This window comes from Dipodomys merriami, unplaced genomic scaffold (genome assembly GCF_024711535.1).
Source record: "Dipodomys merriami isolate MVZ:Mamm:240054 unplaced genomic scaffold, mDipMer1.0.p SCAF_509, whole genome shotgun sequence".
Lineage (NCBI taxonomy): Eukaryota > Metazoa > Chordata > Mammalia > Rodentia > Heteromyidae > Dipodomys > Dipodomys merriami.
This window is the reverse complement of record NW_027206079.1, coordinates 366,843-430,354: the sequence shown is the minus strand read 5'-3', so window position 1 is coordinate 430,354 and position 63,512 is coordinate 366,843. Positions and strand designations below refer to the sequence as shown.

The 63,512-nt window shown below is 58.5% G+C and overlaps 2 protein-coding genes across 32 annotated transcripts; one reads left to right on the top strand and one right to left on the bottom strand.

Annotated features, from left to right (window-relative positions):
• Window positions 1–9,674: 9,674 nt before the first annotated feature.
• On the top strand, window positions 9,675–18,566 carry LOC138810774 (trehalase-like). The gene is made up of 15 exons (XM_069998019.1): window positions 9,675–9,771; window positions 13,117–13,217; window positions 13,345–13,489; window positions 13,572–13,659; window positions 14,443–14,543; window positions 14,654–14,746; window positions 14,859–14,975; window positions 15,053–15,175; window positions 15,547–15,596; window positions 15,726–15,920; window positions 16,843–17,060; window positions 17,313–17,424; window positions 17,701–17,813; window positions 18,052–18,105; window positions 18,341–18,566. The coding sequence occupies exons 1-15, from the start codon at window positions 9,683–9,685 to the stop codon at window positions 18,485–18,487; spliced, it is 1,746 nt and encodes a 581-aa protein (XP_069854120.1). The 5' UTR covers window positions 9,675–9,682; the 3' UTR covers window positions 18,488–18,566.
• A 129-nt stretch (window positions 18,567–18,695) lies between these two features.
• LOC138810773 (pleckstrin homology-like domain family B member 1) lies at window positions 18,696–62,769 on the bottom strand. Of its 31 annotated transcripts, XM_069997992.1 has the most exons (29): window positions 59,946–60,179; window positions 59,215–59,309; window positions 56,782–56,862; window positions 55,281–55,404; window positions 54,061–54,231; window positions 46,612–46,737; window positions 43,535–44,892; window positions 40,690–40,971; window positions 40,154–40,294; window positions 39,922–40,059; window positions 37,175–37,303; window positions 36,763–36,918; window positions 33,941–34,051; window positions 33,735–33,824; window positions 32,829–32,972; window positions 31,752–31,856; window positions 31,232–31,393; window positions 30,657–30,797; window positions 29,316–29,456; window positions 29,109–29,211; window positions 28,639–28,683; window positions 27,819–28,110; window positions 27,644–27,734; window positions 26,414–26,560; window positions 25,697–25,813; window positions 25,368–25,470; window positions 20,783–20,868; window positions 20,589–20,621; window positions 18,696–19,939 (listed from the first exon to the last, which is right to left on the bottom strand). In XM_069997992.1, exons 3-29 carry the CDS (start codon window positions 56,839–56,841, stop codon window positions 19,799–19,801), a joined length of 4,737 nt encoding a protein of 1,578 aa, XP_069854093.1. In that variant the 5' UTR covers window positions 56,842–56,862; window positions 59,215–59,309; window positions 59,946–60,179; the 3' UTR covers window positions 18,696–19,798. The 31 variants fall into 31 exon arrangements, with proteins under 31 accessions (XP_069854093.1, XP_069854095.1, XP_069854092.1 ...); XM_069997994.1 differs by lacking the exons at window positions 59,215–59,309; window positions 59,946–60,179 and adding an exon at window positions 62,686–62,769; XM_069997991.1 differs by lacking the exons at window positions 59,215–59,309; window positions 59,946–60,179 and adding an exon at window positions 61,761–61,837.
• Between the last annotated feature and the right edge of the window lie 743 nt (window positions 62,770–63,512).

Below are 63,512 nucleotides of genomic sequence, written 5' to 3'. Positions count from 1 at the left end.
GGGCCAGGAAGGTGGCTCAGTGGTAGAGCGCTTTGCCAAGCATGCATGAAATCCTGGGTTCTATTCCTCAGTACCACATAAACAGAAAAGGCCAGAAGTGGTGCTGTGGCTCAGGTGGTAGAATGCTAAGAAGCTAGGGACAGCACCCAGACCCTGAGTTCAAGCCCTAGGACTGGCAAAAAAAAAAAAAAAAAAAAAAAGGAAAAAGAGGGAAGGGAGAAGGAGGAGAGAAGAGGAAGAGGGAGGGAAAACCAGGGAAAGGATTGTGAGTTCAAGGTCAGCCTGGGTCACAGAGTCTAAGGCCATCCTGGACCACATAGCAAGAAAAAGCCAGGCGCTTGGGGGCTCACACCTGTAATCCTAGCTACTCAGGGGGCTGAGATCTGAGGATTTGGGTTCCAAACCAGCCTGGGCAGGAAAGTCTGTGAAACTCATCTCTGATTAACCACCCAAAAGCCAGAAGTGGAGTGGTGGCTCAAGTAGTAGTGCACCAACCTTGAGAAAAAAAGCTAAACAATAGTGCCCAGGCCCCGAGTTCAAACCCCAGGGCTGGCACAAAAACAAATAGGGACATGGCCAGGGCGTCTCTCTAGTCTGGAATAAAACATCCACTGCCCTTCACTGAGGCATAATGGCCTAAAATACGCCATTAGCGGCTCCTGGCAGCCTTGGAAGGGCTGTGTCTTTCCCCACTTGGCAAGCAGTCCTGAGCCAGGGGGTTGACAGCGCTATGCGTTCCTGTTGTCTCTCCACGCAGGTGTGCCGTTAATTCTAAGATGATGAATGCGTGCGGCTCCCTTCCCCAAGGCGCCTGCCAGCCCCGCCGGGCAGGGGCAGCCGCCTGAGTCCTCCCTTTGTCAAAGGGCCCAGCCACCCAGCCGGAAGGACTGGTGCCTTCTCAAGCGTTCAAATGACTTTACAACCAGCTACATAGAACATTGAGCCGTGAGGGCTCTCAACCGCACTCGATCACTGCATGCGGACACTTGTTATGGGTCGTGGAACTGAACAGAGCCAGCACCCCAGGACTAGGCATGCACAGCCGTATGCACAGGGAGCTACTGCCATGAAACCCAGCACCTTCTCAGTCCCTGGTGATGGATGTTTGGATCTGAGCACAGGGAGTCAAGCTCTTTGTTGCCTATGCGCTCTTCCTTCCCTCTGAGCTGGGTTGAAGCTAAACGGAGCCAGTGGAATGCTAAACAGTACTAGGACACTGGAAGCTGGCTAGAAATGACATGGGAATGAAGGAAATGTTCTAACTGAAGGGAACAGTAGCCACTCATCGGACGATCTGGATTTCCTTCAGTGGTGGCTGACGCGCATCTGAAAAGCAGTGCCTTCAACAACAGCAGGCTTTCTCAGTCCAAGGCTTCAGACTCAAGCCACAGAAGGCCCAGTCCCTTCCTCCCTCCCCGCCCTGCCATGGGACGCATCTGGGTCTCAGGCTCCCCATTCATGGCCACCTGGTTGCAAAGTAGCTTCTGCAGCTCCAAAGATTTCATCTGTGTTCCAAGCAGGAAGAGTGGGGACGGGGGAAAAGGTGAAGGACACAGAGCAAAAGGGGCTGAGCCTCCTCTTCTAAGGAACTTTCCCGGCACTCATTCCCAGGGACTCCGCGTCCGGAGTCCCAGGCCCCAGTGTAACCAGTCAGCTCAGGGCTGGTCAAGGCTGCAGCCGGGAGAGTCCAGGAGCGTGGCCTGCTGGTGGCAGTGCCCTGTGCCCTGTTCCCAGAGGGGAGACAGGAAGCCACAGTGGTGGGGGTGAGAATGAGAGGCGGGCAGGCGGGGCAGCGGCTGCCACAGCGGCTCAAAGCCAGGCCCCGCTGCAGCCTGCGCGCCCGGGCTGCAAAAACCGCTGCTCTGTGCAGAAATGCAGACAAGGCACAGACTGTGAGTGTGTGTGTGTGTGTGTATGTGTGTGTGTGTGTGCGTGTGTGCGTGCGTGCGTGTGTGTGGGGCCACCTCGCTTGCATCTGTCAGTTGGGGTTACTTTCTTTCCCCTTGATCCGCAGGTGGCTGTGCGATTTGTGGAGCTGCGTGGGAGTGGGGGCTGGCTGCAGCGGTGCCTTCCTGGCTTTGCTCCTCCAGATGTTGGCTGAGTGGAGGCCGCTGCCCTGGGCGTGGGGGAGGGGAGGGGCAGGGCTGGGGACCAGCCCCAGGGGGCTGCCCTCTTCCGTGGCTCACCCCTGCACTCCTACAGCTCTTCTACCCATCCCTCCTCCCAGCCCTGCCCTTTGCCCTCTGGGGGTCTCTCCTGCCCAAGGACCAGCACAGAGCAAGAGCCAGACGCCCAGGAGGCTCCAGCCAGCGGCCCAGCTGCTTCTGCCAGCAAGTGGGCGGCATCCCTGTGAGACGCTTGTAAATGAAGGCTCCACCTCCGTGGGCCTGTGGCCACGTTTCCTTGAAAAGTTGGCATCAATGCCCAGAACTATAGTCCTGGGAGACCCCTCTCCCCAGGCTGGAGGACGTGCAGGGTGAGGGGCAGGCGGGACAGTGCGGGGAGGGACTCACACCGCGTCATTGGGGTCTGCAGGGCCCGAGGCCCGGAGCGCAGAGGCCGCGCTGTCATTGTCGGGGAGTGGACGGGCCGCTCGCTTGGGAGCGGGGTGGCTACCTGGAGCAGGGGAGGCCTTAGAAGCAGAAGCTCTCCTGACCTGGGAATTCTTTCTAGAAGGTACTTCAGGACCCAGGGGCAGAGCCCCGCCCACTGAGACCGGAGGTAATGTCCCCCAGGGAACGACTCCCAGGCCACCAAGTACAGGAACCTGCGGGCCCAGCGCATGGCCGCCATGCAGGCCGTCCTCTGGCAGGAGCAGAAAGGAGCCTGGTTCGACTATGACTTAGAAAATGGCAGGAACAACTTGGAGTTTTACCCATCCAACCTCACCCCGCTCTGGGCCGGCTGCTTCTCTGACTCCAGCATCCCAGACAAGGCTCTGAAATACCTGGAGGTGAGGGGACCAGGGAGGGGGAGGAGGGGCAGCTCGGGGCCCTGCGGCAGCGCCGGCTCTGCTGACAGCACAGACCTGCAGGGCAGCCTTTCCCTCCTCTCTGAGCCTAGCTCAGCCTGTAGTTCCCACCGGGACCAGATGGGGGCAGCTGCGAGCCAAGAAGACAAGGGCCAGAAAGGGCTCAGCGAGGCCTTCCTCCTGAGGAAGCATCCTGGCTTACACTCAGTCCAGGAAATATCTGGAACCTTCTAGGACAGCCAAATCCTGACCTACCAGCATGGGATCCCGACCTCCCTCCTCAACACAGGCCAGCAGTGGGACTTCCCCAATGGCTGGGCCCCCCTCCAGGACCTGGTCATCAGAGGTAGGCAGGCAGGCAGGGGCATCTGCCAGGACCTGGCCCCACGGAGGACGGGCCAAGCTGGGCTTCTGCGTGCTGTGGACTAGAGATGCAGGCCTCCATCCTTCCCCTGCCTCCTGGGCTGCTCTGGCCCCACTCAGCACACATGTCCAGCCCCCGTCCCTTCTCTCTACCCTGAGGGTCCAGAAAGGAGGCCTGGGGGCAAGCAAGCCCCCTGGCCTCTGCTCTGCTGGGATGGCGGCTCTGGAGACTCAGGTCCTGCCTTGCCTGGGGCCCTAGGCTTGACCAAGTCAGTGTCCCCTCGGACCCAAGACGTGGCTTTCCAGCTGGCCCAGCACTGGATCAGAACCAACTTTGACGTCTACTCCCAAAAGTCAGCCATGTATGAGAAGGTGAGCTGGCGCTGGGCGCCCCTCTGTCCCCGGGACCTCCTCCATTAGAGGAGGCCAGGGTGTCAGGCTTCTCCTGGACCAGGGCGGCCCAGCCAGGATGGTGGTGACACCCAGTGGCCATTCCTGGGAACTGCAGGGACCATTGCCGCAGGCCAGAGGAGCTGGGCTGACTGACCTGCTGGGGTGGTGGGTGGCTTGGGGACCAGCGCCTGACCTACCACCGTCCCCTTGTCCCCAGTATGGAGGACAGGTGGCGTCAGAGGCCCTGAGGAGGAGCTACAATAACCCCCAAAAGGGCCCAGGCGCCCTGCCTCCTCTCCCAACTGTCCTGCCTGTCTCTAGGAGGGGTTTGGCTGAACCAATGGTGTGGCCCTCATGCTCCTGGACTGCTAAGTGCTGGTAGATTGATCACACCTAAAATCCTTGCTATCCAGGAGTCAGAGAGCTGGAGGATCCAAGATTTATCTGCCTATATTGGTTCACTGGTAAATTCTTCCAAATATTTAAGGAAACCATTATACCAATTCTATATCATCTCCTCCAGGAGAGGCTCTCCTTGTTAGGAAGTCCATATGACTCTAATGCCAAAACCAGACAAAATTTCCAAGAGAACAACAGACCAACATCTCTCATAAATCAACAGTTAAACATTTTTGAGCTAACACAGTTATAGCAAGAGTACAGGACACAAAGTTAATACACAAAAGTCAACTGTTTTCCAGTCAACTACAGGCCTACCTAAAGCACTTCTCTTCAGAGATTCATGGACAGGACTCTGATAAGGCCATTTTCTCTCTGGTCATTTAAGCTCCTACCCTGGACAGGCTACTTCATCATATGACTAACCCAACAGCACACAAAACAAGAGTTAACTAAATACAAGGTTTTCATGCTAAAGTAGCCAATACTAGAATTAAGATATGAAATTGGAGGGCTGGGAATGTGGCTTGGTAGAGTGCTGGCCTAGCATGCATGAAGCTCTGGGTTTGATTCCTCAGTAGCACATAAACAGAAAAGCCAGAAATGGCGCTGTGGCTCAAGTGGTAGAGTGCTAGCCTTGAGCAAAACAAGCTTAGGGAAGTGCCCAGGCCCTGAGTCCAAGCCCCAGGAGTAGGTGGGGAAAAGTTATGTCATTGGAGTTCAATTCCCTGTGATACCTACTTAATAAATGGTGCTGTCCCCTGACTGGAGCTGGGCGCAGGATGGGATAGGGTAGGACAGAAATACTTCCTTAAACAAGGCCTGCAAAAAGTTGTCCCACCCTGCTGAGTCCTAATGCTTCCCTCATACAAGCTGTGCACTCAGTGATTCAGCATTGGGGAGAGAACCAGATCCAGACTAAGAAAAGCAATACATGGAGAGCCAGTTCTAAAGGCATGGAGATGACTTCTCACCAGTGTTTACTTTGTCAAACCTGCAATTCTGCTAAGGACAAAGCCTCGGTGACACAGGTAGACGTTGATTTAATCACACCTTCAGTGTTGTGTTTTCTAGTGACCTGGTGTTACTGTGGAAGTATGGCTGGTGCTGAAATGTAATGAAAATGTTACTCAGCTGTGCATCTCCCCGTGGGGCATGAATGGTCCGTGTCTTACTGATACAGATGTTTATTGAATGGGATGTGTTGTACAACAGTGCACAGTGCACAGCCAAAGCCGCCTGGATTGTCTCAATCAAAGGTATTTCTCATCCGAGAGCTGGTGGCTCTCATCCTAACTACTCAGGAGGCTGAGATCTGAGGGTCAGAGTTCAAAGCCAGCCAGGGCCAGAATGTCCCTGAGATTCTTCAATGAACCACCAGAAAACCGGAAGTGGCGCTGTGGCTCAAGTGGTAGAGCGCTAGCCTTGAGCTGAAGAGCTGAGGGACAGCGCCCAGGCCCAGAGTTCAGGCCCCACGACCGGACCCAAAAAAAAAAAAAAAGAAGAAGAAGAAGAAGAAGAGAATCAGGAACCATGAAGGAAGTGACAGAAAGGCAGAAATGTACAGAGAAATCAAACCAACAGAAAAGAATATCATCATCATCATCATCATTACAGTAAGCAGAAATCCGAGCCAGTGCCTGGCTCTCCAGACTCATTTTCAACCAGGGAAAGCCCACACACCCTCACGTCTTCAATCCCAGCTGGGAGGTGTGGGAGGCCGCCGCACTCGCGCGTGGCTCAGCGCGTGGAGCGAGGCGCAGCGCCGCTTCCCTCACCGCGGACGCGGAGCAGATGCCACCTTGAGGGGCGCCGGTTGCTGGAGACCGAATGGCTGTGGGGGCCTCAGCCACCGCCCGAGTACTTAGACGCCTTGCCACAGGTTTGGAAGATGCGCAGCAGGGCTGTGGAACCACACTGGCAGCCCAGATGCCAGGGGTGGAGGCCCCAGGTGCCAAGTGAAAGCCGGGCGGTGGGGGCCGGGGCTCCCACGTGCGGCCGCTCCGGCGTCCACAGAGCAGAGCAGCGGCGCCCACGATGCCCAGCAGAGGCTCCACGGGAGACAGCTGCGCCCTGCGGGGAGGAGGCCCAGCCCCGCCCGTCCCGACCTGGATGAGTCCTGTTGCCTGAGCCAGGGCCTGGGAAAGCGTGGGCAGGCCTGCTGCCCCGCCGGTGGCCAGTGGGAGAGCGGCTCCCTCCAAGTCACATGACACCTCCTGCACCCTCACAGGCCGTGTCTGTATATACAGATGTGTGTGTGTGGCATATTGTGAGTGATGTCACCTGTATAGACAGATTTATACGTGATGTACTATGCATTATGTAAATATATATTTGTAAATATTATATATTTATCTATTTCTATAAATAATGTTATATGCATATACATGTATATGTATATTTGTATTTCTGTATCGCATGCATATACATACTTTATATAATGTATATTTATACATTAATGTGAATATAGTCATAAACATATTTATATAAATATGTATGTGTATATGTATAGTGTATATTTGTATGTATATCTACCACCTGTATAGACATTTATATGTAAAATATATTGATATATTGTGTAAAGTATTTGTTATATATTTATAAATATATATGTATATAAACATACAACAGAGATTACATATATAGTACACTTAGATGTAATACATACACAGAGCTATACAAGTATTATTAGCGTGACGCGTCATCATTACGGATGTCGCAAGGTCAAGGTTGTGGTTTATCAACCGCAAGAAGCTTCCTCACCTGAGTATAGCAGAGCTGTGCGCGCAGTGTCTTCAGCACTGGAGGTCTGGCTAAGGAGAACCCCTCCCGTCTAGTAACAAGAAAACAGGGCCCAGCCCCAGTCACTGGCCGGCTCCGTGTGACCTCAGAGAATCCCCAACGGAAAGGACCCCAGGGAAAAACCCGGATCCGGATCTGGATCTGTAACTCACAGCAAGAAAAGAACAACACAACACTCACCAAGAAGCCAGCAACACGCCTCCACCTTCAAAAGCCACCAATCCCAGGTGAAGAACTTGAGTGAGAGGGAAGAGGAGGAAACTCAAGGCAACAAATTCAAAACTAGACAAATGGCCCATGAAACGGGGAGCTGGCTCAGCAGCGGAGTGAATTCAAAGATGATACAAACAACTAACTGAGCTCAAAGAGAATTCCAGCACCTGAATGGAATGAAGGCCAAGGCCGTGCGTGGTGGGAAAGGGGAATTCCATAAAGGAGCAGGCATCTTGAAACACAATCCAACTGAAGTCTTGCAAATGAAGAGCTCAAGAGCCCAAATAATTGCTGGTAGGTGTCACTGGAAATGTTTAGTGTATTAAATCCAAGGAGGTTCCTCCCCACTTAATGTGCTCCTGCACTCTCCCCGTAAGAAGCCACAATGATGCCCCGTGCAGTGACTCACACCTTTAACCCTGGCTACTCAGGGAGCCTGACATCTGAAGATCATTGGAAGCCAGCCTGAGCAGGCAAGTCCATGAGCCCTTTCTCTCCAGTTAACCACCCAAAAGCCACAAGTAGAGCTGTGACTCAGGTGGTAGAGTGCCAGCCTTGAATGTAAAAGCTAAGGGAGAGTGCCCAGGCCCTGAATTCAAGCCCCAGTGCTGCTTACTTTTTAAAAAAGGAAGAAAAGAAAAAGGTTACCTCTTCAAATCAAGCCATCCTGAACTGAGCCATGGTCCTTAATCACAGCCTCTCCATAAAACAAGCCTATGACCAGCTTGTACCTGAATACTGTTCAACTATCTTATCTGAACTTTGAATTATCTTACTGTGATTAGTTAGGTTCACGGAGACTACTATTAATACATGTACTTCAGCCAGGCACTGGTGGCTCAAACTTGTAATCCTAGCTATTCAGGAGGCTAAGATCTGAACCAGATCAAAGTTCAAAACCATCCAGGGCAGAAAAGTCTGTGAGACTCCATCTCCAATTAACTGGTAAAGAAATTTAAAAAACAGACAAAAAATCCATAAGCTGGAACAGAAGTGTGATTAAAGTAGTAGAGTAGTAGAGCACCAGCCAGGAGCAAGAAAGCAGAACAAAAGCATGAGGTCCTGAGTTCAAGAAAACCCATGTACTTCAGTTTCTTGACACTGCCTCCCGTACCCCGCACCACAGACCCCGCAGCGGCTAGTCCTCAGGTCCCTGGGTTCCCACGCAGCACCGCCTGTGTGTTGTGCTGAAATGAGAATCCTCTGTTCCACCTCTCAAAATGTGGCTTCTCTGTATCTCATGATTGAATTCCCATATAACGGTGTGAACTGTGAGTTCCACACCAAGACTGAACAAATAAGTCCATTACAGCAGCAGATGTCCGTCTCTTGAAGCTGAGGCCGGGAGCTTCGTCTGCACCATCGCCCGCGGTCACCCAACTTGATGAGTAAATGGAGGCAACTGAACTTGAGGATTCATTTTCCTGACAAGTGGTCAAGCATCAGCCAATCACGAGCTCAGACATGTCCAAAATAAGGAACATGCCCAGGGAGAACCAATCAGGACATTTCTGACATCACTTCCTTTTGCTGTCTATAAATGCCTTTTGGCTCGAGATGCTGCTGCCTGATTCTTGCTTGATTTGTTTCATTGCTCAAATAGATATTGCTAATTTAGTTTTCCTTCAACAGTGACGAACGCTGTTGGGATGCTACAGCTGACACCCTTAAGTGCCAACCTGAGTCTGAAGGGAGGGTGGCCATGCCGGTCACTAAGGTCAGAGGTGATGGCTGGCAGTAAGCTCCTCCTGACCCCCTCCCGCCCTGGGGTTATTTCAGGCCAAGTCCCGGATGGCCTGCATTGCTGGTCCTGGCTCCAGCCTTCCCAGGGCCCACCCTGGGACCTCCAACTCCTCTTCCACCATGCAGAGGGAGAAGCTTCCAGAAGCAAACCTGAGCCTGCAACTTCAGCCCACACCTCCCCTGCCGGCTCCTCTTTGGGGAAGCAGCTGCCTTCTTGGCCGGGCACAGGCCCTGTCGAGACTGGTGTCCCCACGCCCCCGCCTTGTCTCCCAGGCTCCCAGCACGGACGCCAAGTCAGGGAGCCGGCTGAGCTCCTCACCACCCCGGCCCCTCCTCATGCACTGGAATGGTTTCCTTCTGCTCGTTCCCTTGGCAAACTCCTAAGCAACCTTCAAGACCCATTGGAAAAGTTACCACTGTGGTGGGTCTCCCTGATCCCTTTCTTCATGGAATGGCAGGGCTGTTCCACAGAACTGCCATCCAGATCATGGATGTGTGGTCACATATGAGCTAGATGCCCTCACGACATCCCAGGCTCTCCGGTGCCCACTTCTCCAATACCACCGGCACAGCTCTGAGGGAGGGGCCTGCCTCATGAGACTAAGAAACAGAAGAGGCAAAAAAAAAAAAAAAAAAAGAAAAAAGTCAAATGGAGGGTGACCACTGCGTCCCGGAGCAGTGGTCGCCACGCCCCAAGTCTGGACTTTGTCTGATTGGCAGAGCAAGCCAGCTGGGCCTGGCCCAACCAGGGAGGGGTGCCGGGACTCGCTCATTCCACCAGCCACAGTCACCGCCACCATGCCCGGGAGGCCCTGGGAACTGCACCTGCTGCTTCTGCTGGGGCTGGGGCTGAGGGCCCAGGAGGCCCTGCCCCCTCCCTGTGAGAGGTAGGCATGTGGGAAGGCTTGTGGGGGGGGGGGTAGGCCAGAGCTGGAGCTGTCATCAGAGCTTCGGTCCTGCGCAGGACAGAAGCATCAGAGGGGAGGCAAGGAGGGCAAGCTCTAGTCCTGGGATGAAGCCTGCCAGCCAGCGGCAAACTGACACATGACCAAAAGAAGGTAGCCAGGGCTGGGAAGGTGGCTCAGAGGTAGGGTGCTTGCGTTGCATGCATGAGGCCCTGGGTTCGATTCCTCAGCACTACATAAGCAGAAAAAGCCAGAAGTGGCGCTGTGGCTCAAGTGGTAGAGCACTAGCCTTGAGCTGAAGAGCTGAGGAACCAGAGTTCAGGCCCCACAACCAGCAAAAAAAAAAAAAAAAAAAAAAAGAATGAAGCTGGGCTTGTAATCCTAGCTACTCAGGAGGCTGAGATCTGAAGATCATTGTTTCAAAGCCATCCCGGGCAGGAAAGTCTGTGAGACTCTCATCTCCAATAAACTACTCAGAAAAAGCTGCAAGTGGTGCTGTGCTCAAGTGGTAAAGTGCTGATTTGGAGCACAAAGAGGCTCATGGACAGCTCCCAGGTCCTGAGTTCAAGTCCCAGGACTGCGGGGAAGGGGCGCGGGGGGGGGGGGGGGGAGAAAAACGAATCTCATCATTAGCATAAAACAGGAAATTTGTTCTCTAGATTGTTCCCTTAATCTCTCTGCTCAATGCTCCAAGCCTGGGTGTGAGGGACCCTCATTGCCTGTGGAGAGCGCGGGGCTCCGCCCAGGCCTGACACGCGCTCTGGCCCAGTGTGCCAGCTCCAGAAGCCTCCCTCCCCTCTCCCTCAGCCAGCACACCAGCCATTCTGCCTGGTTTTGTCTATTATAACCTGCGGCTGTGTGTGTGTGTGGGGGGTACTGGCGATGGAACTGGGGCCTCGTGTACACTAAGCCCGGCCTCTACCACTGAGCTACACCCCCCAGACCCACCACCACCCACGTCCTCTGTTGTAAGCATTTGGTTATCTGGGTTTACAGTTACTCAGTAATTAATCTGCCACTCAGCAAAACACCCAGTCCAAAGGCCCAGCGGAGAGTAGTGCCTGGAAACCTTCCCAAATGCGCCACCGCGCTCCTCCCGAGTCCTCGATCCGGCTCCGCCTTGGCAAAGCCCCGCACTGCACAGTATCACGTGGCTGGAGCGCCTTCCGGAGCAGCCTGTTCAAGACCACAACTGCCATCCGACTTGTCAGATTCCAAAAGCAGAGGTGCTGCTGGCCCTGCCCGGCTGCCTTGCTTCTGACATCTGGCAAATTCGCGTTAAGAGACCACGCCGTTCTCCTGGTCTGAGACTCTCCAGCACTAATGAGATGTCGGGTTTCCCTTACTGTGTAATCAAGTTGTTCATTCCTTTACTCTGGGCTACCTGGCCTGTCCATGTGCTATCAATGTGTTGTGTGTCCCAGTACTAGGACTTGAACTTTGGGTCTGGGCTCTGTTGCTTAGATTTTTATTCCCAAAGCTGGTATTCTACCAATTGAACTCCACTTCTGGCTTTTTGGATATCAGAGTCTCATGGACTTTTGTGCCCAGGCTGGCTTTGAACCATGATCCTCAGATCTCGGCCTCCTGAGTGGCTAGGATGACAGGCGTGAGCCATGGATCTGAAAGGTGGAAACATTAGGTTTGGTCTCTGTGCTGCTCCCGACTGCTGGCGGCGATGGTACTGTAGCAGGTGCCCCCCTTCCTAGGGGCAGGGGCTGCAGACACCCCACCAGCACCCTCGGGGTTCAGCACAGAGGTTTTGGAGAGTAACTCGAGTGCTTGGCGTGGAATCTCCCTGCTATAACAGCACAGATGCGTCCGGGGCCTGGGGCAGTCGCCCGCATTAGAACAGGAGCTGAGATGCCCTGGGGAAACTGTGTAGTCATACCTCCCTCCTTCTCCCTTCTCCCCCCCCCCAAAAATGCATTGCATCCACCCAGGGACCCTCATGTGAAGTATGAACACACAGCTGCCAGGGCGTGTCACCCTGCACTTCATGCTTTTCATTTTCAGACACCAGTGTTTGAATTGCCTGCTCCTGTTTTTTTTTATATGTGCCGTTGTTGGGGCTTGAACTCAGGGCCTTGGACTCTCACTTGGCACTCTACCCCTTGAGTCACAGCCCCACTTCTGGCTTTTTGGTGGTTCATTGGAGATAAGGGTCTCAGGGACATTCAGGATCCTCAGATCTGTTTTCTGAGTAGCTGGGATCACAGGAGTGAGCCACTGGTACCAAGCACTAAATGTGTCATTCCTAAAGCACTAAGTACCTGTCCTCTACCAGGCCTTGTACACTGTGTCAGTCAGTGGCCAGTGCTTTGCCAGGCCTTTGCTGCACAAAGCCCTTGGATGTGTATGTTACTACCCACAAGCTGCACATACGGGCACACACATACACCCACTCACACAGCTCACCATGCACACATGTATGCACACAGCTCACCACGCACACATGCACACATGCACGCACACAGCTCACCACGCACACATGCACACATGTATGCACACACCTCACCACGCACACGTGCACACACGTATGCACACAGCTCAACATGCACATGTGCACACATGTATGCACACAGCTCACCACGCACACATGCACACATGTATGCACACAGCTCACCACACATACATGCACACATGTATGCACACAGCTCACCACGCACACATGCACACATGCACACACACAGCTCACCACGCACACATGCACACATGTATGCATGCAGCTCACCATGCACACAGCTCACTATGCACACATGTATGCACACAGCTCACTATGCACACGTGTGCACATGTATGCACACAGCTCACCATGCACACAGGCATGCACACAGCTCACCATGCACACATGCACACAGGCATGCACACAGCTCACCATGCACACGTGCACACAGGCATGCACACAGCTCACCATGCACACGCGCACACATGTATGCACACAGCTCACCGTGCACACTTGTACGCACACAACTCAGCATGCACACATGTACACACACAGCTCACCATGCACACATGCACACATGTATGCACACAGCTCACCATGCACACAGGCATGCACACAGCTCACCATGCATACAGGCATGCACACAGCTCACCACGCACACATGTACGCACACAGCTCAGCATGCACATGTGCACACAGCTCACCATGCGCACATGCACACAGGCATGCACACAGCTCATCATGCACACGTGCACACATGTATGCACACAGCTTACCACGCACACAGGCATGCACACAGGCAGTCCCTGTCCAACCCGGAGCCGTTGGCCGCAGGCTGCAGCCCTTCTCCTGACCGCGCCCACCTCTGCCTGTGTCTGCAGCCAGGTGTACTGTCACGGGGAGCTCCTACACGCCGTCCAGATGGCCAAGCTCTACCCGGACGACAAGCAGTTTGTGGACATGTCCCTGTCCACGGCTCCAGGTGAGGCCCTCACACCTTCTCCTGAAGCTTCCACCCAAAGAAACAGCCATGAGAGCTCACAGAGGCCCTTCGGGGGGCGGGGGAGGCCTCTCGGGACCCGCTGAGCCCTCCCTCTGCCGTGCTCCAGACCAAGTGCTCCGCAGCTTCAGGGAGCTGGCCGAGGCCCACAACCACAGCGTCCCCGCGCCGCGGCTGCGCGAGTTCGTCCAGCAGCACTTCCGGCCTGTGGGGCAGGAGCTGGAGGCATGGTCCCCCGAGGACTGGCACGGCAGGTATGGCTCTGAGCTAGGGCTGGGCGCGGCCCCTGGGCCAGGCTATCCCCCCCTGAACCTGCTGGGCCCCACGCTCTTCCAGCCCCCGGTTCCTGCAGAGGATCGCCGACGCCAGGCTGCGCGCCTGGGCAGAGCAGCTGCACCACATCTGGAGGAAGCTGGGGAAGAAGGTAACAGCTTCCTGGGGAGAGAAGGCCGGGGTGGGAGGCGGGGGGAGGAGCCCTGAGAGCACAACCCCACCCCATGCCCATCACGAGCCCCCCCGGAAAGAACGGAGGCCAGGAGGCAAGCCCTGCTGCTCATCCTCACCCAGCAAGCCTCCTGTGCCCGGGCCTCCTGGCCTCTCCGTCTCTCCCTGAGGCTCAGTCGCTGCCAGACGGCCCTGCCTGCGGAGTCTGGAGAGAAGCCTCTCCTGTCTCCAAGGCCTGCAGAGAGGCTGGTGGTCCCTTGAGTCGCTCAGGACCCCCCAGCTCTCTCTTCCACAGACTCCTCAACTTAGGGACCCTCCAAAGCTTGTCTGCCCCTCAGCCGCGGCCCCCACCGCCCGGGGAAGGGTCGGGCTCCACCTTGCTGGGCAGAAGCTGGAGGAGGGGTTGCCCCTCGGGCCTGGCTTGGTGGTGGCAGCTGGAATTGGGGGAGGGGGGCACCGGAGGAGGGGACCAGGACCCCTCCCTCAGCCCCACCTGAGTGGAGCCATGATGGGGCCACACTCGCCTCTCCCGGCCTGCTCGGGGCTCTGCACATGTGTGAGCCCAGTCCCCACCCCCTGAAGCTGGTGCGTGGGGGACACGCACGCCGTGGCTCCCCGCCACTGGCCCCCGGCCACGCAGCAGAACCGCAGAGACAGACGTGGGCTCCCAGCCGTGGCGGCCGGACCTCCACCCCCCGGCCTCCTCCAGCCCCACCCTGGGGCGGATGCCAGGCGCCCGCCACCCCCTCTCGCCTCCCTCCAGATAAAGCCAGAGGTTCTCAGCCAGCCCGAGCGCTTCTCGCTCCTCTACTCCCCACACCCCTTCATTGTGCCTGGCGGCCGCTTTGTAGAATTCTACTACTGGTGAGCCCCACCCCCCCAGGGCAGAGGGGGGTGCAGGGAGGGGGGAGGTTAAACCAGGGCCAGTGCCCTGGATGGTGGCAGGCTGACACCTGGTGGCCCCTTCCCCCCAGGGACTCGTACTGGGTCATGGAGGGTCTGCTCCTGTCTGAGATGGTGCAGACGGTGGCCGGCATGCTGCAGAACTTCCTGGGCCTGGTGAAGACGTAAGCGCGGGCACGCGTGCGTCCACACAGGGGCACGTGTGGCCGCAGGCTTGGCGCGGGGCCGCCCGAGCCCTGCCACCGGCAGAGACTGTGAGCCGGTCTGTGTTGGCAGCTATGGGCACATCCCCAACGGCGGGCGCGTGTACTACCTGCAGAGGAGCCAGCCCCCGCTCCTGGCGCTCATGATGGACCGATACATGGACGCCACCCACAACGTCACCTTCCTGCGGTGAGCGAGCGGCGGCCTGTGCCGGCCGGGCCGGGAGCCGCGCAGCCCCGCGCTGAGTGCTGCTCGCTTCACCCCAGGGAGAACATCGAGACGCTGGCCTTGGAGCTGGACTTCTGGGCTGTCAACAGGAGCGTCTCTGTGCGCGTGGGAGGGCAGAGCTACAACCTGAACCGCTATTCCGTTGCTTACGGGGGACCCAGGTAAGACCTGGCCCCGCCGTCATGCTCTGGTGTGTCAGAAGGAAAGCTTGAGCCGGGCGCTGGCGGCTCACGCCTGGAATCCCAGCTACTCAGGAGGCTGAGATTTGAGGATGGCAGTTTGAAGCCAGCCCAGGCGGGAAAGTCTGTGAGACTGTTACCTCCAATGAACTACTAAAAGGCCAGAAGTGGCGCTGTGGCTCAGGTGGTAGAATGCTAGCCTTGAGTGACAAAAAGGTAAGGGACAGCACCCAGGCCCTACGTTCAAGCCCCAGGACTGGCGCACACACACACGCGCACACACACACACATGGGAAACTTGAGGAGAAGGGCTTAGATGCCTCTAGTCAGGTTACTCCTTCTCCCTTTCTCAGGCCAGAGTCCTACAGCAAAGACGCGGAACTGGCAGACACAGTGCCAGAAGGTGAGCAGCAACACGGGGGGTGGGGGGGGGCGGCCAGGGCGCCCGGCCTCTGCATCTGGCATGGGACCCTGTCGGCTGCTGCAGTTTCCCCACAGTCAGGCTGGCCGGGGCCCTGCTCTATCCTTCCAGGGAGCCGAGAGGCTCTGTGGGCCGAGCTGAAGGCTGGGGCCGAGTCTGGGTGGGATTTCTCTTCACGCTGGCTCGTTGGAGGCCCAAACCCTCACCTGCTCAGCAGCATCCGAACCAGCAAACTGGTGCCGGTGGACCTAAACGCCTTCCTGTGCCAGGCAGAGGAGCTCATGGGCAAATTCTACTCTTTGCTAGGTAAGTCCGGGGAGGGGCAGCCAGCACGGGTCTCCACATCCACACGGCAATGAAAGGGAGGGATAAAGAAGCCCGGGATGGTTTGGCTTTGTGCTCTAAGTGGGGCTTGAACTCAGCCCTCCTGCTCTGCCCTCAAATTTGCTGCTTTACCACTTGGACCACATTTCAACCTCTTTTTGTTCTTTTTTTTTTTTTGTCAGCTGTAGGGCTTGAACTCTGGGCCAGAATGCTGTCCCAGAGCTCTTCAGCTCAAGGCTGGTGCTCTACCACTTGAGCCACAGCGCCACTTCCAGCTTTTTCTGTGTAGGTGGTACTGAGAAATCAAACCCTAGTGTGCATGCTAGGCAAGCATTCTACCACTGAGCCACCTCCCCAGCCTGCTTTTTTTTTGGTCACGGGACTTGAATTCAGGGCCTGGGCACTGCCCCTGAGCTGTTTTGCTCTACCACTTTGAGGCACAGACGTACTTCCAGTATAAACAGTGATCCTCAGATTTCAGTCTCCCAAGCAGATAGGATTATAGGTGTGGGTCACCAGTGACCTGTGTAAGTCTCCCCTTATCCTCCCTCCCTCCGCCTGCCTTTGGAGCTGTGAGGGCCTCAGGGCTTGGAGGGAATACCCTCATCCATTCCCCCAAACACTCAACAACCCAAAGCTGCCTGCCCACACAACTACCCCTTAGAGCCAGAGAAACTCACCTAGCCAGCATGGGCCAGGGGACAGACCAAGGAGGCCCTGGGGCAATGCAGAGCCATTGGCCAGAGAACTCCGGACCAAGTGGACTGGGCTCCTGGAGGAGCATTCCCTCAGCAACAGGATTTCTTACTCTTGGGGAGGAGCATAAATGAAGGAGAGCAAAGGAGAGTGCCTAGTGCCCAGGGGCAGAGCCCCGCCCACTGAGACCGGAGGTAATGTCCCCCAGGGAACGACTCCCAGGCCACCAAGTACAGGAACCTGCGGGCCCAGCGCATGGCCGCCATGCAGGCCGTCCTCTGGCAGGAGCAGAAAGGAGCCTGGTTCGACTATGACTTAGAAAATGGCAGGAACAACTTGGAGTTTTACCCATCCAACCTCACCCCGCTCTGGGCCGGCTGCTTCTCTGACTCCAGCATCCCAGACAAGGCTCTGAAATACCTGGAGGTGAGGGGACCAGGGAGGGGGAGGAGGGGCAGCCCGCGGCCCTGCGGCAGCGCCGGCTCTGCTGACAGCACAGACCTGCAGGGCAGCCTTTCCCTCCTCTCTGAGCCTAGCTCAGCCTGTAGCTCCCACCGGGACCAGATGGGGGCAGCTGCGAGCCAAGAAGACAAGGGCCAGAAAGGGCTCAGCGAGGCCTTCCTCCTGAGGAAGCATCCTGGCTTACACTCAGTCCAGGAAATATCTGGAACCTTCTAGGACAGCCAAATCCTGACCTACCAGCATGGGATCCCGACCTCCCTCCTCAACACAGGCCAGCAGTGGGACTTCCCCAATGGCTGGGCCCCCCTCCAGGACCTGGTCATCAGAGGTAGGCAGGCAGGCAGGGGCATCTGCCAGGACCTGGCCCCACGGAGGACGGGCCAAGCTGGGCTTCTGGGTGCTGTGGACTAGAGATGCAGGCCTCCATCCTTCCCCTGCCTCCTGGGCTGTTCTGGCCCCGCTCAGCACACATGTCCAGCCCCCGTCCCTTCTCTCTACCCCGAGGGTCCAGAAAGGAGGCCTGGGGGCAAGCAAGCCCCCCGGCCTCTGCTCTGCTGGGATGGCGGCTCTGGAGACTCAGGTCCTGCCTTGCCTGGGGCCCTAGGCTTGACCATGTCAGTCTCCCCTCGGACCCAAGAAGTGGCTTTCCAGCTGGCCCAGAACTGGATCAGAACCAACTTTGACGTCTACTCCCAAAAGTCAGCCATGTATGAGAAGGTGAGCTGGCGCTGGGCGCCCCTCTGTCCCCGGGACCTCCTCCATTAGAGGAGGCCAGGGTGTCAGGCTTCTCCTGGACCAGGGCGGCCCAGCCAGGATGGTGGTGACACCCAGTGGCCATTCCTGGGAACTGCAGGGACCATTGCCGCAGGCCAGAGGAGCTGGGCTGGCTGACCTGCTGGGGTGGTGGGTGGCCTGGGGACCAGCGCCTGACCTACCACCGTCCCCTTGTCCCCAGTATGACGTCAGCAGCGGTGGACAGCCAGGTGGTGGAGGGGAGTATGAAGTCCAGGTGAGCGAGGCGGGAGTGGGCTGTTGAACACCACTGTCCCCTGCATTGCGGTGAGCCCCGCTAGGCCATGCCGTGGCCAGGGCACGTAAGCCCAGCTGCCTGGGGCGGAGCTTCCTGCTGCCCCTTGCTGCCTCTGGAGGACAGATGGCGCCAGAGACCCTGGGGAGGAGCTCCAATACCCCAAACAGGGCGCGGGTGCCCTGCCTCCTCTCCCCACTGTCCTGCCCGTCTCTAGGAGGGGTTTGGCTGGACCAATGGCGTGGCCCTGATGCTCCTGGACCGCTATGGGGACCGGCTGACCTCGGGGGCCCCGCTGGCTCTCCAGGTGCCCTGCTGTCTGGTGGCTACGCTTCTGCTCAGCTTCCTGCCTCAGTGGCCCTGAAAATGAGGACAAGGACAGCCTTCCTGTGCACGCTCCCCTGGCCTCAGTTCCTTCCTCATTAAACGGGTCCTTCCTCCCATCTGGGGGCTCTCCTGTCCCTGCCCCGCTGTCTTCTATTCTGAGGCACAGGGACGGGGCAGTGACATGGAGGTCAGCGTCCGGGGTGTGGGTCTCACTGCCCGCCCCCCGCTGGCCTGTCACGCACCTCCATAGTCCAAATGCTTTATTGTTCTGCTGAAATGCTTACAAATACTGCAAACCTCCCAGCTTAGGTCCAGGCAACCGAGGGCCGGTGCTGGGGGGAGGGCGGGGAGTTGGGCTTAGTGTTAAGGCCTGAAGGGTTGAGGCCAGGCCACTGGAGCCTGGTCCTCCTCTCTCCTTCCCATCACCCTCAGGAGGCTGGCCACAGCCCTGGGCCCTCCCCCTCCGCATCCCCTCTGCTCAGTGGGCTGAGCACCCCCTTCCGGGTCAGGCATCCACCCTGGGAGGAGAGGGCGGCGCTTAGCTTCCTCTCCCGTCCGCATTGGTGCCATCCCTCCTGGCGCTAAGCAAAGGCACGAGTGGAAGGGAGAGGGTTGGGCTGGGGGGCGGGAGCCGCAGGGAGGCGTCGGGTCCCCTCCCCCAGGAGATGCCCAGAGGGCTGGGCTGGAGAGATGATGGCTCGTACCCTCACTACCCACCGCGGGCGAGGCAGCGGGTTGCGCCTCGGAGCTGGCGAGGCGGTTAGTATGTATCCATGGCAACGAGGCGGTCTCCACGGAGACCATGGGGCTGGGTCTGCGACAGGGGGCGGGGCTGGGACCTCAAGGGTGAGGTGACACGGGAGGTGTCTGGCCCTTGAACAAAGTAGTGGAAAGTGTAAATGGAGGAGAGGCGCGGCGGAGCAGGGCTGAGCAGCGTCTGCCTGGGCGGCTGCCCCCCACCAAACGTGGCTCTGCGTGGCTCCCAGAGCCCCAAAAAGGAGCTGAAGAGGGAAGGGATCTTTGGCAGATTCTGGTACCATAATTTGTCAAAGAAAACGAGTTGGGGAGAGCAGGCGCTGCGGCGGCGGCGGCTGTCAGTGACCCTGACCTGCAGGCCCAGGAGCAACCTCCAACTTCTGGGCTCCTGAGAGGCCGTAAAGCCCCTTCCCAGCCTTTCCTCTCTGGCTGGCTCTTCAGTGACGGGAGCCCAGAACCTTACAGCACTGAACTGCGGACGCTGGCTGCACCCCCTCGGTGGGGCTCGGTGTCTCTAGGGGAGCAGAGCAGCGGGCGGCTGGGCCTGGGTCCTGGAGCCGCCATGGGGGGGGGCCAGAAGGCCCACGGCGGGTCAGTTCATGAACTGGGTGTAGCCCTCCGCCCCTGTGACGATGACGTCCATCCAGATGCGCATGGCCTCGGCAGAGGGGGCCACCATGTAGTAGAGCCGGTCGTGGGTCTTCACGCAGAAGGTGAGGGCTGGGTTTGGGCTCTGCCGAGGGAAGAGGCCAGTCTAAGGCACGGCTCACCCACTGGCCGCGCAACCCCTTCCTCCCCGGCCTCCTGTCTGCCTTTCTCCTCCCAGCCCCCAGGAGGCCCTGGAGCCGGGTCTCCCCTTCTTCCCCCTCATCTCTCCTGCCCGCCCTCGTGATCCAGGTGGGCAGAGCTCCCTCGCCCACCAATCCCATCTCAGTACTCCTGGCAGGGGGGCGGGCCCCGCTGGGGACACTGGTTCTTGGCATGACCAGGTTCAAAAGTGACAACAATAAAATCAGTCCCCAAAGGCCGGAGAGGATGGGTCTCCTCTTGGCAGAGAAGAGGCAGGAAAGCGGAAGGCAAGATGCTGGGCCACGTCCCCAGGGGAGCAGCGGTCAGGGCTAGGGGGCCTCAGGGTGCTGGCAGGAGGCAGGCTGGCTTGTACCGAGCCGCATCTCCCCTCAGTTCCCGGGTGGGACTTGGAAGTGCCCTGCACCCCGCCAGCTCTCCCTGCTCCCGCGGGCCACACCTGCACGAGACGAGACGCAGGCCTCCACCCGCCCGGGGCCAGTTAGAAGGGTAGAGGAGGGGCCCAGGGTCAGCGCAGGTGGACAAAGGAGGTGTTAATGGCGCAGTTGTGGTTAGAGCCACGTGGGGAGGGGTACCTCGGTCACCATAGTGAAGCGACAAAACCTCTTCTGGGAGGGGAGAGGGAGAAAGGAAGAGAATGTCGGCAAGAGAAGGACGCGGTGGGACCTCTGCAGAGGGCAGGCTAGGGCCCCTGCTCCCACACCGCAGAGGCCAGGCCTGCAAAGCCAGGCCGTGCCCGCCGCCCCCTTCTGCCGCTCCCGCTTCTGACCTTGGCTGCACTGCGCAGGTGGTCATAGTACACTTCCTCGATGGCCTGGAAGTAGATGACCCCCTTCAGCTTCGTCTCATGCTTGTCTGCAAATGATGAGGGCCGGGATCAGGAGGGCGGAGCCAAGGTGCACACGTGCTAAGCCTCCGGCTCTGGGAGGTGGGTGGTGGGCGTGGCTGCCCTGCACTCCCAGCACAGGCCAGCAGGGACCTTGTTCAGCCCCGGCCCGCAGTCATTGCAGAATGCAAATGACACCTTACTGCAGCGAGAATACACGGCACCGTTTTGGCACGGCCGTGGGGAAACACGCAGTCCAACCGAGGGCAGGTAGGAGTAACAAAACTCTCGGGAGCCATTTGACCACAACCGTTAAAATTAGAAAGGTAAAGCCGGGGCACCGGTGGCATGTGCCAACAATCGTAGCCACTCAGGATGCTCTAGTCTGAGAATCGTGGTTCAAAGCCAGCCAGAGCAGGAAAGTCCATGACACTCAGGAAAGTCCATGAGACTCATCTCTAATTAACCACGAAAAAGGGGAAATGGAGTTGTGGTTCAAGTGGTAGAGCACCAGTCTTGAGCACAAAGCTCAGCAACAGCACCCAGGCCCTGAGTTCAAGCCCCGGGACCACCACAACAAACTAGAAAGGTGCCAGGCACAGTGCACAAATGTCATCCCTAGAAGGCTGAGGCAGGAGAACAGAGTTCAAGACTAGTCTGGGCTAATTAGTGAGACCCTGTCTCACATAAATAGATAAATAAAACTCAAGTATCCATCAAGTAGAGATGGTCTAATAAATCATGGTGGTGATTAGGATGGAATATTGATGTCAATGGGTCTTGGCAGTTTTTTTGCTTTGGGAAGTACTGGGGCTTGCACTCTACCACCTGAGCCACACCCTGAGACCTATGATGAACTATCAGTCAACTGATAAACACAGTAATACAGAAATATCAGAAATACATGGAGAAATCTATCACTAGGTATAGATTGAAAAATACATCTATAAAATACACCAAGTTGCCAGGCACGGGTGGCTCATGCCTATATTCCTAGCTACTCAGAAGTAGCTGAGATCTGAGGACTATGATTTGAAGCCAAACCGGGCAGGAAAGTCCATGAGACTCTTTATTTCTAATAAACTACTCAGAAAAAGCCGAAAGTGGTATTGTGGCTCAAGTGGTACAGTGCTACCACTGAGCACAAAAAGGCCCAGGGACAGAGCCCAGGCCCTTAGTTCAAGTCCCAGGGCCAGAAAAAAAAAAAAAAAAAGCACCTAGTTGTAAATACCTAAAGCTCTATTTGATAGAGAAAGATCACTAAGCCACCTGAGGAGGCAGAAAGGGAATCACAGTATTACCTGCTACCTTTGATATTTTAAAAGAGAGAGAGATAAGAATGTGTGTGTCACCACGCAGCAGTGGCTCACGCCTGTCATCCTAGCTACTCAGGAGGCTGAGATCTGAGGTTTGCAGTTCAAAGCCAGCCCGGGCAGGAAAGTCCGTGAGACTCTTATCTCCAATTAACCACCAGAAAACCAGAAGTGGCGCTGTGGCTCAAGTGGTAGAGTGCTAGCCTTGAGCTGAAGAGCTGAGGGACAGCGCCCAGGCCCAGAGTTCAAGCCTCACGGCCGACCAAAAAAGAATCTTTGGTGAGGATATTTCTCAAACTTTTTCGTACATTGATATTGAACCATATGGACATGCTGACATCATATTGAGAAGAAAAAGGTACCACGGAGCCTGCGGTGCACACATAAGGCTCCACCCTGTGTGAACAGCATTAGCGCCCGCACACACAGCATAACTGAGATCGGTTGGCAGGAGGAAGGAGGGAAGCCTGCAGAGCCAGGGGACCGCGTGGTATGGAAAGCTGAGCCTGCGCCCTTCGTCTGTGGTCCACACGGCCGACAGCCGTGACCAGGAGCCTGAGCCCCATGTGAGAGGCCATGCCGGTCACTAAGGTCAGAGGTGATGGCTGGCAGTAAGCTCCTCCTGACCCCCTCCCGCCCTGGGGTTATTTCAGGCCAAGTCCCGGATGGCCTGCATTGCTGGTCCTGGCTCCAGCCTTCCCAGGGCCCACCCTGGGACCTCCAACTCCTCTTCCACCATGCAGAGGGAGAAGCTTCCAGAAGCAAACCTGAGCCTGCAACTTCGGCCCCCACCTTCCCTGCTGGCTCCTCTTCGGGGAAGCAGCTGCCTTCTTGGCCGGGCACAGGCCCTGTCGAGACTGGTGCCCCCATGCCCCTGCCTTGTCTCCCAGGCTCCCAGCACGGACGCCAAGTCAGGGAGCCGGCTGAGCTCCTCACCACCCTCAGCCGGCCCGCTCTTCATGCACTGGAATGGTTTCCTTCTGCTCGTTCCCTTGGCAAACTCCTAAGCAATCTTCAAGACCCATGGCAAAAATCATCACTTCAACACACCGTGGTGACTCCCCTGTCTAGAATTCACCATGCTGAATCCGAGCCCTCCTCGATCTATTCATAACTTCACCTGTGCCAACACCAGCCGCACATCACGGCACTAGAACAATGTGGGGATGGGGAAGTCCTTGGCACCGAGACCCAGAGGTGCAGCTCCGCAGCAGATCACCTGCCTAGCACGAGCAAGGCCCCAGTCCCACCCAGGTGTCACCAAACCAAACCCTCTCCGAGAGTGGGGAGAGGGGGTGAACGCAGCTTCCCATGAGCCAGGGGGTGCTTAGGAAATCCAGGCCTGCAGCTTGCTAACAAGCGCACAATGCAAGAACACATTCCAAGCATCTAGCACCTGTCACTTCACCACAATGAGCCCGGATGACGTCCCAGGACAGACAGACCCCGGAGAACTGCTCGGAGGAGGGTGGGAGCTGGCCTGGGCAAGGTAGACTCTCCAAAGCCTTCACAGAGCCCACCTGCACCTGGCTGCCGGCCCCATGGGCAAGGCACATCGGGGTCCTGGTCCTTGTCCCATCTCCAATGCTTCTCCCTCAGGGCAAGGACGCTGGCTCTAGGCCTGGCCACCCCGCTGGCTCCTGCTGGCTCCCACTTCTTCCTTCACTGGGAAGAGTGACCCGCCCCTCCCCACCCACCCCGCCTTGGGCAGCTAGGGTCTGGCCCCGCCCGCTTCCTCTCCATCGCTCTAATTCTGGATTTAACAGCCTTTGGACCACACCACCCCTGGGCTTGCTGTGACACCCATTATCTCTGGTTATACCTCTGGCTGTCAAATGTCTGCTTCCTTCTGTGTCCACCACCTGCCAGAACGTGGTCTCCTTTTGTTTCATAGATGTGAAGGATGGCTGCAATTGGCAAGCACCAGCCCAGCACCTGGCACAGGGTCAGTGCTGGCTTCCTGCCTGTGCCAGCCTCTCCTGCTCCTTCCTTACACAGGAAGTTGCGCCCGGAACTGGATCTCTCTCCGCTTCCGCTCTGTCTCTTAGAGCTTAGGAGACTGGGCAAGCGTCCTGATCTTTAACACGGGCTCCCTATTTAGTTCTAATTAGCTTTGCTCGTAGGAGTGCAAGCCTGGAGGCCGCTGCGCGTGGCACTTGGCTCACATGTGCGGGTAGATAGCATAAACGTGCGCTCTTGTGATTGTGTGTTATCACCACCCACTCAACTATCACTCTGCCTCTCACCTTGACCTTTCTCCGAAATGAGCAGTCTATCAGCCTCAACATCCTCCCTGCACCTGCTTCTCCCTCTCCCGAAAGCCCCTGGCCGCCCCAGCCCAGGTGAGGAGAACACCTGTGGCCCTGCCCCTCCCCAGCCAGGTCTCGGGAGGGGAGGGGAGGATGCTGTGGTGCGCAGGGCCGTGGTTCCTCAGCCAGCCCCTCGTTCTGGGCCGGGGAGGGCTCTGCACCTCATACTCCACCAAGGGAAATGCAGACAGGGTTTGGGAGGGCAAACTACACAGAACCAGGGCAAGGGGACAGGTGGGAGCTGCCTGCCCTGGGCTGGCCCGAGGCTCCTGGCCCTGCTTGGTGCTGAGGAGTCCTGAGGGAGCTGAGCGGCGGCCCCGGGCCTCACCCAGTGCTCACGGCAGCTGTCGTCCATCAGAAAACTTGCTGCTACTTTATTACTGTTATTATTATTTGTGAGCTAGCCAGTACTGGGGCTTGGACTCCGGGCCTGGGAGCTGTCTTTTAGTTTTTTCACTCAAGGCTGGTGCTCTACTACTTGAGCCACAGCCTCACTTCTGGCCTTTTGGTGATTAACTGGACATAATCGTCTCATAGACTTTTCTGCCTGGGCTGGCTTCAAAGCTTCAGATCTGAGCCTCTTGAGTCACTAGGATTACAGGCCTGAGCCCCTAATTCAGGGCTTACTGTGATTCGACTCTTTGATCAGTATCTGCCGCCCTGGGAATGAGCTCCAGGAGAGTGAGCTGTGGCCATCTTGCTTGTCCCACAGCCTAGAACTCTGCCCGGAACCTTCTAGATGCTTAGTAATACTACAGAGTGAGCATGTGGAGATGAACTAAGTACATTCTACGCTTTTCCCAGCCAGAGCCTCTGGACCCCTCCTTGGAGACTTCTGGATTCGCTGTGGGGGATGTGGAGCCCGGGGCCCCTGCTCTGCGCGCAGGGCTGCCCGGTGACACTCACCCACGTAGTAGGAGAGGGTGCGCTTGAGCCGGTCAAACACAAACCAGCGCTTCTTCCATGACTTAATCTTGCCGCCCATCTTGACCAAGTAGCCACGGCAGACCTGGTGGGAAGGGGCGATGAGGAAGGACCGAACGGGCGGTTGCAGGCATTTCTCCATTGTCTGTCCCTGTACTCATGGGGCTGTCCCCGCATCCCCTCAGGCAGACACCAATCTAACCACCCCACCCGGCCAGGCTGGGGCAGGAATGGAGGCCACTGTTCCACGGCCCGTGAGGGCCTGACGCTGCGCCCGGTTCCCGGCGGCCTGTGCCGTGCAGGCCTGGTACCTTGCTGCTGAGCACCACGTGCAGGCACGTGTCCACTCCGTGGCCTGAGGACTCGATGTGCGTCTTCAGGTCAAAGTCCTCCTTCCGGATTGGCAGGTAACGGGTCAGGGGCCGAGCCTGGGGGCAAAGGGCAAGGTCAACAATCTCTCGTCCCCTCATTCCCTTGTCCTCACCTCTCATCTTCAGTCCTGAATCCCCTCCAACCGAACACACGTGTGCACACAGGACGCACACATGCACACACACACACACACTCCTCAGCTGGAACAAGCCTGAGTGGCTCTCTGCTTCTGGGGGCCAATGAGTCCCAGGTGTAGGTTGGCTTGTGCAAAGCAAACAGCGATATGTGTGAGTGTGCACACGCACACATGTGTGCACGCCAGTACTGGACCTTGAATTCAGAACCTGGGCACTGTCCCTTAGCATTTCACTCAAGGTTATCACATTATTACTTAAGTCACAGCTCTACTTCAAACTTCTTAGTAGTTAATTGGAAGTAAGAGTCTCATGGACTTTCCCACTCTGGCTGGCTTCCAAGAGTGATCCTCAGATCTTGGCCTCCTGTGAAGCTAGGATTACAGGTGTGAGCCACAGGTGTCAGGCTGCCAACAGCAACTAGAAAACAGGCTCAACAGCCCAGGAGAGGGCCCGAGATGTCCCTACTCCCCTAAACCTTCACCATCCAGCCGGCCACCAGCACACCCTGCACCCGCTAACCTGGGAAAACTGCTTCTCCCGCATCTTGACCTCCTTCTCCACCAGCTGCTGCCTCCGGGCACTCTCGCTCTGCAGCCTCCGCTCTACCTGCTCGCGCCTCCGCCGCTCCTCCTCCAGGGCCTGCCGCCGCTGCTCCATCTCCCGTTCCTGGCACAAAGCCAGCGATCAGTGCCCACAGTCAGCCTGGGGTTCCCCCTCCCCGCTCCCTTCAGGCCTGAGCAGCCCCGCAGGAGGCATGCACTTCAGAGGCTGGCCTGACGGAAGAGGCCCACCCTCTCCACCAGCTCTGTGGGCTGAGAACAAACGCCTTCACCAGTGATTGCCCTGGCTTAGAGCCTTGCTTTGCTACCACTATGGGCTGTGACTCAACACCTCATTTCAGCTCTCTACGCCTCATATGCCTCATCTGAAAAATGGGACTCAGAACACCTCCTTCTGGGCCTGGTATCGCTGGCTCACGCCTGTCATCCTAGCTACTCAGGAGGCTGAGATCTGAGGATCGTGGTTTGAAGCCAGCCAGGGCAGGATGTCTGTGAGACTCTTCTCTCCAATGAACCACCAAAAAGTGGGTAGTGGAGCTGTGGCTCAAAGTGGTAGAGTGCTAGCCTTGAGCCAAAAAGCTCAGGGACAGCGCCGAGGGCCTGAATTCAAGCCCCATGATCAATTAACAAGCACAAAAAGATGCAGAGTGCCTCAAAAGAGATAGATCACCTGCAATGTGTCCCGTGTGCCCCAGGCACAGGTTCCCTCGGCCTGTTTGTGCCCACGGCCCCTCTCTGCCAAGTCCCAGCTTGAAAGGGACATGACTGGCTTCCTTCAAGACTCCTCAGGCAAAACTTTTGTCTAGGCTTGGCTGCCTGCCTCCTCCTCCATTCTACACTGCAACCCCCAGGTCCTGTGTCCTGCCTTTCCTAATCATCCCCCAAAGGAATGGGTTACGAATCCAAAGCCCCATGGCTCTTAAAGGGTCCTCAGAAATAAGCCTAGGGGCAGAGGCTCCAATACAAGACACCTAGGACTGGAACGAGGTCATTGTCCGGCAGCCTTCCGTCCTGCCACGCTGGGAGGCCTCAACCTGCTGGGTCTCCCATGCCCCAGTTGAGACACACAAACGTGTACAGCGCTTTACCCTGAGGGCGCGCTGTGCAGTTCATGGGGGTGGAAGGGCTTGGCAGGCAGAGGGCCGCTCTCTGCCCCACCGCTCCTGCCTCCAGGCTGAGCCAGCCTCACCCTGGACTCCATGAGACGGCTCTTCTCCGCGTGGGCCTCTCTCAGCATCTTCTCCATCTCTTCGATCTTGCCCAAATCCAGACCACTGGTGCTGGGAAGGAAAGGGGGAGAGAAGAGGCGTCAAGGCGTGGGAGGGGAGCTGTGGCAGGGGCGGCGGGCGGGGCGTGGGAGGCACCTGGACATGTCGGGGGAGCAGGCCGAGTTGCCCCCCGTGGAGATGCTGGTCTCCATGCTGTCTGAGCTCTCCAGGCTCAGCGTGTCGTAGGCATGCTCACCCTCCTCGCCACGCTCCCGCCCGGCAGGCAGGTGGTGCAGGATGGAGTGGTGCATGATGGGGGGGAAGGCCGAGGGGCCTGCGGGGAAGGGCGCCGGCCCGTGCAGGGCTTCCCACTGGCACTGCGCCTCGGCCGCTGCCTTCTGCTTCAGCTCAGCCAGCCGGCGGCGCTGCTCCTCGATCACCTGCTGCCCTGGGGGAGGGACGGGCAGGCGTCACTGTGTGTTCTCCACCAATCTGGAGAGGGAACACAGGAGCAGCATGGCCAGAGCAAGGGTGAACACGGGGCAGCCCTCCAGCACCAGCAACCCGGAAGCCCCCACAGCTCCGGGCCGGGGACTCCACCACGGTCAGGCTCTGGTCCTCTTTGCACGTCCTGAGCCCGCACAGGGAACAGCCCAGCCCAGCTGGTGCCCAGGAAGCACGATGGCCAGTGGCCCCAGACCACAACCAAGGCGTGCACACGTGAGCAGGGCGCATGCAGCACCCTGCCTGCTGCGGGAGGAGCCAGGGGAGCTGGCAGGAGCCACGGGGGGGGGTCCCCCACAGTGCAGAAGCGAGAGCAAGATCAGAAGAGAAGACCTCAGAGACAAGGGGATACAGAGCCAAGCACCCCAACCCGGCGAAGCCTGGGAGCCTGTCTACGGGCGGGGGGGGGGGGGGGACACATGCTGACACGGCAGGGGCGGCCTGGCCAAAGCCACGCCCTCATGACCTCTACCTGCTGGGTCGTCGGATGGGAGGGGCTCGGCAGGAAGCAACTCGACTGGCGTGGGGGACCCCAGGCAGAGGGTGCAGGAGAGAGACACAGAGGGGATCAGAGGAGAGAGAGGCACAGACACGGGCTATCAAAACAACCCAAATGCACACTGGGTCCCCGGAGCCAGTGTCTCAGAGAACGGATGCTGGAGGTCACCAGGGGGCCGCCTGTGCAGACAGGGCGACGTGTAGCCCTGCTGGGCTAACAAGCACGCCCCAAGGGCCGCCGTTCTCCATGATGCCCAGCCTCCCCGACCCTTCATCCCAGCCTGGAGTCTTTATTAAAACAATGTCCAGGAAAGCGCTTCTTTTTTTGTCGGAACTAAATTCCTCCTGCTCTTGCACAGAACTCAAAGGACAAAACCATGGTGGGGGGGGGGGGGGTGGACGAGGACGTGGGGGCGGGGCGGAGCTGGCATGGCGGCCACTCACCCTTCTGCTGCAAGGCCAGCTGCCGCTTGGTCTCGATGTCCTGCAGTGTGGCTGCCAGGTTGCGAGGGAGGCTGCCCGTGCCGTTCTGTGCGAGCAGAGCACTCTGCAGAGGAAGGAGAGCGTGGGCATGGGGGCCTGGCACACTCACACTCTCCCCAGGGCCCTGCATGGCCGTCCCCATCCCCACCACCATCTGCTTCCTCAGACCTTCGGGGAGGGGCTGCGGCCTAGAGTAGCCACACTGAGCTGGGAGGAAGAGGAGGAGGAGCCAGAGGAGGAAGGCAGGGGGCCACTCCGGGTCCTGGGCAAGGGGCTGGTGAGCTCACCATCCATCTTGGAACGATAAACCTAGAGAGAAGAGATGGTGCCCAGTGAGCCCCAGCTCCTTCGCTGGCTGACACTGCCGTGTCACTCGGGCCAGCTGCGGTGGGAGGCGACACCCCAGCACCAGGCCTCTGAGGACTTTCTGGCTCCAGCTGGCCATGGGGTTGGGCCTCCTGGACCGGCCCAGTGGGCAGAATCCAGTAGCAGCTGCCAGGCCTGTTTGCAGGCCTTTCTTCCCTGAGCCAATCTGTGGCCGAACCCAGGCTCTGCGACAGACCTGAGAGCTGACCTCACAGTGGTTTGTGTCTGTGGCAGAGCCGTGCGGACAGGTGGAGGAGTGGATCCTTCTGCCTCCGGCTCTGTCACCAGCCAGCTGTGTGACCTTGGGCCACGTGCCCAAGCCCAGGCTGCCTTGTCTGCTAAGGAAGGAGCAGGACTAGAGTGAATAAGGGACAAGCCCTGCCCAGCACTGAGGCATGACGACCATGGCTTTTGGACCCCGGGCTGTGTGGGGTCTGCTGAGATCACACACCTTCCCCGCGCCCCAGAGTCTGATCTGAGAAATGAGAGCCAACACCATCTGCCTCCAAGGGCTATGATGATGATGAGATGAATCAAAGCCGGCCAGAGCCCCCAGCCAGCTGGACATCCAGTGCGGGTGTCACGTGTGTTACACGACTCAGATTCCTCCAGAAGGAACACAGGGGTTTAGCTGAGGTCCAGCACTTCATTCAAGAATGAATTTTGAGCGGTGGAATCTTAAGGTCTAGAGGGGAGAGGGAGAGGACATCCAAGCCCTTGTCCCTCCATATGGGGCAAACCTCAGGAGGCAGGAAGGTCTCGAGACTCCTTGTCCTCCTCTTTGCTGCCTCCAAGTGCCTCCCCTGGGAAGATCAGGAGAAGGAAACATCGGCAGCTCCCCAAGGGCACACTGGTTCCAGCGGCAATGGACCCCAGAGAGTGTCCAGGCCCCGGACTCGGTGAGGAGCTCTGGGGAGAACTCCTTTCCATTAGGCTCAGGAGGCTGGACCTCCAGCGGCCCCATATGCCAGGATGGCAGGATGGCTGCCTGGGGGGAGACCCGCCCTCCCCAGGCCCAGAAGGCCTGACTTGCTCTGCTGGCTGAGCCCACTAGCCAAGGCACGCTGTGTGGTTGAAGGATCTGCAGGCGACACTCAGAGCAGGCAAGAGTGTGACCTGGGGAGGACCAGCGGTGAGGGTTACCTGAAGCTGACGGGTAGCTTTGGCGGGCAGAGGTGGGGGGGAGGAGCGAGGGGAGGCAGCAGCAGGGCCAGTCCTCAGCCCGGCCATCAGCTCCTGGTACCACTGCTCTAAGTCTACAGCGGGGAGCAGCAGCTTCTCCATCTGGAGGGGCAGGAGGAGGGCAAGGATAGAGAGGGAGGGCCAGGACAGGAAGGGGAGGAAGAGGAAGAAGGAAGGATAGGATGAGAGAACAGAAGACGGGAGGGAGAGGGAAGGGAAAGGAGGAAGGAAGGGAGATGGGGTGAAGGAAGGAAGGGAGTGAGGGTGGGTGGGAAGGAGGAAGGAAGGAGCGCATAAAGAGAAGGAGAAGAAAAACAGTGAGATGACAGCTGTCCCCAATGGGCTAAAGGCAAAGAGAAAGTGTGGGAGTACAATTCCCAGAGTGGCAGACACATGCTCTGCCTGCCGGCCGGCCAGCCGGGACCTGCAGGTGCCAGATACTCCCCTGGCACTGGCCTAGAGCCGCGAGGCCAGCGAGCAGGGGCCACACACACCCAGACAGAGCACACCAGCCGGGGGGCGGGGAAGGCACCCACCTTGGGTGAAGGCGTGACGGAAGCCAAGGAGGAGGAGGAGGAGGACAGCACAGGAGGAAGGCAGGTGGTGGGAACCAGGTCCCGGGGACACAGACCTGGCGTGGGGGGCGGGGGCATGGGCGAGGAACCCCACGTCACCTTTAGCTGATCAAGCGTCACGTACTTGGGGGGTAGGCCAGATGTAGGAGGGAATACAAGAAGTAAATGGGACTGGAACCCAAGGGCTCACTCTACCCACAGGGGGCGGGGGTGGGGGGAGGCACAGAGCGAGAGTGGCCCTGGTGCTGACAGCCACAGTCCTTCCTAGAACAGAAGGCCAGGCCTGCCCCACCCCAGGCCAGCAGGAGCTGAGGACAGCTCCCAAGGCTCCAGGGAAGAAAGGAATCCATTGTGGAGCCCTTGAGCCAGCTGCCCTCGTCCCCTGCTGCTGGAGACAGACCCTGCCGTCCCCCCACCTCCTCCCAGACTGAGGCACGGTGGAGGCCCCTGGGCACAGGTGGGCACACTCGGTGGCTGGTACCTCGCTCTCAGGCAGGGTCTGGGGGAGCACGCTGGGGAAGGTGGTAGAAGCAGAGGGGTCCAAGCAGGCGCACAGCTGGAGAGCCTCTGCCAGACTCACATACTCCTAGAGTGCCCGCGGCAGGGGCAGAGAAGAGGTTAATAGGGTTCAGCTAAGTACCCCACATTCCACACTGCATGCCAGGCACAGGGTCGGCGCTCCATGTCAAGATGAGAGCCAGAGCCGAGCTGAAGCTCTCAGCTGTCCACAAGGACCAAAGGTGGCTGTCGGGGCCAGGGCACCCACAGGGCCCGAGGGTGGGCAGATCTGAGGGCCGCAGGTGCCTCTTGATCTCCCCTTTGGGCCCCTCTTGGCATTTAGCCATTATCCCGAGCACACCCAGGCCTGGGGTGGCCCAGGGAAAGCTTCCAGGAGTCCTCTGAGGAGCAGGTCTCAGCTCCTGCAAACGCTCGTCTCCAGCATCCTGAAACATCCCCAGGGGACACACACATGCAGTCTCACACACCTGCCACAGAATTCCCCAGGGTCCCCCTCTAGTCTCCAAGCAGGAGCTGGCACTAGGCGTGGGCTGGAAACATCACTAGGGCCCAAGCTGGAGAAGCTCTGAAAGAAGCCTTTCCAGAGAGCAGAGACAATCCCTGGCTGAAAAACAGGTCCACTGTCCAGTAGAAAGATGCCAGTCCATCAGTCTACGTGTTGGAAGGACCTGGACCATTGTTCCTGTCGCATATCCTGACACTCTGAGATTATCTGGGTACCAGGCCAGGGCAGGCAGCCAGCGTGCTATGCCCCAAACTTAGGACCCAAGCACACAGGCCACTTAAAAGGAAAATGAGCCATGGAGTCCAGTGTGTTGTAGGAACTGGTGAGTGGCATGCAGAACACATGCAAATCATATTCAAATCAGCATTCCCGATTTGCATGGGCTAGCTAGGCAGGATGGCATATTCACACCAACTCCCAAGCTCTGCTCCCACTGGCCCTTTAGCTGGGCCCTGGGGAGGTGCTGAAGGCAGAGCTGGTCAGGGAGGCAGCCAGGCAGTAGGCAAAGCAGAGCACCCAGTCAGCCATGATTACCTCTTGTGCTTTGGGGCAGAGTGAAGTAGAAGTAGGAGAGGTTAAGTGGACAGGGGAGCCCCCGGCCTGAGAAGAGCCTGAGGATGGGCTCAGAGCCTTGGTCCCCAGCCCCATCTCCGAGGACTCGGAGGTAAGCAGCTGAGCCTACAGAGAGGGTACGTGGTGAGCGGCTTCTCCCTCACACTGTTCAGTCCAGCCACCCTCCCTAAAGCCTAAACTTCCTTCAACGAGACAGGGAGGGAGCAGAGAAGTCAGGAAGCCCAGCTGGACCTCACACACCAATTGTTTAGACCTGGGAAAGAGCGGCTCAAAGGACCCACTGCTCATTTGCAAGCTGAGGGCCTGACTGCGGACTGCAGCCCCGGAAGCCCCAGGATGAAGACCCTTAGAGCTCCGTGCTCGAGACCGGCTCACTCAACCCTGCCAGCTCTCCCAAATCTCTGAGCTCTCGGCCCACCCCAGTTGGGGCCTCTGAGCCCCTCATCTATACTCAGCCATCCCAAATGGAGAGTTCAGTGGGCACCTAAGAGCCCAAAGGGCAGCTGAAAAGCAGCAGCTGGCAACCACGGACGGTCAGGCCTCAGGGCCCTCCTCCACCTCCTCCACCTCACAGGTGGGCATCCGTGGCTGCCACCTGTAATCCTAGCTACTCGGGAGGCTGAGATCTGAGGATCTCAGTTCAAAGACTCTTATCTCCAATTAACCACTAGAAAGCCGGAAGTGGTGCTGTGGCTCAAGTGGCAGAGAGCTAGCTCACCTTGAGCTGAAGAGCTGAGGCACAGCACCCAGGCCCAGAGTTCAAGCCCCATGACCGGGAAAAACAAAAACTAAACTTCTCCACTTCAGCAGGTAGCCCCATATCCAACCCTCATGGACCCAAAGCTGGGGTTCACTCAACCATGTTACCTCTTTGAGGGTTGAGGTGGTCTTCGGGAAAGGCCTGCCTCCCGTGAGCGAGTAGTATTTCCTTTCCAGCACCGTTAATTTCTCCTTCTCCTGGGAGCCCAGAATGATGGAATTAGAATTGGGACTGAGAGTAAAGGAATTGTAAAGGGGTTCCAGGTCCCCTCCCTTCTCCCACCATTTTCCACTGGCCAAGGAGAGGGGTGTACCTTCTGCAGTAGCTGCAGGGTGGCATTCTTGTCTCGAGCCAGGCGTTCTGACTCCTGCACCGCCTGAGTCCGGATCTGCCCAGCCTGACTGTCCAGGACAGCCAGGTGCTCCTAAGGAAAGATGGGGGAGGGGGGTTAGAGGTTGCTTAGGGAGGCAGGGCTAAGCCTAAGGTGAAGTATGGCTGACTTTCCTGCCTAGAGAGCCTGGGATACATCAAGGGAACCAACCTCTTCCACTTGGCCTCAACTTTCCCCAGGAACACTTGGGCTCTTGGTCCTTCAACCCGTGACTCCCTGCGCCACTAAGCATGCTAGCCACGACTCAAATTCCCCCTTCCCTTACCCCACTTTGGGCCAGTGAGTCCCAAAGCCTAACAACACCAAACAGTTCTGCTCGCCACCACCCAGATCCTGACCTTCTGCTCCTGGCTGGCTTCCCACAGCCTCCTGCCTTCTCTTTCACAGTTTTCTGATCCACAAAATATCTTGCTAAAATGGCCTTTGGGCTGGTTTCCTTATTGGAATTTTATGATCTTTCTGAAACACATTATTTGAGTAAATTCTCTGTGTTTGGTTTTGAGGCAAGATGGCCATGAAGTCCTGGACTCAACAATCCTCCTGCCTCTGTCTCCTTAGATCCTGAGTGAGCACCAATGTACTAGCTCTTGAGTCAACTGTGTGTGTGCATGTGTGTGTATGTATGTGTGTGTTTGTGTACATGCATGTCTGCCTATAGTGGGAGCCTGGGTGCTGTCCTTTAGATTTTTTTACTCAAGGTTAGTGCACTACCAACTGTGCCACAATTCTACGTCTAGCTTTTTACTGGTCAACTAAAGATAAGAGTCTCATAGGCTTTCCTGCCCAAGGTGGTTTCAAATCTCAATTCTCAGATTTCAGTTTCTTGAGCTCAGGGACAGTGCCTAGGCTGAGTTTGAACCTCAGGACTGGTGGGCGGGCGCTGGTATGTGAGCACGTGCACACACACTCATACACACACATACACCTAGAAGAACACTGGTAAAGGTTTTGCATTTTGCACTTACCACTTCACTTAACCTTGAGGCAGGTGCCCATTTTACAGAGAGAACAGTGTCGTGGTTAGGAGCTAAGGCCTTTGTTAGTAACTGGTAGGGCTCAACCAGATCTGCCCTTCTAAGAGCAGTCCTTTCCATCCCTCTGGGTCAGAGTGGACAGAGGAGCACAGCGCCTCAGGGCAGACAGAGTCTGGGGGAGGAGGGCACCAGAGACGGGCGAGGTGCTGGGCAAGCTTCCACGAGTGAATGTGGGGATCAATATACATATAGAGTAGGGCCAGTTCTTGGGGGGCTAAGCTTGCCCTCCAAGGCCTAGGGTAGGGGTGAGGAGGAAAGTATAGTCCATCACTACTGCTGACCCTTCCAAGCTCCCTGGAGCTTCTGTCCAAATGGACCTCAAAAGGATGGGATCAACTGACCTAAGGCTCCAGAAGAAGTGACTGGAGAAGTGCTGACCCCAGGCCCTGTGGAACGAGCCTGGGGTTTGGACTGGCACACCTGTATTCCACCAGCTCACATGATGGGAGGGGAGTAGGTAGCTTTCCAGAGCCCTCGTTTCCATGTCCTTAAAATGGGCGTAAGAGCCAGGTACTGGTGGCTCACGCCTGTATCCTGGCTACTCAGGAGGCTGAGATCTGAGGATTGCGGTTCAAAGCTAGCCCAGGCAGGAAAGTCCATGAGACACTTATCTCCAATAAACCACCAGAAAACCGGAAGTGGCGCTGTGGCTCAAGTGGAGAGCTCTTGCCTTGAGCTGAAGAGCCGAGCGAGGGACAGCGCCCAGGCCCAGAGTTCAAGTCCCACGACCAACCAAAAAAACGAAACAACAAAAAATAGGGGGGCATAAGAGAACACGCTAAGGACAGCATGAGACGGCCCCAGGCAGCCTCCTAGCAGGGCGCCTGGCACCCAACCCTGTGCCTGGCAAATGCTCGTTTTCATCCCTCCGTGGCACGGTGGGACAGTGTTTGAATTTATCTATGTATTTACAAAGGCAGATCCACTCAAGGGGGAATTCAGGATCTGAACTCAGGATATAATATAGTAGCCCCTGACCTCCCGCCAAACCCTGGCAACCGGCAAGTTTCCCCATTTCACGTGGAGGCACTGAGGTTTAAATTCAGGGCCCTGCACTTGCCGGGCAGGTAGTCTACCATTTGAGCCTTACCCCCAGCCTGTTTTGCTTTCAGGTACTTTTAAACAGGGCCTCACCTATTTGCCTGGGCTGGCCTACGATATGCTCGTGTTTATGCTTCCTGGTGGCTGGGATGCCAGTGTGTGTGTGTCACCATGACGGAGATGGAAGTCTCAAATGTTTTTTTTGCCCCAACTGGTCTCAAACTTCAGTCCTCCCTATTTTAGCCTCCCCAGACGCTAGGATTACAGGTGTGTGCCACCGAACAGGCCCTGTCACATGTCTGTCCTGATGCGTGATGCTCGCACGCACATGCATTCGCAGGTGCACACGCACACAGCCACACTCACTGAGGCACCTGAACCGTCTTCCCTGTCCCCTTCTCTGCCTCCCCTGTGGGCCACTCCTGGCCTTGGGTCCGTCCAACCCAAGTCAGATCTGCGCACAGCAGACGCCCACCGCATTAGCTGGGCCAGGCGGACCCCCGGGTGGGGTTCCCGGAGCGCCGGCTCCCTCAAACAAACATCCAGATCTCGGATCTTCCGGACGGTTCTACAAAGCTCAGAGGGCCGGGGCGAGGCGGGGCCCGGGGCGAGGCGGGGCCCGGGGCGAGGCGGGGCCCGGGGCGAGGCGGGGCCCGGCGGCGCCCGCACCTTGCGCTGGGCGATGCTGCGCAGCAGCTCGGCCTCGCTCCGCAGCAGCCCCTGGCCGGCCAGCTCGCGCTCCTCCTCGGCGCGGCTCTGCCGCTCCAGCTGCTGGAACTCCAGGTCCTCGAAGAGCTTGGTCTCCGTCTCCAGGGCCTCCGCCTCCTTCAACGACAGCGACACCGGGGAGCGAGGGTTGGGGGGCGCTGGGCTGCGGTGGGGGCCCCGACCCCGGGGACGCGGGGGCCCGCCCGCCCGCCCGCCCGCCCCTGCGCCCCGCGCCCCGCGCGGCACCGGGGCGCCGCCCCCCACACTCGGCCTCTGCAACCGACCCTGTGTCCGGCGGGCCCTGCGGGGCCGTCCCGGCCCACCGCGCTCCTCCTCGGTCTGCGGTGGCGGGGCGGGGATGGGGGGCACTGACCCTTCTCAGCTGCTCCAGTAACTGTTCCCGCACTGACTCGGGGCAGTTATCGAGCTGCGTCTGGAGCTCGGCGTAGAGCGCCTGGCGGGCCTCCAGGCGCCGGCGTCCCGCGGCCAGCTCCGCCCTCTCCTGGTCGGGGGAGGGGGGGGGAGGCGGGGCACAGGGAGAGAGAACACACACTCCTCAACTCCGGGCCGGCAGGGGGCGCGGGAGGGCGGGGAGGGGAGCGCGGGGAGGGCAGGGAGCGCAGGGCGGCGGGGAGGCGGGGCGAGGAGGGCAGGTGCACGGGAAGACAGAACACACTCCGGCCTGGCACCACTGGGCACAGGGGAGGGGCGGGAAGAAGAGGGGAAGGCAGGGGAGGGGAGGGCAGGGAAGAGGAGAGGAAGGGCGGGCGGGAGGGAGGCAGGGCACAGGGAGAGGACATGAGCTGCTCAGCTCTCCAGCCTGGCCAGAACCTCCAAGCACACGGGCTTAGAAGGGTGCAGGGGAGGGGAGGGGTGGGGGAGAGAGGGATGGGGGCTCAGGGAGAGGAAAGCCTGGAGATGGAGGTGCAGGGGGAAGAAGGAGGAGGAGGAGGAGGAGGAGGAGGAGGAGGAAGAGGAGGAGGGAGCAGGAAGGGAAAGGCAAGGAGGGCGAGGTGTCAGGTGGGACTCAAGCGCTGGGACTTGCAACAAAGGCCAGGGGCGCTGGCACAGGGTGCAAATGTTGGTCTCTCGGTGTCTAGAACCAGGAATGTTAGGTTCCACCACAGCCTGCCCTTCCTCTCCAAGCAATCTAGAGCCTCAAGCTCCCCTACTGTCCAGAGACCAAAATTTAACCCTGGGAAAAAGGGATGGTTAAATTGGGGGAAGGGAGGGCTGGGTATGAATGGGGGGAGCTGAGGGTGTTAGAGACACAGCGGTGCAGCAGACCCCAGGACCCTAGCCCAACCCCACCTTGGCCCCCCTCCCCCTCCCGCCCAGGGAGAGGGTGGGGTGCTCGCACTGCAGGCTGAACTTCAGCAGGGATGAGGGTTGCAATTAGTTCGGCCGTTGCCATGGTAACAGGAGCCCCAGGAGTGGGTCTACAGAGGTGGATGGTTGTCTGGAGTGAGATGACACCCCTGAGGGCGGTAGGGGGACGCAGGGAGGAGTTGGTGAGTCACCCCTCCCAAGGACAGGCAGAGGAGAAACTGTGATTACTGGTGCCAGAGCCAGAATAGGCCCATGGGCTGGGGGGTGGGGAGGGGAAGCAGAGTGAGCCTTCCCTGCCAGTCACCACCATCCCCATCCCCATGGACCCAGCTTGACCACCACCGCCTCCTTGAACAAAAGCCCAGAGGGACAGCAGAGCCCAGGCCTCTGCTCACCCCCAGGTCAATGGGAAGTGAGCGTAGGCAGGGCCTTCCGGTATGCACCCCTTCCTGTCCATCCCAGAGGAAGGCCCTCATCATCAGGTCAGTTCCTGGGGTCCAGGGTCTCCCCGATCCTTGGATGCTGCCTTTAAAATACTCTGTTCTATAGTCTCCAGGAGGCGGAAAGGGGACACTCAGTCTCCCCTCCCCTCTCGGCATTGTCTCAGTTCAGGGACGCTAAGGGGGCTAGCCAGTGAGTGGGTGGAGGCACTGTCCAAACCCTCCAAGGCCATGTCTACAGCTGGGGCTCCTTAGCCCTCAGCTGGGGGGACGGGGGGGGCACCTTTCCAGTGGGAGCAGCTGTTCAGGCAGAGCAGCTCTTAGGCCAAGCATCTCCCCACCATTATGCCCTTCTTGCCAGTGCACCATGGAGCACAATTGAGCTGCGTCCTCCTGCCAGTTCCTTTCTGATCGAAACCATGGGGGTGCCACACCAAGAAGAGGAGCAGGCAAATTAGTGGGGAAGAGACCAGGGGCACAAGGGCACCCATGGAGTTAGTGCAAAAGCAGGCGTGGCTCAGCCCTGCCCGGGTGGCCTGGCAGTTAGGGGCATGCGAAGAGCCCAGGACGGTGATTAGAGAGGGCGTTAGTGCAGGCCTGGTTGGCAAGCATGGAGTTAATTCGGCACAGAATTTGGGAGTGTGGTTTTGGGGGGCCAGAGCAACAGCTCAAAAAAAGAAAAAACTCAAAAATATTTGAAGTTCCTCAGAAATTGAGGGCAAGTGATAGATGCTCTCAAAAAAAACAAAACAGAAATCCAGAAGGAAAGTGGAATTCTCAGAAAAATACTGTCAACTCCAGAAATAGATGACCCCTCTCCACTTCAGAGCTTTTGGCACGGTGTTGGGCATCTTGGGCGTGGCTGGCACGGCCCCTGTGGGACGGAGTGGCCCCTGCAGGCTGGCACGAATCTGAAAGGGGCAGGGGCAGTTGCTGGGACCACGTGGGGTGGGAAGCAGCAGATCTCCAAGACACGGGAAGCAGAGGCCGGTGGGCCATCTCCCAAATACCACGTCCTAAGCACCAGACACATGCACCTGGGTCTTCATAGCAGGACCCGCAAGCTGGGCTCACTGCTATCCTGGAAAGGCCACCAAGGGCCCAGAATGGCAGGCACCCAGAGGCAGCACACAGAACCCAGATAGAGGAGTCCCCAAACACCAGCCCTAGCAGCACCCTCAAAGCTGGTACCTTCCACCGAGGACAAGTCCCCCTGTCCCCGGAGGGCCACAGAGATCAGCTGATGTACAGGGTGGATGATGAGTAGGTATAGGGCCCCAGGGAAGGCAATTTCTCCTTCTTTCCTGGGCCACTGGTGCCCAGCACCAGGCCGGACCCAGGTATGGGTTACCTTGTCCCTCTCCTTCTGGATGCCCGTCTCCAAAGCCACCAGCTTCTCCTGCAACTGTTCCACTGCCTTCTGCTCCTTCTGTAGCAACGTCCGCTCGGCCTCCCTCTCTCCTTGCAGCAGAGCCCGCTCCATTTCTGCCTGGGGTAGACATGGAGGTCCCAGTCAAGGCAGTGGGCTCAGGCCCTGTTTGGGCCCAGGGCTCTGCTGGCCAGCTCACCCGTCGAGAGCTCACCTCTCTAGCTGCCTCCTGCAGCTGCTGTTCCAGCTCCTTCACTCGCACCTTGAGCTGCTCCACACGCCCCAACACCTGTGCCCGCTCTTCCTCCAGGGCCAGCACCTCTCCTTGGAGCTTCGTGCTCGGTGCATCTTCATGCTGAAAAGGAGAAAGGAGCCATCAGCTGGGGAAACCTAGAACCTTCCAAGATCAGACCGCAGAGGCCTGGCCACCCCATTCGTCAGGGCAAGGAGCAATAACCAGCCTCAACAGAAGGCTGGTCCCCTCCCTGCCAGGGGAGCGGTAAGGAGGGCTCAGCCACAGGGAATTTACCAGAGTGCCAATCCTGGGTGGAGCCGAAAGGCAGGTCATAAAGCACTTATAGCTTGGGAAAGCTACCAACACCTCCCTTCTCTTCCTGGCCTCCTCCCTTCCACACTTCCAGCCTCAGTGGTATTCCCAAATACGATCCTTCCATTATTCCCCCCCCACACACACACACACTGGGCCCTGGCCCTGTCTCTCGTCCCTGCCCTCCCCGCTGGGCGCCCCACCTCCTGCTGGGTGCTCTCTGTGCTGCTGCACTCCTCCTTGAGATTTTCCTCATCTGAGCGCTCCACACTCTCCCAGAGGCGCTGGGCAGCACCTCCAGGCTCCTCGCCACTCCTCCCAGAGGCTACAATGGCCCCTGCCAGGCCTCGTGAGGGCCTCCGGCCTGCCAGTGCCAATGCCGCAGTAGCCTCGCCGATGCTGGGCAGCTCCCCGGCCTCAGGACCCCCGTCAGCCCGGCTGTACTCAGCACACAGGTTCAGGATGGTCTCCAGGCGCTGGCGTTCCTGGGGGAGGTGGACAGAGCAGGGCATGAGCGGGAGAAGGGAGCCAGGTCAATCAGTCATGAGGGTTAGAAGCTCAGTATCAAGTGAGGCCCCAACCCCAAGACTTGTGGGAGAAAGAGAAAGCATTGCCCCAGAAGCGGGAAGGAGGAACAACCACGCTGTGTGCCACCTGTCCTCATGGCCAGTGCTCCCATTTTCCTGTTTCCTTTCCTTTCTCTTGCAAGCTCAGGATGGGGCTTCCTTGTGGTCACACAAGGACACTCGCAAGCAGGTGGGCTGAAGACCACAGTGAGACACAGCTCAACTCGGTGCTTGTGCTAGCCTAGGTACATGTGGATCTACAGGCACCGGGGCACAATGACACACTGGAACTGCCCCACAAGCACATGCAGACACTCCATGGGCACCGGCAGGTACACTGGTATTAACAGGTACCAGCCCCGACACGCACAAATGCACACTCGGAAGGATAAACACAGTCTACATACAGCTAGATGGGCGCCTGCAGACAGACAGGGCTGGAAAGGAGACCCACAGGCCCGCACCTGACACTCAGCCCAGACACACATGGAGAAGAGACAGACCTGGAACACGTCCTCTGTCCCACCACAGCTCCAAGGCATTCACTCTCTGGCAGCCAGCAGGGTGGGCTACTGCAAAGTCTTTGAATGCTCAGGCCTTGGGATGAGCTCTCCGTGGCCCTGGGCCACTTAATCTACCCGGTGTATATCCCCCATGCCCAGAAAGGGCCCACCTCAGGGGCCTAGGAGGACGGACAGCAGTCATGTTCCTGGTCTGAGTCCTCTGTGTCCATCCACAGCACCTTCAGCCCTAAGTCTTGGCCCCTGCGTCTCCCATGGTTCTCTGGAGTCCCTTGACCACCTCAAGTGTCTCTCACCACCCAATTTGCCCGGTTTTGCCCACTCAACACTTACCCAGCTTCCCTCCTGCTGCTTGCCCAGTTTCATGGTTAAAAAAAAAAAAATCCAGGAACTGAGCCTCAGCACCCAGGAGGCTGAGCCAGTGCCCGCTGCCTCCACCCTCAGGGCCCAGATAGGAGCCTGGCTGAGGTGGGAGGGGCAGGGCAGGCAGTCTCCAAGTCTTAAAGTGGCAGGTGCAGCAGGTCGGGGCTGGTGGGAGGTGTGTCTGGAGTGGGGGTGGGGACCAAGAGGCTGACTGGAGCAGCTGGGGAAGGCTGGGCGCACAGCTGCCATGCCCAGCTCACTGCCCCTCTTAGGATAAGACCTCAGAGTGACCAAGCATTCTTTAGGGTAGGACAGGGCAAACCAGGGATGAAAGGATGCAACAAAGGAAGAGTGGGGATACTGCCTCCCACAAAACACAGCTCACCCCAGACTAGACAGCCCTGCCCAAAGGGTCTCCAGATAAACCTCAGCTCCAGTCCCAGGCCTCCAAGAATGCTAGGCTTCTGCTCGCAAGGGAAAGAGGGTGGAATCCGTTCTCTGTGGGTGGCCTCACACATGCGTACACCAGCCGCAGGCCCTGAGCTAGCTGGGGAATCCTGGACCCCACCTAGTTCAGATGCCATCTCCAGGACAGCTGCCCAGAGCCACCCCGGCCTTAGAGCACCCACGAGTGCATAGGCACAAAGACACAGGCTGCCACCCTGGGCCTTCCCTCTTCCTCACTGTCCACACCTGGGCCAAGGTGAGCAGCTCCTGCCTATCTGTGGAGACCAAAGAGAACCAAGACAGGAGGACCAGGAGCTTGCCAAAAGAACAAGCAGCAAAGGTGGAAAGACAGAGGCTCTGATTCCCAGCTTTGCCAGAACTTGCTGTGTGACTCTGATTTCCAAGGTTCAATGGTAGAGTGCTTTGCCTAGCAGGTGCACAGGGCTAGGTTCCATCCCCAAGAAAGCATGTGCTCAGGCTCATACATGAGCGTGCGCGCGGGCCACACGTGTGCACACGCGCACACACACACACACACACACACAAACACACACACACATTTTCCTCCCAGCGGCCTCTGTCTTTCCCTCCTAGCCATCTATTCTACAAAGGGAGAGCAGCAAAGGCTCACAAATGTATGTTTTCCTAGAACTTCGCTGTACTTAGGTAAATAACATGAAACTTAATTCACACATTAAAACAGATGCTATGTCATAGAACACATGCCACGTCAACAAGAATTTAGAATAAAAGCCTTGGGAGGGTTTTGGAGTTTTTTTTTTGGGGGGGGAGTTGGTTGTGGGGCTCCTGGGTGCTGTCCCTCAGCTCTTCAGCTCAAGGCTAGAGCTCTACTGCCTGAGCCACAGCACCGCTTCTGGTTTTCTGGTGGTCTATTGGAGATAAGAGTTTCATGGACTTTCCTGCCCGGACTGGCTTTGAACCGAGATCTTCAGATCTCAGCCTCCTAAGTAGCTAGGATTACAGGCATAAGCCACGGGCGCCCGGCGCCTTGGAGGTTTCAAAGAGAGTTCTTCAACACACCAGAACCCTAAAACGCTGTCCACAAGCCCCTCTGGCTCTGCTGGCTGGCCTGCCATGCCCTGGCAGAGACCCTGCCTTGGACAGCGGCAGCCTGCCTGGCACCTGCTTACCAGCCTCTCCATCTCCTGCTCCCGGAGCCGCTCTTGGCGCTGGCGCCGGTGGTACTCCAGGAGGTCGTCCTCGTTGTCGCTGATCTCGGTGATGCTATTTTTCCGCTCCCGAGTGACAGGCACCCGCAAGTCCCCGCTGGAGAGCTTCCTCTGGGCACGGGGGCTCTGCCGAGGCGAAGCTCCAGGAAGAGAGCCCAGACTGTAAGCTGGGCTCAGCCTGCCGCTAAAGCTGCCCTTGAGGGGTGCCAGGGACTCCCCCAGTGTGGGCGAGGGGCTCCGTGTCCTGCGACCCCGCGCCCCCAGAGTCAGGGAGAAGTCCTCGGGCGAAGCCCCATGGGCTGCCCAGCGCCGGGGCCGTGGACTCTCGGCCATGTCCCTGCTTAGCTTGGTGGCATCTGGGGTGGTCCGGGCAGGGAGTGGGGACAGAGCGCGGCGAGACAAAGAGGGGCTCAACGGGGGGAGCTCTCGCATGCTGTCCAGACCCCGCCGGCCCAGGCGGGGGCTCTCGGGGGGCTGCAGCGTGCGGGTGGCAGACCCATCAGAAAATGTCCGGCCCACCAGCTGGCGAGAGGGGCTGGTGGTCAGCCCCCGCTCGGTGCTGCCGGGGGGAGGCTCCCGGAAGGGGCTGGGAGGACGGTCCTGGAGTGTGCCGAGCTTGCTGCGAGGAGCAGGCACTGGAGACTGGAACTTGGGGCTGCCGGGAATGCTGGGGGGTTGGCTGCGGGCACCGGAAGCCGGGTATTCACTCAGGCTGATCGCTACCACGGGCAGCTGCCCACCCAGCCGGGGGCTCTCGGTGGCTCTTCGGGCCTCTGCCAGCACTGTGGCCGCAGGACTGTCAGTCAGCAGACCCCGGAGACCAGGGCTAGGAGGCCGCTCGTGACCCCCTTTCCTGCCCAGACGGGGGCTGTCAGAGGAGCGGGCACCACTCGGGCGAGACTGTGGGGGCTGCAGGGCCAAATGGTAGCTGGAGGAACGGGCAGGCACGAGCGGGGGCACGGAAGGCCCTGGCTCCTGCCCGCTGGGGGAGTGGCTGGCACAGCTCCCACTGCTGGCTGGTGAGGAGAGCGGAGAGAAGGCCGGAGAGGTGTTCTCATAGCTGGAGCCTACAGACATGGCTCCCGGGCTGGTTGGGGGTGACAGCAGGTAGTGCCCACCGTTAGCCATGGGTGACAATGGAGAGGTTGCTGCAGGCTTCTTGCCAGCGGCTCCTGGCTCCTCTAGCACCAGTGAATCCATGATTTCCTGCAGATCCTTCTCAATAGAGCTCACCAGAGAGCTGTGGCTGGCGCAGGCTGAGGGTCTCCGGGTGGCAGGCTGTGGGGCGTGGTTGCCATTCACCAGGCTTTCTGATTCTGCTGACCAAAAACACAAGAGGTCTTGGGTGCTGATATTTAACTTTGGCTCACGCCTGTCATCCTAGCTACTCAGGAGGCTGAGATCTGAGGATCACGGTTCAAAGCCAGACCGGGCAGGAAACTCCATGTGAGACTTATCTCCAATAAACCATCAGAAAAACCGGAAGTAACGCTGTGGCTCAAGCGGTAGAGCGCTCGCCTTGAGCTGAAGAGCCCAGGCCCAGAGTTCAAGCCCCACAATCAACCAAAAAAAAAAAAAAATCAGGTACCAGGCTTAAACCTAGGGCCCCCAATTCATTCTGCTGGCTTTCTCGACAGGCACTGAACCACTTGATCCACGCCTCCAGTCCTGCCCTCAGTTTCCCCTTCTGTAAAGAAAAAATTAGAGCTCTCCTGGCTCTAATATTTAATGACTCAGGACAGTCAACAACAAAACCAGGTACACCTAAGTTTTGCTGTTGCCTCCTTGCCCCAACATTATATTCTTTCCTGCCTTCATTTTCCCCAACTTCCTATACCTCTCTAAAAAGGCAGGGATGAGCACTCGGCAAAGAAGATGACCAGACTCCGAGCCTCTTAGTCTAACAGGACATTACAGTAGCCAAGGCCCAAGGGGAACAAAGCCTCGGGGGTTGGAAGGGAGTGTGCTACACTCGGAGGTCCAATCAAAGACAGGGGAGGGGCTTCTGCTAATGGCTGGTTCCTGGACGCCAGGCTGGACAGCCAGGAGGTGCAGTTTCTGAGCCTCCAATTATCCCCGTTAGGCCAGCAAGAGCCTGCCTTCGCCTGGGCCCAGCCCTTGTCAACCAACCAGGAGTTTGGAGTCCTTGGAAGCACTGCCCGTAGAATTCAGGCAGTAGAATGATAGCCTGCGGGTGAGTAGGGTGAAATTAGCTAGGGAGTGAACAGGGATTCTAGGCTTCTGTCCTCTGGAGGACCAGAAGACAACTGAAGTGGAGGAGGGAAGAAAAAGCCTCTGCCAGACTGAGTTTAGGTACAAAATGATATAGACTGCATTGGACCTAGGGGGGTTGCCATGGATACCAGTGAGCCCAGTGACCGCGTTACCATTCTTCAGATCCCCAACTATACATGTAGGCCACCGACGACCACCCAGCCAGCCACACCTGACCCAGATATCCATCTCACACCTGAATGTCAGGAGTTTACCAGGTGGACAGACTGCTGGTCTCATGACCTGCACCCCAACCCCCAAGGCAGGTGGCAGAGGCGGCCTGTGTTGAAACAATTGCCAGTTCTCCTTGGAGGATCAATAAGTCACACACATCCTGCAGCTGCTCCTGAGTCACTGGTGACGCGGCCTGGCCTGGCCTGAGGATTAGGTAGGAACACCAACCTGTGGGATCCACCGGAGCTCTCCAGGGGTTCAACATAATGCTCAGATCACCCTCCAGAGTGACGCTCTTTGGTGGTGACACAGAGGACCATGGTCCCAGACACTGAGCGGCACCTTCCAGGAAGTACACTCAGGCTGGCAGAAACCTCTAGTCCTCGAGGGACAGGATTCCTCAGTTTTCGCCAACAGTACTGCTTTGGACCTCTTCCAGCGGCCCCACCGCCGCCTGGCTTTCTCCATGAGCCCATGGCAGGTGGCAGCAAGCCCAGACCATGGGTACTGCCCTATCCGCCCCCTGAGAGTGGCTGGAGTGCGCAACGACAGTTGTTCAACCCAGCCCCCTGCCCCAACTGGATACCTACCAGAGCCAGGGCTGTAGGGGGGCCCAGGGGCCCGACCCCCTGCTGGAATCATGCTCTTCATCCACTTGGCTTCGGCGGGGTGGTTGAAGCGGAGGAAAGTGGACTGACCCAGGCATAACATGCAGCCTGCAGAGAAAGCAACTGCTCTGAAGAAGGCAGGGTGAGAGCCTCCCGGGCACAGCACGCCACAGCCTTACCCCAGGTGAACTCGGTGTGCACAATGCACACCCAACCCCTGAGACAGGGCCTTCCAGGACTCCAGAGCACAGGGCAGAGTGGAACGGGCACCGGCAGGACAGAATCTCCTCTTATTTATTTTTCTTGGGGGGGAGGGTTGAACTCAGGGGCTTGAGGTTTCTAGGGCAGTGCTCTACCACTTGAGTCACGGCCCCACTCCAGCTTTTTTTTTTTTTTTTGCTTTAGTTACTTTTCAGTTCCAGTCTCAAGATTTTGCCTAGGACGGGCTTCAAACTCCATCTCCCTGTCTTTGCCTCTCTCATACCTAGGATTATAGTTGTACCCCACCATGCCCTGCCCTAACGCTGTTTATTTTGTTTTGGAGACAGGGTCTTACCATGCTTACCCACGCTCTCAATTCTCCTGCCTCAGCCTCATGACTCTCAGATTATAGGCATTCACCATCACACCTAACTCTTCTTTTTCTTACTAGCTGTGAGATCTTCCAGTGAAGTCACTTGCCTTCCGAGTCTAGTTATCTCATCAGAAAAATGGGACAATACCCTGTGACCTCTCAAGGTCAGTATTTGTGAATGTACAGACATCTTCAGAGAATATCAACAGTTATGTCTCCCAACTCCAAACTGGACTTATGATCCATCTAATCACTTGGGGGGGGAGGGAAGGGTTACCTTGAGAGGCAGCAACTTCCAGGGATGGATGGACACACACACACACACAGACACACAGACACACACACAGACACACACACAGACACACACAGACACAGACACACACACACACACACACACACACACACACACACACACACACACACACACACACACCTTCTGCTCTCTGTTCTCTCAGGCTGAGACCATTGGGCCCTGCTTCAACCAAGCACATTCATTCCTGGGCGGTAGATACAAGCCCAGTCCTGCTCAGGAAGTGCAACTGCATAGAAGGCTCGGGTGTGTGGGAGCCAGAAAATGTAGCCAGGGGCTCAGGAGGGTGCATGGCAGCAGGAGTGCCCACAGGCACTAAGCCTGGCTGGCAGAATTCCACCTCCTGGCCACACCAGGTGCAGAAGCTGCAGTGCTGGGAGAAGCCAGCGCCCTAGGGCTCTCTACCACTCACCCTTCCAATCTGCCCATACCTCTGGCCCCAGCCTCCTGCCTACCCAATCTGGTGCCACTTGGCACCCCAAACTTCATGCCAGTCTGGGTTAAGGCTGGCAGGGAAGTCCACATTCCTGGACGCTGAGACAGTACTGCTCAGTCAGTTGCAAGGGCAAGGGGCATCCCAGGCCACGTGGGCACTTCGGGCAGACTTCCTTACTGAGACGCTCAGGGGGCCCTGGGCCTGGCTGTGAGAGGAGGGTGGGGAGAGGATGAGCAAAGCTGAGAAGGCTTCGCAGAAAACTATACACAACAAAGCCACCCACCTCTCTGACACACCCACAGCCCTCCCAGGCAGGCAGTACCAACAGTTGGAAGGCTGATGGGTAGGAGAGGGCAAACCTTCCCTGCCAAGCCACCAATCAAGAGAAGCTGATCCCATAGTAATCATAACTGCAAGAATAATAGCCAACCACGCCATCCACCTAATTACAACCACCGCTGCTTCAGAAAAAGCCAGGCGCCCTCCCCCTCTCCTCTCAGCCATTTAACAAGCCAATTAATGATGAGTTGGAAGGGTCTAGACAGACCCATTCAACCCCAGGTTGATGTAGGGGGTGAGGGGCAGCGGCTGACCACCAGGTCCCGGCTGGGAGGAGGTGAGGAGTCTGGGTAGCTTCCATCCCAGTGGGGCCAGGCTCACCCAAGGAGGCTGTGGGATCTAAGGACCCCCATCCTCGCCCCAAGAGGGCTGAGGTCCACGCTGTGCCCCTCCCCCGTGCAGGGGGTGTGGCCGCCCCGCTCTGAGCTATAAATAGCGATGCCAGCAGCGGGGCAGGGAGCTGTATTAATAGAGCAGCGGGCACAGGGCGGCAGGCCGGACAGCAGCAGCCCAACTCCTGCCCAAATTAACTTTCTATTTCTACTCAGGGGCCCCAGGCCTTGCCCCAACGCTGGCACCTGCTGACCCCCGGGTCTGGCATGTGTGGGGGAAGAAGGGAGAAGAAGCCCCCTCTCTGCCCTCCAGAACCCCAGGACACAGACGGCCAAAGTCATGGTGCGGGTCCCCCAGGCCCAGAGCAGCTGGGGCCGGGCTGTGTGCAGGTGGGCGGGGAGCCGCCGAGGGCCCCGAGGACAGAGACCCTGGGTCTCCGGGACACGGGGGGACGCACCTCACACAAGCCCCCGCCCAGACCCGCCCGGCCCCGCCGGCCCCAGCGAGGCTGGGAGAGGGGAGCACGGGAGGAAGAGCCGACCCGTCCCCGCCGGAGACCCCGGGCACAGCCCGGGTGCCCTCACCCTAACCCCGCGGGGGAGGCGGGTCCCCGGAGCGGACAGGCGGGCGGTGGGTGAGCCCAGGGCGGCCCCGAGCCCGCCCCGCCCCGAGGGCCGAGGACCCCCGCCCCCGTCCCCACCCCCCACCCCGCCCCGGCTTCGCGCCCGGCCGGGCTGGGGACTCACCGCGGCTCGCGGGCCTCCGGATCGCGCGCCCCCGTCAGGCGCCCCCCCCCCCCGCCCCCGGCAGGTCCCCGCAGGTCCCCGGCCCGCCCGGGGGGCCTTGGACGGGGCGGGCCGACCTCCGGCTCCGGGGCTCGGAGCGAGCAGCCTGGCAGCCAGCAGCCGCCGATGCCCGGGGAGGGGCGGGCCGGGCACCGGCGGCGGGGGAAGGGAGCCCGGGAGGGAGGGACAAAGGCGAGGAGGAGGAGGAGGGGAAGAGGAAGTGATGGAGTCGGGGAGGGCGAGCGGGCCGGGGCGGGCCGGGGGCGGGGCGGCGGGACCCGAGCCCGCCGGCGCGGGGTGGCCAGGCGGCGGGGACCGCGGTCCCGGGGAGGGGCGCGCGCGCGGCCAGGGCGCAGGCCGGAGGGGGGGGCCCGCCCGGGGCCCCTCCAGGCTGGCTGAAGCCTGAGTCCGCAGACCACCGTCACCCTGCCCCGGTCACCCTGTGCCCTCCGGCCACAGCCCGAGGAGCTCGGCCTCGGTGACCGCCCGGGCCTGTCCGCGGCTCCCTGTCTGAGATCTCGGTGAGAGGACGCGCAGGGAGCCCCCCCACACACACACCCCTGGCCTCAGCCTGCCCCGTGACAAGGTCAGCCTGGGCCGGGAGCTCAGGCCGAGGCCATGCTGTGTCCACGCAGCGCTCTGAGCGCCCCCCTCCATCCTAACTACATCCCCTCCCACTGCCCCAAGATGGACACCGCCCCCCCTCAGCCTCAACCTCCAGCCGTGCCTGCCCCACCAAAGGCCCCTTGCCAGAAGATACCCTTCCAGATGGGTGCCACCCGCCCCGGCTCCCCCACAGTCAGGCTGAGATTCTAATCCAACCCCCAGAGCTGGGGTCCCAGGGACCAGGGTCTGGGCACCAGAGCCTCAGGAGACACCCATGTCCTCCCTCAGACACAAGGCGTGCTCAGCCTGAGCCACACAAACACCATTACACACGCTCTGTCTCTCACATTACTGTCACATGCACGGGCTGCAGCCTCCTCTCCTCGTTACACACTCACCCAGGCACACAAGGCCTTTCCACTCAGCCCCCAGGAGACACGGAAAAAGTCAGCCTCCTCGCTGGAGGCTGGTGACTCACACTTGTAATCCTAGCCACTCAGGAGGCTGAGATCTGAGCATCACAGTTTGAATCCAGCCCAGCCATAGAAATTCATGAGACTTTACCTCCAATGAACCACCAAAATGCTAGAAATGGAGCTGTGGTTCAAGTGGTAGAACAAACAACTTTAAGTGAAAAACACAAAGGAGGGTATGAATGAGGCCCTGAGTTCAAGCCCCAGGACAAAAAAAAATTTAATGAATTAAAAGGCAGCCTCTGAAGAGAAATAAAGAGGGAAATTTTCCAACAGTGCCCTACCCGATGCTTTACTGTATATACATTCACCCCATCGCATACAGGCAGGAAACTTACTCCCCTGCTAAAGGAAAACGGAAGAACCAAATAAGGCCAAGTGTAACATGAGGGGAGGCTTTAAAAATCAAAACAGTCCTCAGGAAGAGTGATTCATTAGTTTGGACACTGTGGTGGCCAGCTGGGCAGACCCAGAGAGAGAGAGAGACTGAAAGGAAGAGAGAGACAGGGCTACCAGTACACATACCAGGAAGTGGGGATGAGGGAGCCTTCATTCCCGCACTATTTCCTTTGAGCTTTTATCCGTCAAGATCTTTGCCACAACAGAACCCTTGCAGGCTTCCCTCCCAATGTACAGAAGGGATAACTGATAACTGGCTGGGAGAAGAAACCTGATGTCCTGTATCCCAGACAGAGGCCACTGCACCATTCCCTGCCAACACTTTACCCAGCCCACACCCAGGCCCTGCCCACCAGGGAGGGGCTTTGGAAGTAATGGCACTTAGCAAGAGCTGGCAGCACATGGTGGGGGTGGATGGGGACCCACTGTCTAGACGGCCTGGTCCCTGAGCTGTGTGGCTTTCGAGGACCTCCTCCACTTAACTTCCCTCCCGGATCTTTCATGTGGTTTGGCGCTATGGTCCAGGGTGGGGCGGCTTAGACCCCAGATTGAGACACCACCCCGTTTTTTGGGGTCATATTCCCAGCTCCCCACTTGGCTCTGTAGAGAAGAGGGTAACAAGGGATGTGCCAGGAAGCCCTGGTACAGGGGTGGATCGAGGTCGCCCATACTCTCCGCTCCCATGTTCATAGCTCCAGGCTAAAGGATGGCATCTGCTTTCTGCCAGCCTTCCCCCCTCCCTGGCACGGGCATTTTTCTGCAAGAAGAGCCTGTCACTGCCATCTCTGCTTGTCATGAAGTGTGTCTCTCCAAGTTGCCAACAGCTGGGCACAGTGCCCAGAATGATGCTTCTGGGCCAGCCGGAGCAGGCTCCTGTAATTCCCCAGATATCCCTCTTTATTTTTGATTCTTTTTTACAAAGAAGAGGGTCCCCTCCATAAAGGCAGATAAGAGGGTCCCCTCCTGTGCTGGGGATAAAATCCAGGGCCTTATGCACACCTGGCAAGCAGCAACCTACCACTGCGTTACACCCCCAGCCCTAAGCGGTCCTTTTGTACACATGCCCACAGGTAGGCACATAGCCAGTGAGCTCTTGTATACACACCGCAGTGCACACAGAGACATTCTGGTGCCATCAGGCCTGGGGTTACCACCAGCAGCCATTCGAACATGCTGATCCATAAACATCAGACACAAATAAGCAGAGAGATACACAAGTCCCAAGTCACGGAAACATCCGGAGATACATAAACACACTCCAGTTACACAGGCGCACAGAGATAGCACACGCACCCCCGAGCCACCCAGTTTCCAAGGCAACGCACTCCCAAGAATGTCCGGAGTGAGGCCAGGCAGGGCCGGGCTCGGTGCCTTGCTCCAGAGATGAGACAAGGAAACCCTCAGCTCCTGGAGCCCAGGAGGGGGAGGGCTGGGGAGGAGAACACCCATTCCTTTGTGCCTCCGCCTACCCTTCCACAGGCTGCCAAGCTTTGGAGACAGGCGAGCCCAGACAAGAAGGCTGGGGTAGGGTGGGGGGCAAAGGGAGTTTAGGGTCAGAAGAGAGTGGGAGGGTCCATACTTGGCAGGGTGGGCTTCTGGCTGGGGAAGAAGGGAGCTACTGAGGCCACAGGAAATACTTAAGAATTTCATGGTGGCCTCAGGCCCGCCCTCTCTCAGGGAGCTAAATGATGGGAAGATGGGACAAGAGAGATATAAATGTCATAGGCTCCTGCACAACACACGCGTACCCGTACCCACGGAAGCCGGGAAGTAAAGGCCCAACCACCTCTGAACTTTGCCTGGCCCCTTTCCTTTGTTGCTCTGTGTCCCACCAGTGTGCACCCAAACCCAGCAGTATACACTTGCTCTGAGACCGTCAGGGAGCACATGGCATCGCAGCCAAAGCCCCTACCAGAGACCCTGAAGCCTCAGAGAAGGCACGGCTTCTCTGCTACTGTCCACTGACCTGCCTCTGAGGAGGTGGTTATCTACTCTCATCTCTACCCTAAGGCCAGGAGGAAATCGGGAGGCCTGGTTAGTTCCCAGGCCAGCTGTGAAGTAATGGTATTTAAAGACTCTAAGGGGCAGGCACTGGTGGCTCACATCTGCAATCCTAGCTACTCTGAGGATCATGGTTCAAAGCCAGCCTGGGGAGGAAAAGTCTGTGAGAATCTTATCTCTACTAAACTACCAAGAAAGCCAGAAGTAGAGCTGTGGCTCAAAGGTAGAGCATTAAGTGCCTAGGCCCTGAGTTCAAACCCTGGGTCTGACACCAAAAAATAAAATAACAAAATCTAAGGAATGTGACAAGGATATGGGAGACAATGGAGTGGGTGGTATTTACTCTGCATGAGGACTTACACACACACACACACACACACACACACACACAATGTTCAGCCAGTGAGCATCCAGAAAACAATGGCACCTTTAGCCTTCATGCTCAGAGCCAGGTACGGCCCCAAGCTCCTGTCACCACACCAACTAGACCTCCAGCCCCATCATGTCGGCTCTTCCCATCCATTCACTGTATGAATTGATGCCGTGCCCTGTTTCCAGGGGAACACACCTGGCCAGTCAAAGTGCCACCTGACCTATCGTTTATCTGCCTGGTAACCATAGTAATTAGGGGCTTTTTCTTCATGACAGAATGGCCTGGTGCTTTAGGAAACAGAATGGCGGCCATATTCATGACCCAAAAGCTACTGTCTACAGTTCTGCAGCAGAAGCAACGTGTCCTCCAATCTTGCCACCACACTCGGCCCATGTCCATCCCCACAGGCCGGCCATCAGCCTCTACAGTGACTGCAAACACCTCCCTTTGGGCATCTTGGAACACCATGGATCCCCGCTAGCTGTGGTTTTCCCGGCTCTTTCCCTGGAACGGCCACACCACACCCAGGTCCTCTGCCAGCAGGGATTGGACCGGCTTCTTCCCCTGAGATGTGGGGAGGCAGGGTGAGGCCCACATAGACAAGAAACACAGATGGAAGACAAGTTGGGAGCGGGAGATTTTTGAGATGAGCTTATATCCAGAAGCACCTGAGTGTGGCCACTCAGAGAGTTACCATGGCAACCACCACGCTAGGCTTCCCCCTACCCAACATGCACAGGCTTTGAAACAGTGATTCCCCCCTTCTCAGTGGGGAGGGGAGCGGGGGAGTACAGAACCTTACCCTGAGTGAGCCGGGTAGGCTGCCGGACAGGAAGCCCATCAATCGTGCACACATTGCCACAAGGGTAGAGGGTGAGGGTCCCCCGCACGTTCTCGATGTAACAGTGCTCTGGAGCCAGGCCTGGGCCCTGCAGGGAGATATCCCGGGCTGCAGAGCCAATCACTGTCCGCCCTAGAGACAAGAGGCACAGGAGTCAGACGGGCCCTCCAGGCTGAGAAGACAACTAGAGTGAGGTGGAAATCAATGTCCACCTCTCACTCCGGGGTAATCTCTGTCCACCATGGGCCACCTCTCTTGGGCCTGGAGGGAACTGTGACCGAAGCTCTTCTCAAGTAGCCAGAACTGCCGCAGAATGGGAGGGTCAGGAGAGAGGCCACAGGAAGCAGAGTCATGATGGGAAAGAGGACCTTTTTTCCTCAGCCCTACATGGGTCTCCTAGCTACGTTTCCTTGTTTTGTTTTGTTTTTCTTTTGCCAATCCTAGGGCTTGAACTCAGGGCCTGGATGTGCTGTCCCTGAGCTTCTTTTATTCAAGGCAAGCACTCCACCACTTGAGCCACAGAGCCATTTCCGGCTTTTTCTGTGTATGTGGTACTGAGGACTCGAACCCAGGGCTTCACGCAAACACTCTACCACTAAGCCACATTCCCAGTCCCCTTGGGTTCTTTATCCCCTCTGTGGATACCCCCCCCTCTTCTCTTCTAAATCAATCTCTCCTCCTTTTCCTTTCTGCCACTGGGGATCCATCCCTCCCCTTTCTTACTCCCTCTCCCTCTACTGTGGTTTCTCCCCTCCATGGCTCCCTGGCAGAGCCCCCTGGGACTGGTATTTGGAGAATGTGGGGAATGTAGCATCACCCAGGCAACAGGTGCAGCCAGGACAGGAGGGGGAGGGCAGAGCCATGCCAGGATCTCCTCCCGGGGGATCATGCCCCCACCCCCGTCACCCATGCCACCTGTCCCCCTCCAGTGGAGCCCCTCTCTTCTTGGCCACACAGGTTGCCAAGAGCAATGTGCTCTCCTGTTCGTCTCAGCACTCCCCTCCTGGTTTCTAAACTGATCTTTAATCCCAATCATGGAGCCAGATTAAATGCTAGAGGAGACAGGCGGCCAGGGAGGCAGAGACAATGCAAGCATTACTGCAGGAGGGCCCCCACACTCGCAGAGGCCTGGCCTTGGGGGACTGGAATGGGAGGGGTGGCATGCATGTCCCCCCGCTCACCTTCCTCCAGCGGCAGGAGAGTGATGGCCGTGCTGAGTCTTCCACTGCCCAAGCTCACCAGATGGGGCTTGTCGGTCTGCACTTTCAGCCCTTTGCCTGTCTCAATCAGATCCAAGGGTCCTTTCTGCAGGTAGCAGGGATGGTGGAGGGAGGGGATGAGCATCATTAGAGACTGAGTGAGCACCCTACCAACCTAGGCCCAGTCACATCAGCACTCTCTCAGCCCTTGTTCCTCTCCAAAGTGTGCTGAGGTGGCTGAAAGGCTTAGTGCAAAAAAATCTTAGCCAGAGCATTATTGCACTAAATTGTAATTAGATCTGAATCTAGGCCACTAACTCATCCTGCTGGATTTATTTCAAGATTTGGCTCAACTGACCCTTTTTGTCTAGCAAAACAGAAACAAGGAGGGAGAGAGAGAGAGAGAGGTGGTAGAAGCATGGGGCAAGGAGGAGGGGTACCATGGAGGAGGGCCAGTCTGGCTCCTTGCTGGGACTCTATCCATGTGCCTGCAGCCTGTCCCTGATAAACTAACTGTAAGAGCTGTGGGAGGGGGGTATCAGGGGCTCATGCCTGCAACCCTAGCTACTCAGAGGCTGAGATCTGAGGATCATGGTTTGAAGCTAGCCCTGGCAGGAAAGTTCATGAGACTTTTCTTTTCTTTTCTTTTGTTGTCGGTCATGGGGCTTGAACTCTGGGCTTGAGTGCTGTCCCGGAGCTCTTCAGCTCAAGGTGAGCGCTCTACCTCTTGAGCCACAGCACCACTTCCAGTTTTCTAGTGGTTTTTATTGGTGATAAAAGTCTCAAGGAGGGCTGGGAAGGTGGCTCAATGGTAGAGAGCTTGCCTTGCATGCATGAGGCCCTGGGTTCGATTCCTCAGCACCACATAAGCAAAAAGAAAAAAGCCGGAAGTGGTGCTGTGGCTCAAGTGGTAGAGGGCTAGCCTTGAGCTGAAGAGCTGAGGGACAGCGCCCAGTCCCAGAGTTCAGTCCCCACGACTGGACCCCCCCCCAAAAAAAAAGAGTCTCATGGACTTTCCTGCCCGGGCTGGCTTTGAACCAGGCTCCTCATATCTCAGCGTCCTGAGTAGCTAGGATTATAGGCGTGAGCCACGGGCGGCCTGCTGAGACTTTTCTCTCCAATTAATCACCAAAAGAGCAGGAAGTGGCTCATATGGTAGAGCACTAGCCTTGAGCATAAAAGCTCAGGGACTGAGCTCAAGCCCAGGAATGGCACGCAAAAATAAAATAAAAACTAGAGGTAGAAACATGGATCCAGGAGAGTGATGCTGGCCTGGACAGTCTGTAAACCACTTTTGGACTTTCAAAGGAGAGTTTCTGGCTGAGTCAATTAGCTTGATTCAAATTAAGACTCATCTATTCATAGGCTGGGGACTAGGGAAGGGCAGAGGGGCTGGCTGCTGCCCCATCCTTGAGCTAGCACCACAGATAGAACTGAATCCCTCCTCACCAGCACCTTACCCCATGGCCCCAACACCACACACCTGCACCACAGCCTGGGGCTTGCATCCGGGGCTTCCCTGGCTTCTGCTGCGTGTGTCCATGGTCCTAGGCCTCCAGAGTTCCTGGAGACACAACATAAAGCAGCTGAGGTGGGAGAAGCAGGAGAAGAGGAGCAGTGCTGGGACTCAGGACATGGGCAGCACCAGCCGCTATCATTTCCCAGCATACTCGTGCCAAAGGAAAAGGAGAGGCAGCTTGGGAGCTTGGTTGGGGGAGGGGGGGCACCGCATCTCTTGCCACAGCATGGCAATCACACCATACCAGCCTGGCACTTGCCAAGTAGGGTTGTACACACAGCCCTACCCTGGCTTTGGTGTTTTTCTGCTCTTTGCTATCCAGAGCCCAGATTTTAGTTGAAGACCCTCCTCAGCCATCTTGATGGAGTCTTAATCAGGGTGAGGGAAATCAATCTTCATGGCGAGAACAAAGTCCAGGCAAGTCCCTCCAAGAACATGGGTAGAGACAACTCCCCCAGGGTTTAGCCAGGGCTAAATAGGAGCTTCCTCTCCCAATCTGTGTTCTCTTTTCCCTTTGTCTCTTTTCCCAGGGGCCTTAGGATGATACCTTCTTAAAGGAGACACGGAGGAAAAACTAGACCTTCTCTGAGTAGCTCAACTCTTACACTTTTTCTTCCCCCAGGAAGCAACCCCAACACAACCAACAAAACAGTTTGGTGCTGGTCGCTTAGGCTTCTAATCCTAGCTACTCAGGAGGCTGAGATATAAGGATCATGGTTCAAAGCCAGCCTGGGCAGGAAAGTCTGTGAGACTCTTATTTCCAATTAACTACCAGAAAACCAGAAATAAAGCTGTGGCTCAGGTAGTAGAGTTTTGAGCAAAAGACCTAGGGACAGTGCGCAGGCCCTAAATTCAAGCCCATGACCAACAATAAAAACAAACAACAACTAAAAAAAAAAACACAGCAAAACAATCTCAGTGGTGACTCCTAGGAACACAAGATTTTTGAGCTTCCCCTGGCTTGGTGCTGGAGGAAGTTTAGTCCCTACAGTCAGGAATAAGATGGATCCCAGCATCACAACCTGAGCCTCCCTCCCTGCCATCCACCTACTTACTCAACTCATTCCTCTTTCCCAGGCTCAGATTTTTTTTTTTTTGAGCCTGAGAAATGTAAGGAACGAACTTTGTGCACTCATGTGCGCACACGCGCCTCTCCCTGGCCTTGGTTGGAGGTGAGAAACTCCCCACGGCCTGCTGGAATGCTATGGGAGTTGCTGAGGGCTGAGGGAAATCCAGGCAGGCAGGCTGCCCTCCACTTTCTCTTCCAGCTGTCTGTCAAGTGACTGGCAGAGGAAGTTGTGGCAGGAACCAGCATTCCAAGGAGCGTCTGCCCCCGGCAGTGGATCCCAAGGGCCTGAGCCCTAGAGTTACTAAATTTACCCTCCCTACTTCCACCCTTCCGGGCTTGGACTGACTGCATCATCTCCGTCACCATTTCCACCCAAGCTGGAGGAAGAGAAGCCGGAATAGTGCTTGGGACCCACCCTAAGACCGCCTGGGAAGAGAAAAGGCAAAGGCTATTAACCCATACCAAACCCCGAGCTGGCCTGGCACTGCCCCAAGAACCCTGTCTAGAGAGAAGAAATTCCAGGGAGAACAGGTGCCTGTGGCTCACACCTGTAATCCTAGCTACTCAGGAGGCTGACAACTGAGGATCAAAGTTCAAAGCCAGCTTAAGCAAGAAAATCCGTGAGCCTCTTCCCTTTAATGAACCAGAAAAAAGCTGGAAATGGAGCAGTGGCTCAAGTAGCCTTGAGCACAAATGCTCAGGGCCAGTGCCCAGCCCCCTGCTCCCCCCCCCCCAAAAAAAAGGAGAGGCGCGTGTGTGCGCGCGCACACACACACACACACACACACACACACACATTTCCAGAGAGAGTTGTACTGTTTCCTTAAGATTCAGGGAAACCCCTCAGCCTTTTTCTAAAGGAGAAGAGACAAGAGAGTGGGTTGGGATTGGGAAGTTTATGTAAAAAGAGTGGGAAAGAAAAAAATCATAATAGTGGGGAAGGAGACAGCTTCCATTAGTAGAAAATGTTTGGGATGTGGGAGCGTTACATTCTTTTCATTAGCTGCAATTATTATTTATTAGCTGTAATATTTTGGGCAAGTTAGTTAATTTCTCTCATTGTCAAGTCTATCTCCTATAAAACTATAATAATAACAATAATAATTTAATTGGCTGACTCAGTATTTGCCCGAGCCAGGAGTGCAACAAGGGCAACTCTAGGCATGAGATTTCTTTGGGGGGATGTGTGTGGCAGAAATATTCTAGAATTAAATTGTGATGATGGTTGCACAACTCTGTATCATTGCACACTTAAAGTAGGTGGATTTGATAGTCTATAAGTTATACCTCTGTAAGGTGTTAGTTATGGAAGGATTCAGGGAGTATACCTATCGTCTCTCTAAGAAGTGCAAAGCGCTATGAAGACGCTGGGTGACGTCTGTCTGGGGCTGGGTCTCTTCATTTTCACACTGGATTTTGGTCACTTTCGATGAGGTTGAGGGCACAGCACAGGGGTGATGGAGGAGAGGACGGAGGAGAATCCCGAGGTTGAAGGAGAGGGAGCGATAAGGAGAGAGGTGTGGGGAGCAGATAAGAGGAGGTGCTCTACTGGGAGGTGTGAGTCTGCGCCCGGCTCCGAAACCTAATCCACCGTAAAGCAAGAGGACACCAGGCCTGTCGCTGGCCCGTTGCTCGGACCGGGGCGCTGCCCCGCGGTGCACCCCCTCCCCCCCAACCCCGCTAGCGGGTCCGATCGTCCCCGGGGCGGTCACCCACCTCCCTCCCGGGGCTGCAATTACCCCGCCCGCCCGGGCCTCCGCGGCCCGCCCCACGGCCAAAAAAAGGCCGCTGCGGTGCCCGCCCGCAGGGCCGGGCGCTCCCGAGCCCTGGGGGCCCCTGGGGTAGGGGAGGTGTGTGAGGGGGGTCCCGCGATGCCGGGCTTCCGCAGCGCACCCCCCAGTTCCGCGGACCCCCTGTCTCCAGCGCCTTCGCCGAGGGGGGCGTCCGGGGCTCCCGCAGGCCCCCAAGGCGGTCCCCGGCCCGATCCCAACGCAGCCCCCGGGGGAAAGGCCCGATCGCCCCGCGCGGCGCCGGGCCCGGTCCTCCTCCCAGCCCTCACCTGGGACCCGGGGGGCCCGCCGAGGCCTCGCCCCGGGCGTCGCATGTCGGCGTCGGGGGACCCGCAGGGCTGAGCTGGGCTCCTCTGGGCCCACGGCGGCCCCGCTCTCCCCGCGCACATCCGCCCTCCAGGAAGGGCCGGAGGAAGGAGTCGGCACGGGAAGGAAACTGAGGCCGGGAGCCCAGCGGGCCCGACGCCCGGGCAGGGCGGGGCCGGGGTGTCCGGGAGCCCCGGGCGCAGGGCACTTCAGGAGAAAAGCGAGGCGGAGGGCAAAGGAGGCCTGGGAGGGAGGGAAGGGGGGGTCCCGGGAGGAGAGGGCGGCGGGAGGCTGCCGGGGGAGGCTGGAGATGAGGACCCGAGGGGGCGAGCGCGAGGGGAGACTGAGGACCGGGTCCTCGAGTGGAGAGGGCGGCAGGCAGAATCCGATCCGAGGGGCCGAGGCCGCGGCCCACCCTCCCCCCCACAAGAGGGGGAGAGAGGCGAGGTGGGCGGCCGGGGCTGGGGGCCTGAGCGGAGGAGGCGGGGGGCTCTCGGGGAAAGGCTCCGGGAGGTGCCGGCCCCGTGGGGGTTCCGCGCGCGGGGGCCCCCGCCTGCCCCTCCCGGCCGCCGGGCAGGACAAGGCCGCAGTGTTGGGCCGCCCTGACCGCGGGACAAGCGGCCTTTCTTCGGCGGGGCCGGGAGAAGGAGCCGCTTGTTTGTGCGGCGGCCGGGGAAGGGGCGGCCCCGCGCCCCACCCGGCAGCTGCCGGAAGCGCGTGCGTGCGAGCGGGCTGCGGTGCGGGACTAAGGGCACGCGCGGAGCTGCAGGTGCGACCGAGGGCCGCGCGCGCGCGTGGGGCGGCGTGCGGGCACGCGGGGCGGGCTCCTCGCGTGGTCCAGGCGTGGGTATCGGGTGTGACGCCGGGGTGTGCGGCGTGCGATGCGGAGCGAGCGGCGTCGAGCCTTGCCCGACGAGGCGGGAGCCCCCGCGTGTTTGCCGGCGGTGGGGTGAGCCTGCCCGGCCGTCGGATGAGTCAGCCCGGGAGCCTCCGGGACCGCTGAGCTAACGGGCCTAGAATGCAGCCCCGCCCCGCCGCCGGGGGTCCCCCGCCGGAGCGGCCTGGGGGCGGAAGCGTCCTGGACGCCGGCCGCGGCCGCCCGCGCCCCGCGGCGCCGCCCCGCCGCCCGCCCGCGCTTCCCCTTCGCGGGGATCCCGGCTGGGGAACTCCGCGGAGCCTTCGAATCCAGACCGCGGAGGCGGGGCGAGCCCTCCCTCCCGCTCGCTCCTCCGCGCTGCCCCTGGTCGCCTCCCGCACCCTGAGGGCGTGGGGTCTTGAAGGAGTGGGACGGGGGGTGCGCCCCAGATGCGCCCGATCCGTCCCGGGCTCCCTGCGAGCCGGATTCTGCTTCTCGTCCTGGGACACGCGCGCCCCCGACCCCCGCCCCGGCGCCGCTGCTGGAGGAGCGAGGCCGGGGGACCAGGCCGCGCGCGGGCCCCGCAGGCCCCCGCGAGGGTCCCTCTGGCCGTCGGGTGGACGCAGGGCTGTGCATCCCGCAGCACTCCGGTCCTTCCCGGGGGCAGGGGGCCCGCGCGGGGGACACCAGAGCCCCCTCTGGCGGCGGTGCGGGCAGCGCCTGGGCCGGGGCAACAGCCAGCCGCTCCCAGGATGGGGCGGGGGGAACCGACGCCCCCCGAAGCCCCTGCGGCCCGCACCTGAGTGGCCGCTCCTCCCCCGCGAGTCTCCTCCCCGCGTCCTGGCCCACAGCCGGAGCCTCCCCCCGGCGCGGCCTGGAGCCCGGGGGCCCGCGGGGCGGCCGGGGAAAGGGCCGCGCTTACCTGGCGGGCCGGCGGGGACACAGGTCCCTGGGAGCGGCGGGGCCGCGCGGCCTCAGGCTCGGGAGGACACCGCGCTCTCCCCCGGGCGCCGCGGAGAGGAGGAGGAGGCGGACAGCCCGGCCTGTCCCGCCCCCCTCCCACGAGTCCCCGCCCCCACCGCGGCCGGCCGGGCCAGGGAAGACGCCCTCGCGGGGGCCGGAGCCCGAGGTCCCCCACCCGCCCTTTCCCACAGCCGTGCCCCCCCGCCGCCTGCACAGCGCCCGCTTTGTTCAGCTCTGCAGCTGGGCTCTCCGCGGCCACGCCGCGCGCCCTGCCCTGCCCTGCCCTGCCCCGTCCTCCTCACTCCTCCGCCGCGGGGCTGCGCCGGCGCACCCGGGCCCCTCCGGCCCACCGCGGCCCACGGCGGCCCCTCCGGCCCATCCCGGCCCACCGCGGCCCCACCCGCCCACCGCGGCCCCTCCGGCCCACCCTGGCCCTGGCCCACCCCGGCCCACCGCGGCCCCAGCGGCCCACCCTGACAACCGGGGCCCATCCCGGCCCACCCCGGCCCACCCTGGCCCACCAGGGCCTGGACGGTCTTCCGAGGAGCGTGGCTCTGGCGCCGTCCCCTCCCCGGATGGGTAGTGCCCTCTGCCATCCCTCCTCTGCCTAGATGGTATTCGAAGCCCCGCCATGAGGAGCCGTAAGCGGGGTCCGAACTCCCAACCCCAGCGGGCTTCGGAGACCCCCCCAAGGCCAGGTACAGGAGGCACGCGAAAGTGCGTGCACACGACAGCAGGGAAAGGCCGACGGCCGCCCGGACTCCACTGGGAGCCTCCTCCAGGCAGGCCAGATGCGGGCCAGCCTGCGGGGTGGAAGTTAGCAAAAACACCTCGCAGCCATCTAACCCCGCACCGGAAATCCAGTGCCGACGGTGGATCTTTACCTCGCAAAGCCAGCTCTTGTCCCCGGGAGACCGGCTAGGAGGCCCCAGGGAGCCGAACTCACGGAGAGGAACCTCTTTAACCTACACGAGAGGGACACCGCAGAGCCGGCCTCACTGAAGGAGAAAGCAGAAAGCTCCGAAGTTTGGCCTAAATTCCACCTGGGGTGGGTAGAAAACAATTTATCTTCTTTGGGGCAGGCAAATCCAGTTCTGATCCAGTGGTTTGCGCCTTCTCTAGTCACTCATTGACAGGGCCAGCACTGGCAGCCCCCCTCCCCCTCCCCACCCCCCCAGCCCCAGCTGATGACTGAGCTGATGGGGAGGCAGCGGGGTGCTCTGTGCTGTTACCCCCTTCAGCTAATGGAGGTGGGACAATTAGGCTCCAGTGTATGCAGTGGGTACAAGAAAGCTCTAGGACTGGGACAGGATACAAAGGCGGGGGGCTGCTGCTGCTGCTGCTGGTGATCTTCTTCCTCTCTTCTATTTGAGGCTCATGAAAATATTTTAACTTCTGGTCAACCTTCACGAGGCAGATCACAACAGTAATTTTCAGGCTATTCTGGTGTGCTAAAGGGGAAAAAAAAAAAAAAAAACTCTTGGTGTTCCATATGCCAAGACCTAGCATTTGAAAACAGGGGCTCAGATTGGGGTTCTACAGACTTTTCACTTCCCTCTGTCTCACAGTCCCCCCCCCCCGCCCCCCCCCACTTCTTTGATGACTTGGTCAGGAGGAATGTCAAGCAATAATCAAGCCTGCCACGGGGGCCAACCATGCTAGCAGGGGGTTGAAATAGCACCTCACTTCTCACTGTTCTCCCAACTCAGAG

Coding starts and splice junctions, on each gene's coding strand:
- LOC138810774 (XM_069998019.1), top strand. CDS start 9,683: ATGCCCGGGAGGCCCTGGGAACTGCACCTGCTGCTTCTGCTGGGGCTG. Junction 15,176..15,546: donor GTTGCTTACGGGGGACCCAG/GTAAGACCTGGC, acceptor TCCCTTTCTCAG/GCCAGAGTCCTACAGCAAAG. Junction 17,814..18,051: donor AGTCAGCCATGTATGAGAAG/GTGAGCTGGCGC, acceptor CCTTGTCCCCAG/TATGACGTCAGCAGCGGTGG.
- LOC138810773 (XM_069997985.1), bottom strand. CDS start 60,065: ATGTGCGCGGGGAGAGCGGGGCCGCCGTGGGCCCAGAGGAGCCCAGCT. Junction 55,405..56,781: donor AGCCCCAGGCTGTGGTGCAG/GTGTGTGGTGTT, acceptor TGCTACCTGCAG/AAAGGACCCTTGGATCTGAT. Junction 25,814..26,413: donor GGGAGAAGCAGTTTTCCCAG/GTTAGCGGGTGC, acceptor CTTTGCCCCCAG/GCTCGGCCCCTGACCCGTTA.